Raw genomic sequence first — 72,089 nt, 5'->3', positions numbered from 1 at the left:
CCAACAAAACCCTGTGCACACCGGGACCCAGGGGAAACAAGCAGTGACCCCACAAGAGACTGAGCCAGAGTTGCCTGTGAGTATTTGGGAGTCTCTGGAAGAGGTGTGGGTTGACAGTGAACTGCTGTGGGGACAGACACCCTGGCAGCAGCAATCCTATGAGGGGTGGCATGGGCCTAACTTCTCTTGGAGAAGGCCATCATTAGCCACACCATAGACACCAGGTGGGCAATCCACAAACTGGTAACAATTATAGCAAAGAAGTTCTAGAACTATTGCAAAGGTTCTAGGCCCCACAACAGACTTCCCAACCTGGGGATCTGGCAAAGGGACTGGGAATCCCAGGGGATTTGACTTTGAAGGTCAGTGGATTTGATTACAGAACTTCCACAGGACTAGGGAAACAGATGCTGGGAAAGGCTGAAGGCAGGAGGAGAAGGGGATTACAGAAGATGAGATGTTTGGATGGCATCACTGACTCAATGGACATGAGTTTGAGCAAACTCCGGGAGATGGTAAAGGGCAGGGAAGTCTGGTGTCCTGCAGTCCATGGGGTTGCAAAGAGTCAGACATGATTAAGCGACTTAACAACAAGGGAAACAGAGGCTCATTGAGGGCACAAACAAAACGTTATGTGCACCAGGATACAGAAATTAGCAGTGACCTCACAAGAGACTGAGCCAGATTTGTTTGTGAGTGTTTGGGAGTTCCTGGCTGAGGTGTGGATAGACAGTGGCCTGCCTCAGGGTCAGGTGCACTGGCAGCAGAAGTCTTAGGAGGACAGGTGTGTTGGCATAAGTACTCTTGGAGGAGGTTGCCATAGCCCTACCATAGAGACATCTCAGTCCAAAGTACAGGGAGGGAGCACAGACCCACCCATGAGCAGAAAATTGGATTAAAGATTTACTGAGCATGGTCCTATACACCAGAGCAAGACCCAGTTTTCCCCACAGCCAGTGCCTTCCATCAAGAAGCTTCCACAAACCACTTATCCTCATCCATCAGAAGGCAGACAGAATGAAAACCACAATCACAAAAAACTAACCAAACTGATCACAAGGATCACAGCCTTGTCTAACTCAATGAAACTATTGGCCCTGCTGTTCAGGGCCACCCAGATGGATGGGTCATGGTGGTGAGTTCTGACAAAATGTGGTCCACTGGAAAAGGGAATGGCAAACCACTTCAGCATTCTTTCCTTGATAACTCCATGAAGAGTATGAAAAGCAAAAAGATATGACACTTGAAGATAAACCCTGAGGTCAGTAGGTGTCCAAAATGCTACTGGGGCAATAGCTCCATAAAGAATAAAGAGGCTAGCCAAAGCAGAAATGACTCCCATTTGTGGATGTGTCTGGTGGTGAAAGTAAAGTCTGATGCTTTAAAGTACAATATTGCATAGGAACCTGGAATGGTAGGTCCATGAATCAAGGTAAGTTGGATGTGGTCACACAGAAGATGGCAAGAGTGAACGTTGACATTCTAGGAATCAGTGAACTAAAATGGATGGGAATGGGTGAATTTAATTCAGGTGACCATTATATCTACTACTGTGGGCAAAAATTCCTTAAGAGAAACCAAAAAACCCTCATAGTCAACAAGAGTTTTAAATGCCGTACTTGGATGCAATCTCAAAAATGACAGAATGATCTCGGTTCATTTTCAAGGCAAACCATTCAACATCACACTAATCCAGGTCTATGCCCCAACCACTGATGCCAAAGAAGGTGAATATTTTTATGAAGCCCTACAAGACCTTTTAGAACTAACACCAAAAAATGATGTCCTTTCATCATAGGGGACAATAATGCAAAAATAGCAAGTCAAAAGATGCACAGAGTAACAGGCAAGTTTAGCCTTGTGGTACAAAATGAAGCAAGGCAAATGCTAGCACAGTTTTGCTAAGAGAATGAACTGGTTATAACAAAAACCTTCTTCAAACAACACAAGTTCAGTTCAGTTCAGTCACTCAGTCATGTCCGACTCTTTGTGACTCCATGAATTGCAGCACGCCAGGCCTCCCTGTCCATCACCACCTCTTAGAGTCCACCCAAACTCATGTCCATTGAGTCCGTGATACCATCCAACCATCTCAACCTCTGTCGTCCCCTTCTCCTCCTGCCCTCAATCTTTCCCAGCATCAGGGTTTTTTCAAATGAGTCAGCTCTTCGCATCAGGTGGCCAAAGTATTGGAGTTTCAGCTTTAGCATCAATCCTACCAGTGAACACCCAGGACTGATCTCCTTTAGGATGAGCTGGTTGGATCTCCTTGCAATCCAAGGGAATCTTAAGAGTATTCTCCAACACCACAGTTCAAAAGAATCAATTCTTTGGCACTCAGCTTTCTTTATAGTCCAACTCTCACCTCCATACATAATCACTGGAAAAACCATAGCCTTGACTAGACAGACCTTTGTTGGCAAAGTAATGTCTCTGCTTTTCAATATGCTATCTAGGTTGGTCATAACTTTCCTTCCAAGGAGTAAGTGTCTTTTAATTTCATGCCTTCAATCACCATCTGAAGTGATTTTGGAGCCCAGAAAAATAAAGTCTGACACTGTTTCTTCTGTTTCCCCATCTATTTCCCATGAAGTGATGGGACCAGATGCCATGATCTTAGTTTTTTGAATGTTGAGCTTTAAACCAACTTTTTCACTCTCTAAACATGGACATCACCAGATGGTCAATACTGAAATCAGATTGATTGTATTCTTTGTAGCTGAAGATGGAGAAGCAGCCTACAGTCAGCAAAAACAATACCAAGAGCTAACTGTGCCTCAGATTGTAAAATACTTATTGAAAAATTCAGAATTAATTGAAAAAAGTAAGGAAAGCCACTAGGCCCTTCAGGTATGACCTAAATCAAGTCCCTTATGATTATACAGTGGAAGTGACAAATAGATTCAAGGGATAATATCTGATAGACAGAGTGACTGAAGAATTATGGATGGAGTTTCATAACAGTATACAGGAGGTGGTGACCAAAATCATCCCCAAGAAAAAGAAATGTATGAAAGCAAAGTGATTTTCTGAGGAGGCCTAACAAATAGCTGAGAAAACAATAGAAGTGAAAGGCAAACTAGAAAGGGAAAGATATATCCATCTGAATGTCCTGTTCCAAATAATAGCAAGGAGAGATAAGAAATCCTCCAGAAGTGAACAATGCAAAGAAATAGAGGAAAACTATAGAATGGGAAAGACTAGAGATTTCTTCAAGAAAATTAGAGATACCAAGGGAAATTGTCATGACAAGATGGGCACAATAAAGGACAGAAATGGTATGGACCTAACAGAAGCAGAAGATATTAAGACAAGGTGGTAAAAATACACAGAAGAGCTGTCCAAAAACGGTCCTAATAATCCAGATAACCATGATAGTGTGATCACTCACCTATAGCCAGACATCCTGGAGTGTGAATAAGTGAACATTAGGAAGCATCACTATGAACAAAGCTAGTGGAGGTGATGGCATTCTAGCTGAACTATTTCAAATCCTAAAAGATGATGCTGTTAAAGTGCTGGACTCAATATGTTAGCAAATTTGAAAAAGTAAGCAGTGGCCACAGGACTAGAAAAGTTCAGTTTTCATTCTAATCCCAAAGAAGAGCAATGCCAAAGACTGTTCAAACTACTGCAGAATTGTGCTAATTTCACATGCTAGCAAGCTAATGCTCAAAATCCTTCAGTCTAGGTTTCAAGAGTATGTGAAACAAGATCTTCCAGTTGTATAAGCTGGATTTAGAAAAGGTGGAGGAAGAAGAAATCAAATTGTTAACATCCAATGGATCATAGAAAAAGCAAGGGAATTCCAGACATCTATTTCTTCATCGACTATGCTAGAGAGTTTGACTGTGTGGATCACAACAAACTGTGGAAAATTCTTAGAGATGGAAGCACCAGACCACCTTACCTGCCTCATGAGAAACCTGTATGCAGGTCAAGAACCAACGGTTAAAATGACATGGAACAGTGGACTGGTTCAAAATTGGGTAAGGGTTATGACAAGGCTGTATATTGCCATCCTGCTTATTTAACTTACATGCAGAGTACATCATGTGAAATGCCAGGCTGGATGACTCACAATATGGATTAGAGATTGGGGGAATAAATATCAATAACCTCATATATGCAGATTATACCACTTCAATGGCAGAAAGCAAAGATGAACTGAAGAGCCTCTTGATGAAAGTTAAAGAGGAGAGTAAAAAAGCTGGCTTAAAACTCAACATACAAAGAACTAATATCATGCCATCCAGTTCTATCACTTCATGGAAAATAGAAGGGGAAAAAATTGAAACAGTGACAGATTTTATTTTCTTCCAAAATCACTGCAGACTATGACTGCAGCCATGAAATTAAAAGATGCTTGCTCCTTGGAAGAAAAGCTATGATAAACCTAGACTGCATGTTAAAAGCATAAACTTCCCTTTGTTAAAAAAGGTCAGTATAGTTAAAACCATGTTTTTTCCAGTAGTCATGTACAGAAGTGAGAGTTGGACCATAAAGAAGTCTGAGTGCCAAAAAATTGATGCTTTTGAACTGTGGTGCTGGAGATGCTTGTGAATCCCTTGGACAGCAAGGAGATGAAACCAGTCAATTGTAAAAGAAATCAACCCTGAATATTTGTTGGACTGATTTTTGCTGAAGCTGAAGCTCCAATCCTTTGGCCACCTGATGTGAAGAGCCAACTCATTGGAAAAGACACTGATGCTGGGAAAGATTGAGGGCAGGAGGAGAAGGAAGTGACAAAGGATGAAATATTTTGATGGTATAATCCAACATGAACATGAGTTTCAGCAAACTCTGGGAGATAGTGAAGGACAGAGAGGCCTGGGGTGGTACAATGAAATATTTTAATGGTATCATCCAACATGAATATGAGTTTCAGCAAAATCTGGGAGACAGTGAAGGACAGAGAGGCCTCGAGTGGTACAGACCTTGGGGTTGCAAAAAGTTAGACACGAGTGAGTGACTGAACAACAATATATATATACATATATTTGTATAGACATGCATAAATGTCTTTATATATATATAAATATATAAATATGTAGAAAGAGAGATAAAGGAAGAGAGATTATAGGTGATTTTAGTAATTTTTTCTCCTATACCTTAACTATATAAGTGGTTGATATTTGCTGTGTATTTGCATTTATCAATATTTCTAGTTATAATCTCTTCTCCGTTTATAGAAGCCCTTTTAAGATTTCTTATAAAGCTGTTTAGTTGTGCTGAACTCTTAAATTTGCTAGTCTGTAAAACTCTTTAACTCAGCTTCAAATCTGAATGATAGCCTTGTCAGATAGAATATTCTTGTTTATAGGCCCTTTCCTTTTATCACTTTAATATTTCATGCTCCTCCCTTCTGGCCTACAAAGTTTCTGCTGAAAAATCAGCTGATAGTCTTGTGGGAGTTTCTTATATGTAACTAGTTGCTTTTTTCTTGCTCCTTTTATAATTCGGTTTACCTTTTCTCACCTGACTTACTGTGTGTCTTACCTGTGATAGATTACATGTAGGGTGAATAGCACCACTGGATTTGTGGTCTCTGAAGGAGAAGATTTAACTCCGGGACCAAAGACAGTTTTTGTAAATTTTTATTTGAAGTGAAAGTGACAGACAAAGCTTCTGACATAGACATCAGAAGCTGGTAGGAGAGTACCCACCCTCACTAGTTTAAGCAGGGCCATATAAACTTTTCTGCTAGCTGCTGAGAATAGATAAAAGGAATACCTCAAGGTTGTAAGAGTTCCACCAGACCCTTTCCCAAGGCATACATCCCGAGATAACTTTGGCACAAGATTAGCCAGGGAGAATGGTTCGGGCAATGTCTCTGGGCAAGACATACTGTTTCTGTGTAATCAGGGATACAAGTCTGGAGAAACAGGCTCCTGGGAAAGATTTGTTACAACTATAACTATTAACATAGAGTCCAAGAAAAGCATTTCCATGAGTAAGACATTGTGCTATGTAGTCATTAGTTCCTGACCTAAAGAAATGCCAGTTCTCAGGCAAGATACAATGTTACCTAAGGCTTAAGGAAAGCATAACTGAGAATGTTCAGTTCAGTTCAGTCACTCAGTCATGTCTGCCTCTTTGCAACCCCATGAATCGCAGCACTCCAGGCCTCCCTGTCCATCACCATCTCAGGGAGTTCACTCAGACTCACATCCATCGAGTCAGTGATGCCATCCAGCCATCTCATCCTCTGTTGTCCCCTTCTCCTCCTGCCCCCAATCCCTCCCAGCATCAGAGTCTTTTCCAATGAGTCAACTCTTCGCATGAGGTGGCCAAAGTACTGGAGTTTCAGTTTAGCATCATTCCTTCCAAATAAATCCCAGGGCTGATCTCCTTCAGAATGGACTGGTTGGATCTCCTTGCAGTCCAAGGGACTCACCCACTCCTCAAAGGGCCTTGGACTGCCTGCCTAAGCTTTAACTCTTTCACCTGGATGTCTCATTCCGAGGTTGAAGAGGTTTTTAAATTTATATTTTCAAATAAGTTCTCTACCTTTTCCTCTTATTTTGGGGGACCTGTATAATATTATAGTATGCTTGTTGTAGAACCAGAGGTCTCTGAAACTATTCACATTATTTTTTTCTGTTTATTTTTTGTGATTTCCACTACTCTTTAAGTTCACTGACACTTTCCTCTGCATCATCTCAACTACTATCATTTTCTTCTATTGCATTTTTAATTTCAGTTGCATTTTTAATTGTAATTCTTAAGGCATTAGCAATATTGAATATCATACAAAAACCAGTAGACTATTCATATGACTGTCAAATGGTATGGATTACAAATATCTAATCAGTATTTTCACTTCCCAGTTGCTCAGCAGTAAAGAATCTGCCCACGATGCAGAAGATGGAGGAGACACTGTAGCTTCCATCCTTGAGTCAGGAAGGTCCCCTAGAGGAGGGTATGCCAATCCACTCCAATAGTCTTGCCTTGGAGAATCCCGTGGACAGAGGAGCCTGGTAGGTTACCGTCCATAGGGTAGCACAGAGTCAGATACGACTAAAGTGACTAAGCACACATGCACACAATCAGTATTTTACCATGAATTAAACAGAAGTAGAAAACTTTTTTGTGGTAAATTGTCTACCTGTGTGTGTGTGTGTGTGTGTGTGTGTGTGTGTGTGTGTGTGTGTGTGTGTGTTTTAACTTTCTAAGTTGGAGCAAATGGCCAAGTATGTTTATGATCATACTTGTTACAATGTGACTTTAAAAAGAGAGAAAGAAAGTTACTATGCATAGAGAATGGTGTCTATTTGTTAAAATGATATAGCAATTTAAAAGCATAGGCATCACCATCAGATCATTTAAATATATAGAAAAAATACTAATAGAACAGAAGGGAGAAAGAGATAGCAAAACAATAATAGCAAGGTGTTATAATATCCCAACTGCAACAATATGTTTATCATCCTGACAAAAAATCAATAGGAGTTAGCAGACATGAACAATACTATAAATGAAATTGACCTGACAGATATATACAGGACATTTCACGTACAGGAGCAGAATACACAATCTTTTCAAGGGTACACACAGCATTCTCCAGGAGAGATCATATATTAGGCTAAAAAGAAGTCTTAACATTTTAAGAAGACTGAAATTATAGCAAGTATTTTTACCCTCAAGGGTATGGAACTCGAAATCAATAATAGTAGGAAAATTGGAAAATTCAAAAATACATAGAAATTAAACAATGCAGTCCTAAGCAATCAATTGTTCAAAGAAAAAATAAAAAGTTGAAATTAAGCACATCCTGAAACAAATGAGAGCAGAACATACAAAAACTTATGGGATGCAGCAAAAGTAGTTTTAAGAAAGAAGTTTATAGAAATAAATGTTTACAAATTATGTAAAGTTTAAAAATAAAATAAAATTAGAAAAAAAAAATTCCAACATATGAAGGCTGAACAACACGCTGCTGAATAACCAACAAATCACAGAAGGAATCAAAAAAAGAAAACAAAATTTGCATAGAAACGAATGAAAATAAACTTCCAAACTCATTCTATGAGGCCACCATCACCCTAATACCAAAACCTGACAAAGATCCCACAAAAAAAGAAAACTACAGGCCAATATCACTGATGAACATAGATCCAAAAATCGTTAACAAAATTCTAGCAATCAGAATCCAACAACACATTAAAAAGATCATACACCATGACCAAGTGGGCTTTATCCCAGGGATGCAAGGATTCTTCAATATCCACAAATCAATCAATGTAACACACCACATTAAAAATTGAAAGATAAAAGCCGTATGATTATCTCAATAGATGCAGAGAAAGCCTTTGACAAAATTTAACATCCATTTATGATAAAAACTCTCCAGAAAGCAGGAATAGAAGGAACATACTTCAACATAATAAGAGCTATATATGACAAACCCACAGCAAACATTATCCTCAATGGTGAAAAATTGAAAGCATCTCCCCTAAAGTCAGGAACAAGACAAGGGTGTCCACTCTCACCGTTACTGTTCAATATGGTTTTGGAAGTTTGGGCCACAGCAATCAGAGCAGAAAAAAAATAAGAGGAATCCAAACTGGAAAAGAAGAAGTAAAACTCGCACTGTTTGCAGATGACATGATCCTCTACAGAGAAAACCCTGAAGACTCCACCAGAAAATTACTAGAACTAATCAATGAATATAGTAAAGTTGCAGGATACAAAATCAACACACAGAAATCCCTTGCATTCCTATACACTAATAATGAGAAAATAGAAATAAAGGAAACAATTCCATTCACCATTGCAACAAAAAGAATACAATACTTAGGAATATATCTACCTAAAGAAACTGAAGACCTATATATAGAAAACTATAACACACTGGTGAAAGAAATCAAAGAGGACATTAACAGATGGAGAAATATACCATGTTCATGGATTGGAAGAATCAATATAGTGAAAATGAGTATACTACCCAAAGCAATTTATAGATTCAATGCAATCCCTATCAAGCTACCAACGGTATTCTTCACAGAGCTAGAACAAATAATTTCACAATTTGTATGGAAATACAAAAAACCTCGAATAGTCAAAGCAATCGTGAGAAAGAAGAATGGAACTGGAGGAATCAACTTACCTGACTTCAGGCTTTACTACAAAGCCACAGTCATCAATACAGTATGGTACTGGCATAAAGACAGAAATATAGATCCATGAAACAAAATAGAAAGCCCAGCGATAAACCCATGCAACTATGGACACCTTACCTTTAACAAAGGAGGCAAGAATACACAATGGAGAAAAGACAATCTCCTTAGCAAGTGGTGCTGGGAAAACTGGTTAACCACTTGTAAAAGAATGAAACTAGAACACTTTCTAACACCATACACAAAAATAAACTCAAAATGGATTAAATATCTAAACGTAAGACCAGAAACTATAAAACTCCTAGAGGAGAACATAGGAAAAACATTCTCTGACATACATCACAGCAGGATCCTCTATGACCCACCTCCCAGAATATTGGGAAAAAAGCAAAAATAAACAAATGGGACCTAATTAAACTTAAAAGCTTCTGCACAACAAAGGAAACAATAAGCAAGGTGACAAGACAGCCTTCAGAATGGGAGAAAATAATAGCAAATGAAGCAACCAACAAACAGCTAATCTCAAAAATATACAAGCAACTCCTGCAGCTCAATTCCAGAAAAATAAACGACTCAATCAAAAAATGGATCAAAGAACTAAATAGACATTTCTCCAAAGAAGATATACAGATGGCTAAAAACCCATGAAAAGATGCTCAACATCACTCATTATCAGAGAAATGCAAATCAAAACCACAATGAGGTACCATTTCACGCCAGTCAGAATGGCTGCCATCCAAAAGTCTACAAGCATAAATGCTGGAGAGGATGTGGAGAAAAAGGAACCCCTCTTACACTGTTGGTAGCAGATGGCTAACAAACACATAAAAAGATGCTCAACATCACTCATTATCAGAGAAATGCAAATAGAAATCACAATGAGGTACCATCTCACGCCAGTCAGAATGGCTGCTATCCAAAAATCTACAAACAATAAATGCTGGAGACGGTGTGGAGAAAAGGGAACCCTCTTACACTGTTGGTGGGAATGCAAACTAGTACAGCCACTATGGAGAACAGTGTGGAGATTCCTTAAAAAACTGGAAATCAGATCAGATCAGATCAGTGGCTCAGTTGTGTCTGACTCTTTGCGACCCCATGAATCACAGCACGCCAGGCCTCCCTGCCCAACACCAACTCCCGGAGTTCACTGAGACTCACGTCCATCGAGTCAGTGATGCCATCCAGCCATCTCATCCTCTGTCGTCCCCTTCTCCTCCTGCCCCCAAGGCCTCCCAGCATCAGAGTCTTTTCCAATGAGTCAACTCTTCGCACGAGGTGGCCAAAGTACTGGAGTTTCAGCTTTAGCATCATTCCTTCCAAAGAAATCCCAGGGCTGATCTCCTTCAGAATGGACTGCTTGGATCTCCTTACAGCCCAAGGGACTCTCAAGAGTCTTCTCCAACACCACAGTTCAAAAGCATCAATTCTTCGGCGCTCAGCCTTCTTCACAGTCCAACTCTCACATCCATACATGACCACAGGAAAGACCATAGCCTTGACTAGACGGACCTTTGTTGGCAAAGTAATGTCTCTGTTTTGAATATGCTGTCTAGGTTGGTCATAACTTTCCTTCCAAGGAGTAAGCGTCTTTTAATTTCATGGCTGCAGTCACCATCTGTAGTGATTTTGGAGCCCAGAAAAATAAAGTCTGACACTGTTTTCCCATCTATTTTCCATGAAGTGATGGGACCGGATGCCATGATCTTCGTTTTCTGAATTTTGAGTTTTAAGCCAACTTTTTCACTCTCCACTTTCACTTTCATCAAGAGGCTTTTGAGGTCCTTTTCACTTGCTTCCATATGGGTGGTGTCATCTGCATATCTGAGGTTGATATTTCTCCTGGAAATCTTTATTCCAGCTTGTGCTTCTTCCAGTCCAGCATTTCTCATGATGTACTCTGCATATAAGTTAAATAAACAGGGTGACAATATACAACCTTGATGAACTCCTTTTCCTATTTGGAACCAGTCTGTTGTTCCATTTCCAGTTCCAACTGTTGCTTCCTGACCTGCATCCAAATTTCTCAAGAGGCAGATCAGGTGGTCTGGTATGCCCATCTCTTTCAGAATTTTCCACAGTTTATTGTGATGCACACAGTTAAAGGCTTTGGAATAGTCAATAAAGCAGAAATAGATGCTTTTCTGGAACTCTCTTGCTTTTTCCATGATCCAGTGGATGTTGGCAATTTGATCTCTGGTTCCTCTGCCTTTTCTAAAACCAGCTTGAACATCAGGAAGTTCACGGTTCACATATTGCTAAAGCCTGGCTTGAAGAATTTTTAGAATTACTTTCCTAGCATGTGAGATGAGTGCAATTGTGTGGTAGTTTGAGCATTCTTTGGCATTGCCTTTCTTTGGGATTGGAATGAAAACTGACCTTTTCCAGTCCTGTGGCCACTGCTGAGTTTTCCAAATTTGCTGGCATATTGAGTGCAGCACTTTCACAGCATCAGCTTTCAGGATTTGGAATTGCTCAACTGGAATTCCATCACCTCCACTAGCTTTGTTCGTAGTGATGCTTTCTAAGGCCCACTTGACTTCACATTCCAGGATGTCTGGCTCTAGGTCAGTGATCACACCATCATGATTATCTGGGTCATGAAGATCTTTTTTGTACAGTTCTTCTGTGTATTCTTGCCATCTCTTCTTAATATCTTCTGCTTCTGTTAGGTCCATACCATTTCTGTCCTTTGTCGAGCCCATCTTTGCATGAAATGTTCCTTTGGATAGATAGAGTGTGTAATGAACTATGGAATGAGGTTCGTGACATTGTACAGGAGACAGGGATCAAGACCATCCCCATGGAAAAGAAATGCAAAAAAGCAAAATAGCTGTCTGGGGAGGCCTTACAAATAGCTGTGAAAAGAAGAGAAGCAAAAAGCAAAGGAGAAAAGGAAAGATATAAACATCTGAATGCAGAGTTCCAAAGAATAGCAAGAAGAGATAAGAAAGCCTTCAGCAATCAATGCAAAGAAATAGAGAAAAACAACAGAATGGGAAAGACTACGGATCTCTTCATGAAAATCAGAGATACCAAAGGAACATTTCATGCAAAAGTGGAAATAGAACTGTCTTATGACCCAGCAATCCCACTGCTGGGCATACACACTGAGGAAACCAGAATTGAAAGAGATACGTGTACCCCAATGTTCATCGCAGCACTGTTTATAATAGCCAGGACATGGAAGCAACCTAGATGTCCATCAGTAGATGAATGGATAAGAAAGCTGTGGTACATATACACGATGGAGTATTACTCACCCATTAAAAATAATACATTTGAATCAGTTCTAACGAGGTGGATGAAACTGGAGCCTATTATACAGAGTGAAGTAAGCCAGAAAGAAAAACACCAATACAGTATACTAACACATATATATGGAATTTAGAAAGATTAAGGTAACAATAACCCTGTATACGAGACAACAAAAGAGACACTGATGTATAGAACAGTCTTTTGGACTCTGTGGGGGAGGGAGAGGGTGGGATGATTTTGGAGAATGGCATTGAAACATGAATAATATCATATATGAAACGAGTCGCCAGTCCAAGTTCGATGCACGATACTGGATTCTTTTGGCTGGTGCACGGGACGACCCAGAAGGATGGTACAGAGAGGGAGGAGGGAGAAGGGTTCAGGGTGGGAAACACGTGTATACTTGTGGCAGATTCATGTTGATATGTGGCAAAACCAATACAATATTGTAAAGTTAAAAAATAAAATAAAATAGAAACACACAGAAAAAGAAATAAATGTTTACAATCAGACAAAATAAATATTTCAATTGAACAGTCTAATTTATGCCTCAAGGAAACAGAAAAAGAAGAACAATTTAAGACCGATTTAGCATAAAGTAGGACATATAAATATTAGTAATACATAGAGTTCCAAAAGACCATGGAAAATATTAGCAAAATTGAGCTAGTTTTTTTGACAAATTAAAGGAAATTGCCATTAGCTAGACTAATTCAAAGGGCTTCGTAGGTGTCTCAGGGATAAAGAATCTGCCTACCAATGCCAGAGACCCTTGAGATGTGGGTTCAATCCCTGTGTCAGGAAGGTCCCCTGGAGGAGGGCATGGCAATCCACTCCAGTACTCTTGTCTGGAGAATCCCATGGACACAGGAGCCTGGGCTACAGTCCACAGGGTCGCAAAGAGTTAGACATGACTGAATAGACTTGGAACACATAAGCTAATGAAAAATAGAGACAGAAAAGACTCAAATTTAGAAATAAAAGAGGTGACATATACAGAAAAAATTATAAAAAGACTAATAACAATTGTACACCAATAAGTTGAATAACCTAGAAAAATTGATAAATTTCTAAATATAATCTACCCAAACAATTTCATGAGTAGAACATCTGAACCAACAAATAATGTGGTAGGAGATTGAATGAATAACCAAAAACCTCCCAACAAAGAAAAATTTAGGCTCATGGCTTCACTGGTGAGTTTTATGAAACATTTAAAGAAGAATTAGCACCAATCTTAAAAACTCTCCCAAGAAATTGAAGAGTAGGGAAAACTTCTACACTTCTTTTATGAGGCCAGTATTATCCTGATATCAAAGTTGGAGAAAAACATTATAAGAAGAAAATTATAGGCCAATATCCCAGATGAACATAGATAAAAAATTTTCAATAAGTTACTAGCAATCTAAATTTAAAGCCACATTAAAAGGATCATACTTCATGATTAAGATTTATGGCAACATGAGAGAGACATAGGTCAGTGTTAGCCCAAGAGAGACTATATGACAATGTACATTTTCCCTTGGTATTCCAGGAAAAGACAATTGCCCGCCTACTTCCATCCTAGACTGCAAACCTGTGTCCTTTTCCCCCACATCTGCGTGGACCTTGAAACCCAGTTCCCAGGTCACCCCTACACCTTGCAACCTTCACTCTAAGAAATGTTGATACTTCCAAGCACAGTGACTCTGAGTTTATGTGGGATTTATATTTTTAAATAAGATTTATTTTTTAAAAAGCTTACAATCTAAAGAATTGAAAAATATCTCTCTCATGAGATATGCCACATTAACAGAATGAATAATCTCTACTGATGCAGAAAATGCACTTGAGAAACCTCAGTATCTTTCCATAATAAACATTTTGTTAAAATTAGGTATAAAAGAAATGTATTTCAACACTGTAAAGATCATTGATCACAAACACACAGCTAGCATCATTCTCAACTGTGGAAAGCTAAAAAGCCTTTCCACTAAGATAAGGAACAAGAAAAGGATGCTCACTTTCACCACTTCTATTCAACATAGTACTGAAAGTCCTATCCAGAGTGAATTTAGTCAAGAAAAAGAAAAAAAAAATGCCATGCTAATTTGAAAGGAATAAACTAATTTTTTTTTTCTGTTTGCAAATGGTATACACTTATAGGAAAGTCTAAAGACTACATGAAAAATCTGTTAGAACTAATAAGTATAGTAAACTTGCAGGATACAAAAAGACAAGTGAGATTGTCTAAAACTACAAAGGTACTGCACAGCAAAGGAAATAGTCAACAGAGCAAACAGATAACTTATAGAATGGGGGGGGGGGAATGTGCAAAACCTGTATCTGCTAAGGCATTAATATCTAATCTACATAAGTAACTCATACAACTCAATAGGAAGAAAACAGTCTGATTTAAAAATAGGCTAAGGATAGAAAGGAGAAGATGGCGGAGGAGTAGGACGGGGAGAACACTTTCTCCCCCACAAATTCATCAAAAGAGCATTTAAACGTCGAGTAAATTCCACAAAACAACTTCTGAATGCCGGCAGAGGACATCAGGCACCCAGAAAAGCAACCCAACTCTTCGAAAGGAGGTAGGAAAAAATATAAAAGACAAAAAAAGAGACAAAAGAGGGAGGGATGGAGCTCCGTCCCGGGAAGGGAGTCTTAAAAAGAGAGAAGTTTCCAAACACCAGGAAACCTTCTCACTGCCGAATCTGTGCCGAGCTTTGGAAGCACAGAGGGCAACATAACAGGAAGAAAAAATAAATAAACAATTAAAACTCGAAGATTGCGAGTCCTACGGTAACTCCCCCAGCGGAGAAGCAGCGCAGATGCCTGCACGCGCCATTAGCAAGCGGGGGCTGGGCAGGGAGGCGCAGCGCAGGCTGCATCGCTTAGAGTAAGAATCTGGCCTGAATACCCTGAGCACTATCTGAGCGAAATAATTTGGGCTAGCAAACCAGACTGTGGGATATCTACCACGCGAAAAGCCAGCCCTAACCTAAGACCGCCAGGCCCGCGCACAGAACAAAGAATTGAACAGAGATAGCCGGCTGCAGACCTTCCCCCTCCGGTGACAGGCAGCCAGAGCCGGAAGGGGGCAATCGCAGCCCCAGAGACACATTATCTATAAAACTGTAAGCAGGCTTCTTTGCTAACTAAAACTTTTTGGGGGTCTGGACGGTTAACATCTGCCTGAGAAGGTGCGCCAGTTTTAAACCCAGATAACCGAGTGGCGGGGAGGCGATAAGTCGCAGCATTGGCGCTCGCCAAACACCTCATCACTTGAGCTGCTCGGACCTGGGAAGAGCACAAAACTCAGGCCCAACTGAGTCTGCGCCTCTGAGGACTACCCGAGTGCCTGAACCTGAGCGGCTTGGACCTGGGAGGTACATGCAACCCAGGGCCAGCCTCGGATTGTTCCCGGCGGAACAACCTAGAGCCCGAGCAGTGTGGGCAGGGAGGCTACACGCGCCGTGAGCGGGGGCAGACCCAGTGTGGCTGAGGCACTGCGAGCGCACGCCAGTGTTATTTGTTTGCAGCATCCCTCCCTCCCTCCCCACAGCGCGACTGAACAAAGAGAAGAAATACAGCTCCACCCATCAGAACACCAACACAAGCTTCCCTAACCAGGAAACCTTGACAAGCCACCTGTACAAACCCACACACAGCGAGGAAAAGCCACAATAAAGAGAACTCCACAAACTGCCAGAATACAGAAAGGATACCCCAAACTCAGCAATTTAAACAAGATGAAGAGACAGAGGAATAGCCAGCAGATAAAGGAACAGGATAAATGCCCACCAAACCAAACAAAAGAGGAAGAGATAGGGAATCTACCTGATAAAGAATTCCAAATAATGATAGTGAAATTGATCCAAAATCTTGAAATTAAAATGGAATCACAGATAAATAGCTTGGAGACAAGGATTGAGAAGATGCAAGAAAGGTTTAACAAGGACCTAGAAGAAATAAAAAAGAGTCAATATATAATGAATAATGCAATAAATGAAATTAAAAACACTCTGGAGGCAACAAATAGTAGAATAACAGAGGCAGAAGATAGGATTAGTGAATTAGAAGATAGAATGGTAGAAATAAATGAATCAGAGAGAATAAAAGAAAAACGAATTAAAAGAAATGAGGACAATCTCAGAGACCTCCAGGACAATATTAAACGCTACAACATTCGAATCATAGGGGTTCCATAAGAAGAAGACAAAAAGAAAGACCATGAGAAAATACTTGAGGAGATAATAGTTGAAAACTTCGCTAAACTGGGGAAGGAAATAATCACCCAAGTCCAAGAAACCCAGAGAATCCCAAACAGGATAAACCCAAGGCGAAACACCCCAAGACACATATTAATCAAATTAACAAAGATCAAACACAAAGAACAGATATTAAAAGCAGCAAGGGAAAAACAACAAATAACACACAAGGGAATTCCCATAAGGATAACAGCTGATCTTTCAATAGAAACTCTTCAAGCCAGGAGGGAATGGCAAGACATACTTAAAATGATGAAAGAAAATAACCTACAGCCCAGATTATTGTACCCAGCAAGGATTTCATTCAAGTATGAAGGAGAAATCAAAAGCTTCTCAGACAAGCAAAAGCTGAGAGAATTCTGCACCACCAAACCAGCTCTCCAACAAATACTAAAGGATATTCTCTAGACAGGAAACACAAAAATGGTGTATAAATTTGAACCCCAAACAATAAAGTAAATGGCAACGGGATCATACTTATCAGTAATTACCTTAAACGTAAATGGGTTGAATGCCCCAACCAAAAGACAAAGACTGGCTGAATGGATACAAAAACAAGACCCTTACATATGTTGTCTACAGGAGACCCACCTCAAAACAGGGGACACACACAGACTGAAAGTGAAGGGCTGGAAAAAGATTTTCCATGCAAATAGGGACCAAAAGAAAGCAGGAGTAGCAATACTCATATCAGATAAAATAGACTTTAAAACAAAGGCTGTGAAAAGAGACAAAGAAGGTCACTACATAATGATCAAAGGATCAATCCAAGAAGAAGATATAACAATTATAAATATATATGCACCCAACACGGGAGCACCGCAGTATGTAAGACAAATGCTAACAAGTATGAAAGGAGAAATTAACAATAACACAATAATAGTGGGAGACTTTAATACTCCACTCACACCTATGGATAGATCAACTAAACAGAAAATTAACAAGGAAACACAAACTTTAAACGATACAATAGACCAGTTAGACCTAATTGATATCTATAGGACATTTCATCCCAAAACAATGAATTTCACCTTTTTCTCAAGCGCACATGGAACCTTCTCCAGGATAGATCACATCCTGGGCCATAAAGCTAGCCTTGGTAAATTCAAAAAAATAGAAATCATTCCAAGCATCTTTTCTGACCACAATGCAGTAAGATTAAATCTCAATTACAGGAGAAAAACTATTAAAAATTCCAACATATGGAGGATGAACAGCACCCTGCTGAATAACCAACAAATCACAGAACAAATCAAAAAAGAAATCAAAATTTGCATAGAAACGAATGAAAATGAAAACACAACAACCCAAAACCTGTGGGACACGGTAAAAGCAGTCCTAAGGGGAAAGTTCATAGCAATACAGGCACACCTCAAGAAACAAGAAAAAAGTCAAATAAATAACCTAACTCTACACCTAAAGCAACTAGAAAAGGAAGAAATGAAGAACCCCAGGGTTAGTAGAAGGAAAGAAATCTTAAAAATTAGAGCAGAAATAAATGCAAAAGAAACAAAAGAGACCATAGCAAAAACCAACAAAGCCAAAAGTTGGTTCTTTGAAAGGATAAATAAAATTGATAAACCATTAGCCAGACTCATCAAGAAACAAAGGGAGAAAAATCAAATCAATAAAATTAGAAATGAAAATGGAGAGATCACAACAGACAACACAGAAATACAAAGGATCATAAGAGACTATTATCAACAATTATATGCCAATAAAATGGACAACGAGGAAGAAATGGACAAATCCTTAGAAAAGTACAACTTTCCAAAACTCGACCAGGAAGAAATAGAAAACCTTAACAGAACCATCACAAGCACGGAAATTGAAACTGTAATCAAAAATCTTCCAGCAAACAAAAGCCCAGGTCCAGACGGCTTCACAGCTGAATTCTACCAAAAATTTAGAGAAGAGCTAACACCTATCCTGCTCAAATGCTTCCAGAAAATTGCAGAGGAAGGTAAACTTCCAAACTCATTCTATGAGGCCACCATCACCCTAATACCAAAACCTGACAAAGATCCCACAAAAAAAGAAAACTACAGGCCAATATCACTGATGAATATAGATGCAAAAATCCTAAACAAAATTCTAGCAATCAGAATCCAACAACACATTAAAAAGATCATACACCATGACCAAGTGGGCTTTATCCCAGGGATGCAAGGATTCTTCAATATCCGCAAATCAATCACTGTAATACACCACATTAACAAATTGAAAAACAAAAACCATATGATTATCTCAATAGATGCAGAGAAAGCCTTTGACAAAATTCAACACCCATTTATGATAAAAACTCTCCAGAAAGCAGGAATAGAAGGAACATACCTCAACATAATAAAAGCTGTATATGACAAACCCACAGCAAACATTGTTCTCAATGGTGAAAAATTGAAAGCATTTCCTCTAAAGTCAGGAACAAGACAAGGGTGCCCACTTTCACCATTACTATTCAACATAGTTTTGGAAGTTTTGGCCACAGCAATCAGAGCAGAAAAAGAAATAAAAGGAATCCAAATTGGAAAAGAAGAAGTAAAACTCTCACTATTTGCAGATGACATGATCCTCTACATAGAAAACCCTAAAGACTCCACCAGAAAATTACTAGAACTAATCAATGATTATAGTAAAGTTGCAGGATATAAAATCAACACACAGAAATCCCTTGCATTCCTATATACTAATAATGAGAAAACAGAAAGAGAAATTAAGGAAACAATTCCATTCACCATTGCAACGAAAAGAATAAAATACTTAGGAATATATCTACCTAAAGAAACTAAAGACCTATATATAGAAAACTATAAAACACTGGTGAAAGAAATCAAAGAGGACACTAATAGATGGAGAAATATACCATGTTCATGGATTGGAAGAATCAATATAGTGAAAATGAGTATACTACCCAAAGCAATTTATAGATTCAATGCAATCCCTATCAAGCTACCAACAGTATTCTTCACAGAGCTAGAACAAATAATTTCACAATTTGTATGGAAATACAAAAAACGTCGAATAGCCAAAGCGATCTTGAGAAAGAAAAATGGAACTGCAGGAATAAACCTGCCTGACTTCAGGCTCTACTACAAAGCCACAGTTATCAAGACAGTATGGTACTGGCACAAAGACAGAAATATAGATCAATGGAACAAAATAGAAAGCCCAGAGATAAATCCACGCACATATGGACACCTTATCTTTGATAAAGGAGGCAAGAATATACAATGGATTAAAGACAATCTCTTTAACAAGTGGTGCTGGGAAATCTGGTCAACCACTTGTAAAAGAATGAAACTAGAACACTTTCTAACACCATATACAAAAATAAACTCAAAATGGATTAAAGATCTCAACGTAAGACCAGAAACTAAAAAACTCCTAGAGGAGAACATAGGGAAAACACTCTCTGACATACATCACAGCAGGATCCTCTATGACCCACCTCCCAGAATATTGGAAATAAAAGCAAAAATAAACAAATGGGACCTAATTAAACTTAAAAGCTTTTGCACATCAAAGGAAACTATTAGCAAGGTGAAAAGACAGCCTTCAGAATGGGAGAAAATAATAGCAAATGAAGCAACCGACAAACAACTAATCTCAAAAATATACAAGCAACTCCTACAGCTCAACTCCAGAAAAATAAATGACCCAATCAATAAATGGGCCAAAGATCTAAATAGACATTTCTCCAAAGAAGACATACAGATGGCTAACAAACACATGAAAAGATGCTCAACATCACTCATTATCAGAGAAATGCAAATCAAAACCACTATGAGATACCATTTCACACCAGTCAGAATGGCTGCGATCCAAAAGTCTCCAAATAATAAATGCTGGAGAGGGTGTGGAGAAAAGGGAACCCTCTTACACTGTTGGTGGGAATGCAAACTAGTACAGCCACTATGGAGAACAGTGTGGAGATTCCTTAAAAAAATGGAAATAGAACTGCCTTATGATCCAGCAATCCCACTGCTGGGCATACACACTGAGGAAACCAGAAGGGAAAGAGACACGTGTACCCCAATGTTCATCGCAGCACTGTTTATAATAGCCAGGACATGGAAGCAACCTAGATGTCCATCAGCAGATGAATGGCTAAGAAAGCTGTGGTACATATACACGATGGAGTATTACTCACCCATTAAAAAGAATACATTTGAATCAGTTCTAATGAGGTGGATGAAACTGGAGCCTATTATACAGAGTGAAGTAAGCCAGAAAGAAAAACACCAATACAGTATAGTAACACATATATATGGAATTTAGAAAGATGGTAATGATAACCCTGTATACGAGACAGCAAAAGAGACACTGATGTATAGAACAGGCTTATGGACTCTGTGGGAGAGGGAGAGGGTGGGAAGATTTGGGAGAATGGCATTGAAACATGTGAAATGTCATGTATGAAACGAGATGCCAGTCCAGGTTCAATGCACGATGCTGGATGCTTGGGGCTGGTGCACTGGGACGACCCAGAGGGATGGTACGGGGAGGGAGGAGGGAGGAGGGTTCAGGATGGGGAACACATGAGAAATAAAGGAATAAAAAATTTAAAAAAAAAAGTAAAAAGAATTAAGTTATACAAAACATGGAAAATGATGAAATCCCCTAAAAGATGATGCACTGTCTTTAAAAAATATATTATCCTGCAGTTTTCCTATCATAGTGCCCAAAGTACTGCTTTCATTTTCAAGAAGGAATAAAATAAGACTTGAAGGGACTATCTTTATGGTTTGCTTCAAGATTTCATACAAGTTGAGAATTTAGAATTTTTCATTTTCCATTCATAGTGGCAAATAAAAGGAAATTGATAGAGGAAGATGTTTCCAAGTTATTAGATGAATCAGAGGATAAATGGAAAGAGGCAGGTAGCAGCACTCTTAGACTCTGTTAATGATGGCAAAATTGGTCAGGTTATGAGCTTTCAGAGGAATATATTGTAGATGAATCTTCTCAAAACTCAATAATCGATAAATGACCTACATATTCTTAAGGACACAAAAGAAATGTGGTATTTTCATCCAGTTAGTCATTTGACAGGAAAAATGTCACTATGCAATGTTTTGTGACAAGAACTGGGACCATCTTGTTTTGCCAAAATGATGTATGATGATACTCTTTAATATTTTTTATTGTTTGTGTGTCAATGTTTGAGTTGAGGTTTACTATGTTAAAATTCTTGTGAACACTTCAAATAAAGTTTTTTTTCTTATTAAAAAAATAAAAAAAATAAAAAATGGATTGACTAAAACTCAAAAAAAAATAAAAATAAATAAAAATAGGCTAAGGAACTGAATAGACATTTTTTCCAATGAAAATTTCCAACAGGTACATAAAGAAATCCTCAATATCACTAATATTCAGAGAAGTGGAAATCAAAACCACAATGAGATTTCACCTCACACCTGTTAGAATAGCTATTATCAAAAACAGAAAAAATAACAAGTCTTCGTGAAGATGTGGAGAAAGGGGGACCCTTGTACAGTTTGTGGTAATGTAAATTTATATAACCCTTATGGAAAACAGTATGGTAGTAGCAGTGTTAGTCACTCAGTTGTGTCTGACTCCTTGCGATCCCATGTACTGTAGCCTGCCAGGCTCCTCTGTCCATGAGATTCTCCAAGCAAGAATACTGGAGTGGACTGCAATTCCCTTCTCCAGAGGATCTTCCTGACCTAGGGATCAAACCCGGGTCTCCTGCATTGCAGGCAGATTCTTAACCTTTTGAGCTACAGGGAAGACTCTAGGAGTTTCTAAAAAAAAGTAAAAAATAAAAATATCAGATGATTCAAGACAGGTACAGATGATAAGCAGGAACATAGAGTCAAATACTTCATGAGATCTCAAACGTGGAAGCCACAATATCCAACTTATAGAATCTCAGAGTAGAATAGTGGTAACCAGGAGGCTGGTAGGTGGGGGAACTGCAGTGATATTGTTCAATGAGTACAAATTTTTAGTCACACAGGATGAATTATTTCTGAAGATATTCTATATTGCATGGTGACTATAGTTAATTGTATTATATAGCCAGTATTTGTTTAAAAAGTAAACCTTGAATGTTAAATGTTCTTACCACAAAAAAAGGTAACTATATGAGTTGGTGAATGTGTTTATTAGCTTGATTGTGGTATACTCATTTCCTAATATACATGTACACTGAAACAAGTTGCAAATCTTAAATTTATACAAATTTTACTTGTCAGTTTTATCTTGATAAAGTTGGGAAATTGAAAAATAAACATAAAACACCAGAACATATACTGATGAAACATGAATGCAAAAAAATGGTTGTTTTTATTAAAGCTAATTCGAGAGTTTGGAATTGTTTTAAAATAACTAATAAAAGGAGGAGGAGTCAAGATGACGGAATAGGACACAGAATCTTCTGTTCTCACAAGTGTATCAAGAATACATTTACAAATAGAACAATTCTCACCGAATATGTGCTAAACATTAGCAGAAAATTTCAGATACCTAAAAGGACAAGAAAATTCCCCTCGCAACTGGGTAGGATGAAAGAAAGAAGAGAAAAGAGGAATCAAAAAAGAGACCAGCAATCCTTGAAGGAATCTAAAGTTAAGAAGAGGTTCCCACACTCAGAAAAATCCCTCACAGGCTAGTCATCTGGGACAGAAAGCGGCCTTTGGGGGATCAAAGGCGATTATAGCAGATGGTCAATGTAAGGCACGGCAAAGTAAGAACTGTGCACATGCTCCATGCTGCTGCCCTACTCACCCAAGCCTGAATCGTGTGTCTCCTGTTGCAAAGAGGATGCTGGGTGCTGGAAAGTGGGGTTTGGAGTGAGACCCAAAGAGGGGACTGTGAAAAGACTGTGAAAAAACAGCCTGAAGGAAAAGGAGTAAGAAGCTCCAAAACTGGGAAGGTTTGCAGAAAAAGCCTGGGACACTATAGAAGCAAGGCATCATTGATGAATGGTGCACAAGCAGCAGACCCATAGTTGTAATCCTCTTCCCCACCCTCTGACTTTGACCTCTGTGTGCACGGGTAAGGGCAATTTGCCCACTCCTGAAGCCAAGGCCTCCTCTGCCCATGTCAGCTCCAGTGTCCTGAGCACTGCCCATCACACATCCTCCTTGGGAATCAGCCCTGGGTATCCCTGTCTGAGACAGGAATCTGCCAGTGTTGGTGGGGACTGAGTGCTAAAGTGTGGGACTAAGAGAGCAGACCCAGCGAGAGGAACGCTGTTGGCTGTGTTGATACAACTTAGGGGATGGGAGTGTGGGCCCCCATGGCCTGGAATGCCACTAGAAGAAGCATGGTCTGCCTAAATAATGAGGTGCTACTGTTGAGTGGTATGCGAGGGGCAGGGCTGCCACTGCCCCCACATGCCAACCCCTGCCTCCTCAGGCACTGGGAAGGACTGCCAACAGGGCAAGTATGCCCCAGTCTATTGCAACTGCCTAACAGTTTCCACCACTGCAAGCACTCATCTCATCCCTGCAGTTGTGGCCACCATACCCCTCCCCATCCTGAATAAGTAAGTGTACCCAACTAGCCAATGTTTTCACTTCCTCTCTCTTTGGCAAGGAATAGATGCCTAAGGGTGACACACATACAGAGGTGGGACGAAAACCAAGCTGAGCCTCACGGGTGGTGCAACTAAGGAAAAGGAATGGAAATCTCCCCAGGCAGCTGTACAAGTTATGGATTAAATTCTTGTGATCAGCTTGGTAATGCCTGCATCTGTTGAACATCTGAATAGACAACAAGTGTTCCCACAACCAAGGTCTAGCTTTAGCAACAGTCAGCTTTGGAGGTAAGTATACATGGGAATTGGGCCATGTCAGAGTTTGAGCTGGCCCCACAGTGCCCACACGAGGTCCAGAGTCCTGTCAAGAGGTATTAGAGTACCTCCTGGGGAGGTGGAGGTTGACCATGGCTCACTGTGGGAGCAAGGACACTGAAAAGAAGGCTCCAGGAAAATATCCTTATTACTACTACACTTTTTTGTTTGTTTCATTTTGTTCAAATGTTAATGTTTTTATTACTTTAAAATATATATACATATATATTTTCTAGTTTGCTTTTTTTTTTTGCTTTTGTTCTTTTTTGACCATTTTATGTGTTTATGTTTGCTTTCTTTTGCTCTTTCCCTTAGTTTAGTCCTTATTGTTTTCATTTTTAAGCTCTTTTGTTCTTTTTTTTTCTCTTTTCTGTCTGCTTCTTCTTTTGTTTCTGTTTGATTCTGTTCGTGTACATTTGTTTTGGGTTTTGTCAGTTTGTTGTTTTTTGGTTTTTGTTTTTCCTTTTTTCTTTAGCCATGCTTTTTTGGGTTGTGGGCTTTGGGTTTTCTAGCCAGGGATCAGGCCTGGGCCTCTGGACAGGGAGCACTGAGTCCAGGATTCTGGACCACAGAGATTTTCCAGTCCCAGGGAAAATTAATTGTTGTGTACTTTCCTGAAAGTATCTATCTTGATACAAAGACCTGGCTCCACCAAAATGCCTGCAGATTACGTAGTGCTGAACATTTCATGCCAAACAACCAGCAAGAGAGGAACCCACCCATCAATAGACAGGTTGCATGAAGTCATACTAAACTCACAGATAAAACACAATAATTGAAATGAAAATACACTAGAAGGGATCAATAGCATAATAACTGAGGCAGAGAAATGGATATATGAGCTAAAAGGTAGAATGGTGGAAATAACTGCCATGGATCAGAATAAAGGGAAAAAAATGAAAAGAAATGAAGATAGTGTCAGAGACTTCTTTGAGAACAATAAACACACTGATATTCAAATTACAGGGGTCCTAGAAGAAGAGAAATAATCTGACAAAATATCTGAAAAAAATTATAGTTGAAAACTTCTCTAACATGAGAAAGGAAATCTTCACCCAAGTACAGGAAGCATAGCTAGCCCAGACAGGAGAAACCCAAGGAGAAACATGTTGAGACAGATATTGATCAAACTAATAAAAATTTAATACAAAGAAAAAAATATTAAAAGCAGCAAGGGGAAAGCAACAAATAATATACAAGAAAATCCCATTAAGGTTATTAGCTGATTTTTTCAGCAGAAGTCTTCATGACTGAATGGGGTGGCAGGATATATTTAAAGTGATGAAAAGAAAAATCCTATAACCAAAATTACTCTACCTAACAAGGATCTCATTCAGATTCAACAAGGAAATCAAAAGCTTTACAGACAACCAAAATAATTCAGCACTATGAAATCAACTTTACAACAAAAGGTAAAGTGATTTCTCTAGGCAGGACACACAAGAGAAGAAAACGACCTACAAAAATGATTAAGAAAAGGGTAATGGTAACATACATATTTATAATTACATTAAATGTAAATGGATTAAATGCTGCAACCAAAAAATGCAGACTAACTGAATGGATACAACAACAACCCCCACATATATATGCTGCTGACAGGAGACATGCTTCAGATCCAGGGACACATACAGACTGTAAGTGAGAGGATGGAAATAGATACTCCATGGAAATGAAAGTCGAAAGAAAGCTGGAATAGCAGTACTCATATTAGAGAAAACATACATTAAAATAAAAAACTGTTACAAGACAAAAGGAAGGACACTACATAATGATCAAGGAATCAAGTCAAGAAGAAGACATACCAATTACGAATATTTATACATCCAACATAAGGAAAATGCTAACAGCCATAAAAGGGGAAATTGACAGTAACACAATAATAGTGGGAGACTTTAACACCCCACTTACACCAATGGATAGATCATCTAGAAAGAAAATAAAGAAACACAAACCTTAAATGACAAAATAGACCAAATAGACAATTGATATCTATAAGACATTCCATCCAAAAGCAACAGAATTCATCCTTTTCCTGTGCACACAGTACATTCTCCATGATAGATCACATGCTGTGACACAAATCAGGCCTTAGTACATTGAAAAAAAAAATTGAAATGGTACCAAGCATCTTTTCCGAGCACAACACTATGAGTTTAAAAATCAATTAAAGAAAAAAAAAAAACTGTAAAATATAGAACACATGAAAGCTAGTAAATATGCAACTAAATAATGAAGATATCACTGAAAAAATCAAAGAGGAAATTATAAAAATACTTTGAAACAAATGACAATGAAAACTCAATGATCCCAAATCTATGGGATCCAGTAAAAGCAGGTCTAAGAGGGAAGTTTCCAGCAATACAATCCTACCTCAAGAAACAAGGAAAACCTCAAATAAACAACCTAACTTTACACATAGAGCAATTAAAGAAAGATGGACAACAATGAAACCTCAAACTTAGTAGAAGGAAAGAAATCATAAAGATCAGAGAATAAATAAATGAAATAGAAATGAAAACATATAAATTATCAATGAAATTAAAAGCTGGTTCTTTTAGAGGATAAGCAAAATTGATAAACCTTTAGACAGTCCTAAGGAAAAAAAGGGAGAGAGTTCATATCGTAATACTAATAATGAAAAAAGAGAAGCTACAATAGACACCACAGAAATACAATGGGTAAAAGACTACTACAAGCAACTATATGACAATAAAGTGGGCGACCGAGAAGAAATTCTTAGAAAGGTACAACCTCCCAAGACTGAAACAAGAATAAATAGAAAATATGAGCAGACTAATCACAAGTAATGAAATTGAAGCTGTGATTAAGAATCTTCCAGGTAACAAAAGTCCATGACCAGATGGCTTCACATGAGAATTTTACTGAACATTTAAAGAAGAGCTAATGCTTATATTTCTCAAACTCTCAAAAATTTGCCAAGTAAGGAATACTCTCAAGATCATTCTATGAGGACAGCATCACTCTGAAACCAAAACCAAAGATATCACAAAGAAAGAAAATTACAGGTCAATACCACTGATGAACATAGACTCGAAAATCCTCTACAAAATACTGGCAAACTGAATCCAACAATACAGTAAAAGGATCATATATCACTATCAAGTGAGATTTATCCCAGTGATGTGAGGGTTGCTCCATACATTCAAATCAATCATTATGATACAACATGTTAACAAATTGAAGACTAAAAACCATATGATCATTTAACAGATGCAGAAAAAGCTTTTGTCAAAATTCAACACCCATGTATGATAAAAACTCTCCATAAAGTAGGAGTAGAATGAACCTATCTCAACATAAAAAAGCCCAAATATGACAAACCGAAAACAAACATCATTCTCAATGGTGAAAACCTGGAAGCATTTCCTACAAGATCAAGAATAATACAAGGGTATTGACTTTTGCCTCTATTACTCAACATAATTGTGTAAGTCCTAACCATTGTAATCGGAAAAGAAAAAGAAGTAAAACTAATCCAAATTGAAGAAGTAACACTGTTACTCTTTGCAAATGACATGTTGCTACACATAGAAAATCTATAGATGACACCAGAAAACTGTTAGATCCAATCAATGAATTTAGTAAAGTTTCAGGATACAAAATCAATACACAGAAATCTTTTGCAGTCCTATACACAATTCCTATTCCTATAGCAACAAATGATCAGAAGGAAAAGTTAAAGAAACAATCCCATTTACTACTGAAACAACAAACAAAATAACATACTAAGTAATAAATCTACATAAGTACATAAGGAGATGACTTCTGCAGAGAAAACTATAAGATACTGATGTTAACAAACCATTACCCAGATTCATCAAGAAAGAATGGGAGAAGCCTCAAATCAATAAAACTAGAAGTGAAAAATAAGTTACAACAGATAATTTAGAAATACAAAAGATCATAAAAGACTACTATGAGCAATTATATGCCAATAAAATTCCAGCCCTTCACTTTCAGTCTGTATGTGTCCCTAGGTTTGAGGTGGGACTCTTGTAGACAGCATATATAGGGGTCTTGTTTTTGTATCCATTCAGCTAGTCTTTGTCTTTTGGTTGGGGTATTCAACCCATTTACATTTAAGGTAATTACTGATAAGTATGATCCCATTGCCATTTACTTTGTTGTTTTGGGTTCAAGTTTATAAACATTTTCTGTGTTTCCTGTGTAGAGAAGATCCTTTAGCATTTGTTGAAGAGCTGGTTTGGTGGTGCTGAATTCTCTCAGCTTTTGCTTGTCTGTAAAGCTTTTGATTTCTCCTTCATATTTGAATGAAATCCTTGCTGGGTACAGTAATATGGGTTGTAGGTTTTTTTCTTTCATCACTTTAAGTATGTTTTGCCATTCCATCCTGGCTTGAAGAGTTTCTATTGAAAGATCAGCTGTTATCCTTATGGGAATCCCCTTGTGTGTTATGTGTTGTTTTTGCCTTGCTGCTTTTAATATTTGTTCTTTGTGTTTGATCTTTGTTAATTTGATTGATATGTGTCTTGGGGTGTTTCGCCTTGGGTTTATCCTGTGTGGGACTCTCTGGGTTTCTTGGACTTGGGTGGCTATTTCCTTCCCCTAAATTTTAGGGAAGTCTTCAACTATTATGTCCTCAAGTATTTTCTCATGGCCTTTCTTTTTGTCTTCTTCTGGGACTCATACGATTCGAATGTTGGGGCATTTAACATTGTCTCAGAGGTCTCTGAGGTTGTCCTCATTTCTTTTAATTCTTTTTCCTCTCTGCTTCATTATTTCCACCATTCTATCTTCTACCTCACTTATCCTATTTTCTGCCTCATTTATTCTACTGTTGGTTCCGTCTAGAGTGTTTTTTATCTCATTTATTGCATTATTCATTATTGATTGACTCTTTTTTATTTCTTCTAGGTCCTTGCTAAACTTTACCTAATTGCTCTGAATAAGACTTGAATATGAGTGGTGACAATACACACTCTTGTTTCTCACCTTAGAAGAAAAAAATTTTACCCTTCCAAAATTGAGTATGTTAGCTATGGGTTTGTCATATGTGTCTTTATTATGGGCCTCCTAGGGGGTGCTAGTGGTATAGAACTTGCATGCCGATGCAGGTGACACAGGAGATGTAGGTTCAGTCCCTGGGTTCAGGAAGGTCCCCTGGAGGAGGGCATGGCAACCCATTCCAGTATTCTTGCTTGGAGAATCCCATGGAGAGAGGAGCCTGGTGGGTTATAGTCCCTAGGGTCACGAAATTACTTCTATAAGCTTTATATTGTGCACTTTTATCATGATAGAATGTATTTTTATAGGTACTTTCTTTGCATCTATTGAGGTAAGTTTTCATTTTTGAATGTGATGTACAATACTTATTGTTATGCATGCACTGAATCATCCTTACATTCAAAGGTGAATCTCATATGATCATAATGTATGACCCTTTGTATATGCTTTTGAATTCATTTTTTCCAGTATTCTGCAGAGAGGTTTTAATCTGTATTCATTAAGATATTGTTCTGTAGCTTTCTTTTCTTGTAGTATTTTTATCTGGGTTTTGTATCAGGATGATGCTGGACTCATAAAATGAGTTTCATAGAATTCTCTGTTCAATTTTTTGGAAGAGTTTGAGAAAGACTAGCATTAATTCTTTTTAATTGTCTGGTAGAATCCAGTAGGTAAACTGTCTTGTTGGCTCTTCATTGTTGGTAGCCTTTTAATAACTGATTTAATCTGTTGCTATTGCTTCCCTAGTGGTTCAGTTGTAAAGAATCTGAATTTAAGGCTGCAGATGCGAGTTTGATCCCTGGGTGGGGAAGACCCCTGGTGAAGGAAATGGCAGCCCACTCTCATATTTTCCACTGGGAAATCTCATGGATAGAATAGCCTGGAGGTCTACAGTCCTTGTGATCAGAAAGAATCAGACACAATTTAGTGACTAAAGCAACAAGTCTATTTTTTGAAACTGAGGAAATAATTTGTTTTTATTCTGGGTCCTGGAAGTGCCAACCTGAATCTGAAAAACAGATGTAACAGGAATGGCAGCCCCAGAGGCTCCTCTGGCTCTTGGGGCCAAGAGGACAGTGAGGAGAAGGCTTAGCCAGAGGCCCAGGGCAGGAGAAGTCAGGGCTGCATGAGAGCCCTGGCCCCTGCTTGAACCCAGGAAGTGGTGGAAGAGGACGACTGCAGAGTTGCTCAGATCCTTAGCAGCTGGGCCACAGGAAGGTGCAGGCTGTGGTTACTCTTCACCCTTCTCTGGGGTAGTGGGCTCCCAGGACCACTTGGCAGCCCCTAGGTGCTTAGTCTCAGGGCTGAGCTTTGGATCCCCCAGGGGTCTCTCGCCCTCCAGGTCCAGTTCCTCAAAAGATGAGCTGCTGGCACCCAACTCACTGTAACTGTGCTTACTGCAAGTGTCACCATCGTCTCTGCTGTGGTTGCTCATCCTGGAGCACAGTGTGGCAGCTGAAGTCACCCAGCTGCCAAGACCCATCTCCAGGCTTACAGAACTCATGTCACTCATCGTGTCAGCACCTGGAGCATGTAGAGGGAGCACAGCTTAGCTAGGACCCCCAGCCCCTCTAGGGAGAGGACAGCAGCTTTCCAACCAGTCCAATGACAGCCTGCACAGTGTGCTCATGAATAATAAAGTTTCCCTAGGTTCAGGATGTTCATTCCCTCTGCCCTCTACCCTGACTGGGGGTGCACTGACAGGGAAGAGCTAGAGAACAGGGATGGGGAGTGGGGTGGGGGAGGAGGGCAGCCTTCTGTGTGCTCCTTTCCTTGCCCTCAGTTAGCCTCAGCTCCCTGAACTCCCACAGAGCCTGCTGCCCCCCAGGCCCCTAACAGTCCATTAATGACCTTTCAGCCCTGACCTGAGGAGCTGAGGGCAGAACAAAGACTCAAGTATGGGGAAGATCCCCTGGAGAAGGAAATGGAATCCCACGCCTGTATTTTTGTCTGGGAAATCTCATGGATAGAATAACCTGGTGGTCTACAGTCCATGGTGTTGCAAAGACTCGGACACAATTTAGTGACTAAAACAACAAACAGGTCTTTTGATTACTGATTTAACCTTCCTACTCATTTCTCTGTTCACATCTTCTATTTCTCGAATCTTGGTAATTTGTGCTTTTAGGAACTTAACCATTTCTTCTAGTCCATCCATTTTCTGTTGTATAATTCTTGCTAATTGTCTTTTATGATCTTTGTATTTCTGAGGTAACATGTAATATCACCTCTTCCGTTTTGAAATTTATTTATTTACATGTATTTATATATTTGTGTTTTTTTTCCATAGTGTAGCTAAAGTTTTATAATTTTATCTTTAAAAAACCAGCTCTTTGCTGTCTTTTGTATTGTTTTTTTTTTTTCATCTCAGTTTATTTCTGCTCTCATATTTGTTATTTCATTCTTTTATGTTAAGTTTGGTGTTCCTTCTTTTTTGCAGTTCCTTGAGTGGTTAGTTTATTTGAGCCATTTTTTTCTTAATGTAGGTTTTTTTATGCTGTAAACCTTCATCTTATACTTGCTTTTGCTGCATCCCATATATTTTGGTATGTTTTGTTTCCATCGTCATTTGTTTTTAAGGTTATTTTTATTTCCATTTTATTTTCTTTTACTCATTGGCTGTTTAGGGGGTTATTTAATTTACATATACGTGTGAATTTTCTAGCTTTTCTCTTGTTATTGATTTCTAGTTTGATATTATTATGGTTGAAATGATATTTGGTATGATTTCAATCTTTTTGTATATCCCAAGATTTATTTGTGACCTATTATATTATATATTCTTGGAGAAGGCAATGGCAACCCACTCCAGTACTCTTCCCTGGAAAATCCCATGGACAGAGGAGCTTGGTAGGTTGCAGTCCATGAGGTCACTAAGAGTCGGACACGACTGAGCGACTTCACTTTCACTTTTCACTTTCATGCATTGGAGAAGGAAATGGCAACCCATTCCAGTGTTCTTGCCTGGAGAATCCCAGGGATGGGGGAGCCTGGTGGGCTGCTGTCTGTGGGGTCACACAGAGTCGGACACAACTGAAGCAACTTAGCAGCAGCAGCAGCAGCAACAGAGAATGTTTGGCATGTACTTGAGAAGATTATACTGCTTCCCTGGTGGCTCAGAAGGTAAAGAATCCACCTGAAATTCAGGAGACACAGGAGATGTGCATTCAATCCTTGGGTCAGGAAGATGCCCTGGAGAACAGAATGGCTACCCACTCTGGTATTCATACCTGGAGAATTCCTTGGACAGAGGAGCCTGAAGGGCTACAGTCCATGGGGTCACAAAGAGTTAGATATGACTGAGCAATGAACGCTTTGAGAATAGTACGTATTTTGGTGCTATTGGATAGAATGATTGATCTATTTGGTCCAATGGTTCACCTCTGACATTCCTTGTTTTTTTTTTTTTTTTTCTTTTAATTTTATATATTGATTTACTTATGGTTGCACTGGGTCTTTGTTCCAGTGGGTGGGCTTTCTCTAGTTGGGGCAAGTGGGGGCTACTCTTCTTTGTGGCACATGGGTTTCAAATTGTGGTGACTTCTCTACTTATGGATCACAGGCTTTAGGCATGTGGGCTTCAGTGGTTGTGGCATGTGAGCTTAGTAACTGCAGCTCATGGGCTCTAGAGAGTGAGCTCAGTAGTTGTGGCATATGGACCTGTTGCTCCTCAGCATTTGAAATATTCCTGGACTAGGTATCAACCCTGCATCCCCTGTACTTACAAGTGGACATCTATCCTCTAGGCCATGATGGGAGTTCAGCATCAAAAATCCTTCCTTTGTTTTTCAAAGTTAGTATTCCTTATTTTGTCTTCATTTATTTTTAATTGGAGGAAAATTGCTTTGCAATGTTGTGTTTATTTCTGCTGTACAAAAATGCAAATCAGTCATAATTATATATATAATATATATATTATATTATTGTATGATCATTATATATATATATATCCCCACCATCTTGAGCCTCCCTCCCCTTCCCTCATCCCACCTCTCTAGGTTGTTGCAGTGCCAGGTTGGACTCCCTGTGTTATATAGCAGCTACCCACTAGCTATCTTTTCCACATGATAGTGTATATATGTAAATGCTACATTCTCAATTCATCTCAACCTCTCCTTCCTCCACTGTGTCTGCAAGGGCATTCCCTATATCTGTGTTTCTACTTCTTCCATGCAAATAGGTTCATCAGTTCTATTTTTCTGGATTCCATATATATGCATTAATATATATGATATTTGTTTCCCTTTCTGATTTACTTCAGTCTGTATTACAGAGTCTACATTTGTCCACCTCTCTACACCTGACTCAAATTCATTCCTCTCTATGCCCAAGTAATTTTCCATTCTGTATATGTGCCACATCTTGGTTATCCCATCATCTATTGATGAACATGTAGGTTAGTTCCATATTCTAGCTACTATAAATAGTGCAGCAATGAACATTAGGGTGTATACATGTGTTTTTCAATTATGGTTTTCTCAGAGTATATTCCCAGTGGTGGGATTGCTGGGTCAGATGGTAGTTTTATTGCTATTTTTAAAGGAGTATCCATACTTTTACCCATAGTAGCCATATCAGTTTATATTCCCACCAAAAGTGCAAGAGGGTTCCCTTTTCTCCACATCATCTCCAGCATTTATTGTTTGTAAATTTTTTGATGATGGCCATTCTGACTGGTGTGAGTTGATATATCATTGTCGTTTTGATTTGCATTTCTCTCATAATGAGTGATGTTGAGCATCTTTTCAAGTGTTTATTGGCCATTTGTATGTCCTCTTTGGAGAAATGTCTATTTAGGTCTTCAGGTCATTTTTGATTGTTTGTTTTCCTGATATTGAGCTGTATGAGGTGTTTATATATTTTCATGATAAATCCTTTATCAGTTGTTTCTTTTGCAGTTATTTTCTCCCATTCAGAAGGTTGCTTTTCATCCTACTTATTGGTTCCTTTGCTGTGAAAAAGCTTTTAAGTTTAATTAGGTCACACTTGTTTCTTTCAGTTTTATTTCCATTACTCTAAAGGTGGGGTCAAGAGGATCTTGCTGTGATTAGGGTTGAAGAGTGTATTGTCTCTGTTTTAATATAAGAGCTTTATAGTTTCTGGCCTTACATTTAGATTTTTAACCCATTTAGAGTTCAGGAAGTGTTCTGATTTCAATCCTTTAATACATAGCAGTCCAGTATTCCCAGCACCACTTATTGAAGAAACTGTCCTCTCTTCATTGAATATTTTTGCATATTTGTCAAAGATAAGGTGCCATATGTACATGAGATTATCTCTGGGCTTTCTATTTTGTTCCATTGGTCTATATTTCTGTTTTTGTGCTAGTACCATGCAGTTTTGATGAATGTAGCTTTGTAGTCTGATGGCAGGAAAGTTGATTCCTCCATCTTCATTTTTTTTTTTTTCAAGATGGCTTTTATTATTCAGGGTCTTTTTGTGTTTTGTTAAATTGTAAAATGTTTTCTTCTAGTTCTATAAAAAATGCCATTGGTAATTTGATAGTGATTGCATGGAACCTGTAGATTGTTTTGGGTACTGTACTCATTTTCAGAATATTGATTCTTCCTATCTAAGAACATGGTATGTTTCTCCACCTGTTTGTGTCACATTTGATTTCTTTCATCAGTGTCTTTTAATTTTATGCATTCATGTGTTTTTTCTCTTTGGGTAGGTTTATTCCCAGATATTTTATTCTTTTAGTTGCAATAATGAATGGGGTTGTTTCCTTAAATTCTCTTTCTGATTTTTCATTGTTAGTGTGTGGGAATACAAGGGACTTCATTGATTAGCTCTAGTAATTTTATGGTGGCATCTTTACGATTTTCTACATATAGTATTATGCCATTTGTAAACAGGGTCACTTTTACTTCTTCATTTCCTATTTGGATTCTTTATCTTCTCTGATTTCCCTGGCTAGCATTTCTAAAACGATGTTGAATAAATGTGGTGAGAATGAATGTCCTTGTCTTATTTCTGATTTCAGAGAATTCTTTCAGTTTTTCACCATTGAGAATAATGTTTTCTGTGGCATTATATATGGCCTTTATTATGTTGAGCTAGATTCCTTCTATGCCGATATGCTAGAGAGTTTTCATCATAAATGAGTGTTGAATTTTGTTGAAGGTTTTCCCTGTCCCTATTGTGATGATCATATTGTTTTTGCCATTAATTTGTTAATATTGTGTATCGTATTGATTGATTTACAGTAATGAAGAATTCTTGCACCCTTGGATCACTTAATCCTCACTTGTATGATCATTTTAATGTGTTTTGGAATTCTGTTTGCTACAATTTGCTGAGAATTTTTGCATCAATGTTCATCAGTGGCATTGGCATACAGTGTACTTTTTTGTGATATCTTTGCCTGGTTTTGATATCACAGTGACTGTGGTCTTGTAGAATGAGTTTGTGAGTTTTCATTCCTTTGAAACTCTTTGAAAGAGTATTAGTAAGATACATGCTAGATCTTCTTTAAATGTTTGATAGAATTTGCCTGTGAAGCCATCTTGCTCTGGGTTTGTTGTTATTGTTGGAAAACTTTTTATTACACTTATGATTTCTGTGCTTGTGATTGGTCTGTTCATGTTTTCTTTTTCTTTCTGGTTCAGTCTTATAAGGTTGTATTTTTCTAAAAATTTGTCCATTGCTTTCAGGTTGTCCATTTTCTTCACATATGATTGCTCATAGTAGTCTCTTGTCTACTTGCAGTTAAATAGAACCTGTATGACCTGCAAGCCTAAAATATTTATTACTTTGCCCTTAAAGAAAAAGTCAGCAAGTCACCACTCTAGACTCATATCAATTTTAAAATCAAGATTTGAAAACATCAGAGTGATTTGTCAGCAAATCAACTATCTGCCAAAACAAAACTATCATCACATTCATGAAAAGCATTATAAAACAAAATATTGTGGGAAATTAAAAGAAGCAAGAAAATATGAGAATTTATCTTATATGCAGAGTACATCATGTGAAAGGCTGGGTGAAGCATGACATTGTACAGGAGGCAGTGATCAAGATGATACCCAAAGAAAAAAATGCAAAAAGGAGAGATGGTTATCTGAGCAGGTCTTACAAATAGCTGAGAAAAGAAGAGAAGCTAAAGGAAAAGGAGAAAAGGAAAGATATACCCATTTGAATGCAGAGTTCCAAAGAATAGCCAGGAGAGATAATAAAGCCTTCCTCTGTAATCAATCCAAAGAAATAGAGGAAAACAACAGAATGGAAAAACTAGAGATCTCTTCAAGAAAATGAGAGATACTAAGGGAACATTTAATGCAAAGAGGGGCACAATAAATGACAGAAATGGTATGGACCTAACAGAATCAGAACATATTAAGAAGAGGTGGCAAGAATACACAGAAGAATTATACAAAAAAAGACCTTCATGACCCAGATAACCACGATGGTGTGACCACTCATCTAGAGCCAGACATCCTGGAATGTGAAATCAAGTGGGCCTTAAGAAGCATCACTACGAACAAAGCTAGTGGAGGTGATGGAATTCCAGTTGAGCTATTTCAAATCCTCAAAGATGATGTTGTGAAAATGATGCACTCAATATGCCAGCAAATTTGGAAAATTCAGCAGTGAGCAGTGGCCACAGGACTGGAAAAGGTCAGTTTTCATTCCAATTCCAAAGAATGGCAGTGCCTAAGAATGTTCAAACTACTGCACAACTGCACTTATCTCATATGCTAACACAGTAATGCTCAAAATTTTCCCAACGAGACTTCAACAGTACGTGAGCTGAGAACTTCCAGATGTTCAAGCTGGACTTAGAAAAGGCAGAGGAACCAGAGACCAAGTTGCCAACATCCATTGGATAATTTAAAAAGCAAGAGAGTTCCAGAGAAGTATCTACTTCTGCTTTATTGACTATGCCAAAGCCTTTGACTGTGTAGATCACAATAAAATGTGGAAAATTCTTCAAGAGTTGGGGATGCCAGACAACCTTATCTGCCTCCTGAGAACTCTGTATGCAGGTCCAGAAGCAACAGTTAGATCCAGACATGGAACAACAGACTGGTTAGAAATGGGAAATGAGTACACCAAGGATGTATATTATCACCCTGCTTATTTAACTTATATGTAGAGTACATTATTTGAAATGCTGGGCTGGATGAAGCACAAGCTGGAATCAAGATTTCTGGGAGAAATATCAATAACCTCAGATACACAGATGACACCACCCTTATGGCAGAAAGTGAAGAACTAAGGAACCTCTTGATGAAAGTGAAAGAGGAGAGTCAAAAAGTTGGCTTAAACCCCAACATTTAAAAAAAACTAAGACCATGGCATCTGGTCCCATCACTTCATGGCAAGTAGATAGGGAAACAATGGAAACAGTGACAGACTTTATTTTCTTGGGCTCCAAAACCACTGCAGATGGAGATTGCAGCCATGAAATTAAAAGACGCTTGCTCCTTGGAAGAAAAGCTGTGACCAGCCTAGACAGCATGCTGAAAAGCATGTACATTACTTTGCCAACAAAAGTCTGTCTAGTCAAAGCTATGGTTTTTCCTGTAGTCATGTAATGGATGTGAGAGTTGGAATATAAAAAAAGCTGAGCGCCAAAGAATTGATGCTTTTGAACTGTGCCGTTGGAGAAGACTCTTTAGAGTCCCTTTGACAGCAAGGAGATCCAACAAGTCCATCCTAAAGGAAATCAGTCCTGAATATTCATTGGAAGGACTGATGCTGAAGCTGACACTCCAATCTTTTGGCCACCTGATGCGAATAACTGACTCATTTGAAAAAACCCTGGTGCTAGTGAAGATTAAAGGCAGGAAGAGAAGGGGATGACAGAGGATGAGATTGCTGGATAGCATCACCAACTCGATGGACATGAATTTGAGGAAAAAGGGAGTTGGTGATTGGCAGGAAAGCCTGGTGTACTGCAGTCCATAGGGTTGCATAGAATCGAACATGACTGAGCAACTGAACTGAACTGATAGCCTATTAACAATGTTTTGATAGTTTGAGGTGAGTGGTGAAGGTCTTAGCTATACATATACATGTATCCATTGTCCCCCAAACTCCCCTCCCATCTAAGCTGCCACATAGCATTAGACAGAGTTCCATGTGCTATACAATAGATCCTTCTTGGTTATCCATTTTGAATACAGCAATGTGTATATGTCCAACCCAAACTCCTCAACTATCCTTTTTCTCCATCCTTCTTCTCCAGTAACCAAGCATTTGTTTTCTAAGTCTGTGAGTCTCTTTTTGTCTTTAAGTAAGTTCACGTGTATCATTTCTTTTTGGATTCCACATATAAGGGATGTCATATGATATTTCTCCTTCTCTGTCTGACTTACTTCACTCAGCACGACAATCTATAGGTCCATCTATGTTGCTGCAAATGGCATTATTTTATTTTATAACGGCTAAGTAATATTCTGTTGTATGTATGTACTACTTCTTTATCCTTTCCTTTGTCAATGGACGTTTCAGTTGCTTCTATGTCTTGGTTATTGTAAACTGTGCTGCAATGGACATTGGGATGCATCTATCCTTTCAGATCTTGTTTTTCTCTGAATATATGCCCAGGGGTGGAATTGCAGGGTCATATACTAGTTCTACTTTTAGTTTTTTTAAGGAACTTCCATACCACTCTCATTAGTGCCTCTAAATTTGCATTCCAACCAACAGTGTACAAGGTCATATACTAGTTCTACTTTTAGTTTTTTTAACGAACTTCCATACCACTCTCATTAGTGCCTCTCAATTCGCATTCCAACCAACAGTGTACAAGGGACTACTCTCTTTTTGTTTCTGCTTCCATAGAAAATATTTTCCTATGTATTAACTGTGTCTTTAAAGCTAAAGTGTTTTATAGGTAGAATATATAGGTAGGTCTTCTGTTTTTACATTTTTACTCATTCAGCTACTTTGTCATTTGATTAGATATTTCAATCCATTTACATCTAAAGTAGTTACTGACAGGTGAGTTCTTACTAATTTCATCATATTGTTTCTGGATGTTTTGTAGTTCACATATTTCTGTGTTTCTCTCTTCCTGCCTTCCTTTGCAAATCATGTTTCTCCATAGAGATAATTTTTGTTTTCTTCTCTCTATGTTTGTGAATCTATTGTGGGTTTTTGTTTTCTGGTTATCATGAGACTTGAATAAAAATCTTATTTATGTACATATGTGTCTATTTTGCACTGATAATTTATTCTTTGGCAGTTTCTTTCTTCTACTTTGTATACGTAATCCAATTCTCTCTGGCCTTTAAGGTCTCTAATGATAAATCGGTTGATAGCTTCATGGGACTTCCCTTCTAAGAGATCATTTCTTCTTGATTTTAAATAAGTTTTGCTATTATTTTATTTTAGACATTCTTATGCAAGAAGGAGAGTGGTTGTCTGAGGAGACTATAGAAATACCTGAGAAAAGAAGAGAAGTGAAAAGCAGGGGAGAAAGGGAAAAAATATACCAAACTGAATGCAGCATTCCAGAGAACAGCAAGGAGAAAAAAGAAGGCTTTCTTAAATGAACAATTCACAGAAGCAGAGGAAAACAACAGAATAGGAGAAACCAGTGATCTCTTCAAGAAAATTGGAGATATCAAAGGAAATATTCATGCAAAAATGGACATAATAAAGGAAAGAAACCGTAAGGACCTAATACAGGATGAATAGATTAAGAAGAGGTAGCAAGAATACACAGAACTATACATAAAAAAGGTCTTAATGATCAGGATGACCATGATGGTCATTCAATTTGTTAATGTGGTGTATTACATCGATTGATTTGCGGATATTGAAGAATCCTTGCATCCCTGGGATAAAGCCCACTTGGTCATGGTATATGATCTTTTTAATGTGTTGTTGGATTCTGACTGCTAGAATTTTGTTAAGGATTTTTGAATCTATGTTCATCAGTGATATTGGCCTATAGCTTTCTTTTTTTGTGGCATCTTTGTCTGGTTTTGGTATTAGGGTGATGGTGGCCTCATAGAATGAGTTTGAAAATTTACCTTCCTCTGTGATTTTCTGGAAGGGTTTGAGTAGGATAGGTGTTAGCTCTTCTCTAAATTTTTGGTAGAATTCAGCTGTGAAGCGTTCTGGACCTGGGCTTTTGTTTGCTGGAAGATTTTTGATTATAGTTTCATTTCTGTGCTTGTGATGAGTCTGTTAAAATTTTCTATTTCTTCCTGGTTCAGTTTTGGAAAGTTGTACTTTTCAGAGAATTTGCCCATTTCTTCCACGTTGTCCATTTTATTGGCATATAATTGCTGATAGTAGTCTTTTATGATCCTTCATATTTCTGTGTTGTCTTTTGTGATCTCTCTATTTTCATTTCTAATTTTATTGATTTGATTTTTCTCCCTTTGTTTTTTGATAAGTCTGACTAATGGTTTGTCAACTTTATTTATCCTGTAAAAGAATCAGCTTTTGGCTTTGTTGATTTTTGATATGGTCTCTTTTGTTGCCTTTTCATTTATTTCTGCCCTAATTTTTAATATTTCTTTCCTTCTAATAACGCTGAGGTTCTTCATTTCTTCCTTTTCTAGTTGCTTTAGGTGTAGGGTTAGGTTATTTGTTTGACTTTTTTCTTGTTTCGTGAGGTATGCCTGTATTGCTATGAACCTTCCCTTTAGCACTGTTTTTACAGTGTCCCACCAGTTTTGGGTTGTTGTGTTTTCATTTTCATTCATTTCTATGCATATTTTGATTTCGTTTTTGATTCCTTCTGTGATTTGTTGGTTATTCAGCAGCGTGTTGTTCAGCCTCCATATGTTGGCATTTTTAATAGTTTTTCTCCTGTAATTGAGATTTAATCTTACTGCATTGTGGTTAGAAAAGATGCTTGGAAAGATTTAAATTTTTTTTGAATTTACCAAGCCTAGATTTATGGCCCAGGATGTGATCTATCCTGGAGAAGTTTCTGTGTGCGCTTGAGAAAAAGGTGAAATTCATTGTTTTGGGGTGAAATGACCTATAGATGTCAATTAGGTCTAACTGGTTTATTGTATCATTTAAAGTTTGTGTTTCCTTGTTAATTTTCTGTTTAGTTGATCTATCCATAGATGTGAGTGGGGTATTAAAGTCTCCCACTATTATTGTGTTAATTTCCCCTTTCATACTTGTTAGCATTTGTCTTACATATCGTTGTGCTCCTATGTTGAGTGCATATATATTTATAATTGTTATATCTTCTTCTTGGATCGATCCTTTGATCATTATGTAATGTTCTTCTTTGTCTCTTTTCACAGCCTTTGTTTTAAAGTCTATTTTATTTGATATGAATATTGCTACCCCTGCTTTCTTTTGGTCTCTATTTGTGTGGAATAACTTTTGCCAGCCCTTCACTTTCAGTCTGTATGTGTCCCTTGTTTTGAGGTGGGTCTCTTGTAGACAATATATATAGGGGTCTTGTTTTTGTATCCATTCAGCCAGTCTTTGACTTTTGGTTGGGGCATTCAACCCAATTACATTTAAGGTAATTATTGATAAGTATGATTCTGTTGCCATTTACTTTATTGTTTTGGGTTTGAGTTTATACACCCTTGTTTTGTTTCCTGTCTAGAGAAGATCCTTTAGCATTTGTTGGAGAGCTGGTTTGGTGGTGCTGAATTCTCTTAGCTTTTGTTTGTCTGTAAAGCTTTTGATTTCTCCTTCATATTTGAATGAGATCCTTGCTGGGTACAGTAATCTGGGCTGTAGGATATTTTCTTTCATCACTTTAAGTATGTCTTGCCATTCCCTCCTGGCCTGAAGAATTTCTATTGAAAGATCAGCTGTTATCCTTATGGGAATCCCCTTGTGTGTTATTTGTTGTTTTTCTCTTGCTGCTTTTAATATTTGTTCTTTGTTTTTGATCTTTGTTAATTTGATTAATATGTGTCTTGGGGTGTTTTGCCTTGGGTTTATCCTCTGTGGGACTCTCTGTGTTTCTTGGACTTGGGTGACTATTTCCTTCCTCATTTTAGGGAAGTTTTCAACTATTATCTCCTCAAGGATTTTCTCATGGTCTTTCTTTTGGTCTTCTTCTTCTGAGACTCCTATGATTCGAATGTTGGGGTGTTTAACATTGTCCCAGAGGTATCTGAGGTTGTCCTCATTTCTTTTAGTTCTTTTTTTCTTTTTTCCTCTCTGATCCATTTATTTCTACCATTCTATCTTCTACCTCACTAATCTTATCTTCTGGCTTCGTTATTCTACTGTTGGTTCTCTGCAGAGTGTTTTTTAATCTCATTTATTGCATTATTCATTATATATTGACTATTTCTTCTAGGTCCTTGTTAAACCTTTCTTGCATCTTTTCAATCCTTGTCTCCAGGTTGTTTATCTGTGATTCCATTTTGTTTTCAAGATTTTGGATCATTTTCACTATCATTATTTGGAATTCTTTATCAGGTAGATTCCTTATCTCTTCCTCTTTTGTTTGGTTTAGTGGGCATTTATCCTGTTTCTTTACCTCCTGGGTATTTCTCTGCCTCTTCATCCAGTTTATATTGCTGTGTTTGGAGTAGCCTTTCTGTATTATGGCAGTTTGTGGAGTTCTCTTTATTTTGGAGTTTCCTCACTGTGGGTGGGGTTGGACGGGTGGCTTGTCAAGGTTTTCTGATTAGGGAAGCTTGTGTCAGTGTTCTGGTTGGTGGAGCTGGTTTTCTTCTCTCTGGAGTTCAATGAAGTGTCCAGTAATGAGTTATGAGATATCAGTGGGTTTGGAGTGACTTTGGGCAGCCTGTGTATTGAAGCTCAGGGCTGTGTTCCTGTGTTGCTGGAGAATTTGCATGGTAAGTCTTGCTCTGGAACTTGTTGGCCCTTGGGTGGTGCTTGGTTTCAGTGTAGGTATGGAGGCACTTGATGAGCTCCTGTCAATTAATGATCCCTGGAGTCCGGAGTTCTCTGATGTTCTCAGGATTTGGACTTAAGCCTCCTGCTTCTGGTTTTCAGTCTTATTTTTACAGTAGCCTCAGGGCTTCTCCATCTATACAATACCATTGATAAAACATCTAGGTTAAAGATGAAAAGTTTCTCCACGGTGAGGGACACCCAGAGAGTTCACAGAGCTACATGGAGAAGAGAAGAGGGGGGAGGGAGATAAGAGGTGACCAGGATGAGATGAGGTGGAATCAAAAGAGGAGAGAGCAAGTTAGCCAGTAATCACTTCCTTATGTGTGCTCCACAGTCTGGACCGCTCAGAGATGTTCATGGAGTTATAGAGAGAAGAGAAGAGGTAGGAAGGAGACAGAGGTGGCCAGGAGGATAAAGGGGGGAATCAAAAGGAGAGAGACAGATTCAACCAGTAATCAGTTCCCTAAGTGTTCTCTACCGTCTGGAACACACAAAGAGATTCACAGAGTTGGGTATAGAAGAGAAGGGGGATGGAGGAGATAGAGGCGACCTCGTGGTGAAAAAGGAGAGTCCAAAGCCGGAGAAAGCAGTCAAGCCAGTAATCTCGCTACCAAGTAAAAATGGGTACTGAAGATTGGGTTCTTAAAGGTACAAAATTGATAACAAATACCAAAAAGCAAAGATTAAAAATCTAGAGTAGAGGTTGGATTTTCAAAAAATACAATATTATAGAAAAAAACAAAGTCACAAAAATTATAAAATATATATATGTGAAGTTTGCTTTAAAAAATAGGGTCTCTTATTTGCAAAGTAATAGTAGGTTATAAAAATGAAAATTAAAGGAGTAATAGAGGACTTAAAATTTAAAAATTAAAAATAAATTAAAGAATGATAGTAAAAATATTAAATATATATCTAGAACTTTCTCTGGTGTTGTTGTGGGCATTGTGGGGTCAGTTCATTTTCAGATAGTTCCTTGATCCGGCTTATATTTCTCAATATCTATTGGCCCCTTCCTATGTAGTCGGTACTAACTACAGGATTTTAATCTATTGCACCTGTCACTTCCAAGGAGGGTCCCTCTGTTTGTTTTAGCGTCTTCTGTTTGCTTGTCTCTTCAGTGCCTAATTTCCGCCCTGACAGAAGGGGTCAGTGGTGGTCACTTTTTTAGGCCTACTTGTTCAGTCATGCTGTGGAGAGGGAGGAACACAGCAAACAAATAACACTGGAGTGTGCTTGCATTGTCTTAGCCACACTGGATTTGCCCCCAGTCATGGCGTGTGTTCTTCCCCAGTCTACACTGCTGAGGCTCTAGGTTGCTCTGCCAGGAACTGTCTGAGGCCAGCCCTGGGTTGTATGCACTTCCCAGGTCTAAGCCAATCAGGTTCAGGTACTCGGGTAGTCCTCAGAGGAGCAGACTCAGTTGGGCCTGCGTTTTGTGCTCTTCCCAGGTCCGAGCAGCTCAGGTGACCAGGTGTGTGGTGAGTGCGGTCGCTCCGACTTATCGCCTCCCCTGTCCCTGCCACTGGGTTTTCTGGATATACAACCGGTGCACCTTCTCAGGTGGATGTTGACCATCCAGAATCCCAAGAAGTCTTGGTTAGCAATGAAGCCTGCTTGCAGTTTTGTAGATAATGCCTCTCTGGGGCTGCAATTGCCAGCGTCCAGCTCTGACTGCCTCGCCTGCCTGTCACTGGAGGGGAATGTGCTGGTCTGCAGCTGGCTAGCTCTGCTCAGTCCTAAGACATGGGCCTCACGGTGTCTTAGGCTAGGGCTTTTCGCATGGTAGCTATCCCAGAGTCTGGTTTGCTAGCCCAAGTTAGTTCCCTCAGATTGCCCTTGGGGCATTCAGGCCCAGTCTTTACTGTAAGCAATGTAGCCCACGCCTCCCTGCCCAGCCCCAGCTTAATAGTGGTGGATGCAGGTGTCTGCACTGCTTCTCCACTGGGGGAGTTACCACTGGGCACGTAATCTGTGAGTTTTAATTATTTATTTATTTTTCCTCCCAGTTATGTTGCCCTTTGTGGTTCCAAGGCTCGCCTCAGACTCGGCAGTGAGAGTGCTTCTTGGTGTTTGGAAACTTCTTTCTTTTTTAAGACTCCCTTCCCAGGACAGAGCTCCGTCCCTACCTCTTTTGTCTCTTTTTATCTTATATTGTTTCCTACCTCATTTTTAAGACAATGCACTGTTTTTCTGGGTTTCTGATATCCTCTGCCAGCATTCAGAAGTTGTCTTGTGGAATTTACTCAGCGTTCAAATGTTCTTTTGATGAATTTATGGGGGACAAAGTGGTCTCCCCGTCCTATTCCTCCACCATCTTAGGACCCAATTTTCCAGATTTTACTTTCTTGGGCTCCAAAATCACTGTGGATAGTGACTGCCACCAAGAAAAAACAAACAAACAAAAAAAAGATGCTTGCTCCTTGGATGAAAAGCTGTGACAAACCTAGATAGCATATTAAAAAGCAGAGACATCACTTTGCCAACAGAGGTCCATATTGTCAAAGCTATGGTTATTCCAGTAGTTCTGCATAGATGTGAAAATTGGACTCTAAAGAAAGTTGAGTACCAAATAACTGATGCTTTTGAATTGCAATTTTGCAGAACACTCTTGAGAGTCCCTTGGACCACAAGATCAAACCAGTCAACCCTGAAGGAAATAAACCTTGAATATTCATTGGAAGGACTGATGCTGAAGCTGAAGTTCCAATACTTTGGCCACCAGATGTGAAGAACTGACTCATTGGAAAAGACCCTGATGCTGGGAAAGATTGAAGGCGGGAGGAGAAGGGGAGGACAGAGAATGGGATGGTTGCATGGCACCACTGACTCAATGGACATGAGTTTGAGCAAACTCCAGGAGATAGTAAAGGGCAGGTAAGCCTGGTGTGCTGTAGTCCATGAGGTAACAAAGAATTGGACATGACTTAGTGACTGAACTGCAACAACTCTTGCCACTGATCAATGCCAGCTTAGGAAATGGGATGTTGCAGGCAAAATGATCCCGTCTTCCTTCTTATGCAGTTATCTTCATGATTTTTGCTCCATAGTGTTTCTGAGATTTCTTAAGTGCAGTACAGGTTTCTCCTAGAGCTGTTTTTGTTCACTGATAACTGTCTAATTGTTGCCAATCATGGGAGAATGGAATCTAGGGTTTCCGACTTTGCTATTTCAGTGATGTCACTTCAAGAAATTTTATAAATTTTAACAGTAAGAGAAAAAGTAGGCTCTTACTAAAAGAGAACCCACATAAGACTACCAACATATTTTTCTGCAGAAACTTATTAGGCCTGAAGTGATGAGATATATTCAAAATGCTGGAAAAATCCAACCAAAAATAGTTTACCTGACAGTTATCATTCAGAATTGAAGGAGAGACAGGGTTTCAGACAAGTAAAAGTAAAGAAATTTATTACCATGAAACCACCCTTACAAAAATCTTAAAGAGACTTCATTAAGGTAAAGACAAACAGCATTGAGTGGTAGTAAGAAACATAAGAAACAATAAAGTTTACTGGTAAAGATAAATATATAGTAAAGTTAATGCATAAATAACATAAACTATTATAAAAGTTGAAACAGAAGTATTAAAAATAGCTACAGCTATAAATACTATTTAAGGAATAACACAAAATGAAAAACTTTAAAAAGTGACATGAAGAATATAAAATGTGGGTATAAGCAGAGTAAAAATGTAGAACTTTAGAATTCATTCAAATTTAGGTTCTTATTAATTTACTATTGCTGTTGTTCAGTTGCCCAGTCATGTCCGAATCTGCAACCCTATGGATCACAGCACACCAGGCTTCCCTGTCCCTCACCATCTCTCAGAGTTTGCCCAAGTTCATGTTCATTGCATCAGTGATGCCATCCAGCCACTTCATCCTCTGACACCTTCTTCTTCTGCCCTCAATATCTTCCAGCATCAGGACTTTTCCAATGGGTCATCTGTTTACATCAGATGATGAAAATATGGGAGCTTCAGCTTCAGCCTCAGTCCTTCCAGTGAATATTCTGGGTTGATCTCCCTTAAGATTGACTGGTTTGATCTCCTTGCTGTACAATGGATTTTCAGGAGTCTTCTCCAGCACCACAGTTCAAAGGCATCAATTCTTTGGTGTTCTGTCTTCTTTATGATACAACTCTCACAACCATAGGTGACCACTGGGAAGACCATAGCCTTGACTATACGGATCTTTATCAGCAGAATAATGTCTCTGCTTTTCAACACACTGTCTGTTATTGCTTTCCTGCCAAGAAGCAATTGTCTTCTGATTTTGTGGCTGAAGTCACCATCCGCAGTGATTTTGGAGCCCAAGAAGAGGAAATCTGCCACTACTTACACCTTTTCCCCTTCTATTTGCCATGCAGTCATGAGACCATGTAGTGGGAATTTCTAATATTGCACTTTCACAGCCTTGAGAAATTTCATAGAAATAGCACATGGAAAAATATCATATATCAAGAAACTGTGTTGATGATATACCAGCAATGATGAAAAACATTTTTCATGTTTTTCTTAGAATAATAGCCTTGTTATAGACCCCAAGGCCAGACCCAGAAGGGAGTATGACTGGGATCATGAAAGCATGGACCTTGGGACACCAGGTCAGTGTTATGTATGAACACTGCCTACCTGATTGCGGATTGTTCCCAAGACTATCCCAGAAGGGAACATCCTGGGATAAAAATAATGAGATCTGGACTATGTCAGTGTAGTGTCTTGGGAAAGATAGATCAAAGAAAGTTTTGTAGTCTGCAATCAGAAATAAAATCTGGACTCAGAGTGGACTCTGGTCCTCAGTCCAATAGAGGCTGCAGGTTCCCTGACCCATTGCATCAGATTTTGTGTTCTGTTTTCATTCTTCACTTGCTCCAGGATCTTTAGGGCAAGCGGGCTGGATGTCATGATCTTAGTTTTTTAAATATTTAGTCTTAAGCCAACTCTTTCACTCTCCTCCTTCACCTTCATCAAGGGGCTCTTTAGTTCTTCTTTGCTTTCTGCCATTAGAGTGGTATCATTCTCATATCTGAGGTTGTCGATGTTTCTCCTGCTTATTTTGATTCCAGCTTGTAACTCATCTAGCTCAGCATTTCTCATGATGTGCTCAGTGTATAGGTTAAACAAACAGGGTGACAGCAGACAGCCATGTCGTACTCCTTTCTCAATCTTGAACCAATCAGTTGTTCCATACAGGGTTCTAACAGTTGCTTCTTGACCCAAATACAGGTTTCTAAGGAGACAGGTAAGATGGTCTGGTATTCCAATCTCTCTAAGAGCTTTCCAAGTTTGTCATGAACAACACAGTCAAAGGCTTCAGTATAGTCAGTGAAACAGAGAGAGGTGTTTTTCTGAAATTCACTTGCTTTCTCTATAATCCAGCATATGTTGGCAACTTGATCTACAGTTTCTCTTCCTTTTCTAAATCCAGCTTGGATATCTGAAAGTTCTTAATTTACTATAGATTATTATAAATATATGATGTTAAATGTAAGCCTCATGATAACCACAAAACAAAAACTTAAAGCAGATACACAAAAATAAAAAGGAATCTAAGCATTTCACTAAAGAAAATAAATGAATGACAGCAGGAGAAAAGGAAATAAACAGAGGAGAACTGCAAATAACCAGAAAACAATGGACAGAATGGCGATATGTACATACCTATCAATAATTACTTTAAATGTAACTGAACTAAATATGCCAATCAAAAGATGTGGAGTGGCTGAATGAAATAAAGAAAAAAAATTGTCTGTTTGTAGGGAAAAGTGGACAAGTACATGCAAAATAATTAAACTGGACCACTGTCTTACGCCATCCATAGAAATCAGCTTAAAATAGACTCAAATGTAAAAGCTGAAGCCATACAATTCCTAGCAGAAAACATAAGTGGTAAACTCCTTGACATCAGTCTGGGTGATATTTTTTTGGCCCTGACTTCATAAACAAAATATGTGGGATTACATCCAATAAAAATATTTCTTTGCAGCAAAGGAAATCCTCAACAAAATTAAAAGGCAACGCACAGAATGGGAGAAAATATTTGCAAATCATATATCTGATATGGGGTTAGTATCCAAATATATGAAGAAACCATAGAACTCACTAGTAAAACAAACAATCAAACAAACAAACAGAAACCCAATCTGATTAATAGATGGTCAGAAGTCTTGAATAGACATTTTTCCAAAGAAGACATCAGATCAGATCAGTCGCTCAGTTGTGTCCGACTCTTTGCGACCCCATGAATCGCAGCACGCCAGGCCTCCCTGTCCATCACCAACTCCTGGAGTTCACTCAAACTCACGTCCATCGAGTCAGTGATGCCATCCAGCCATCTCATCCTCTGTCGTCCCCTTCTACTCCTGCCTCCCATCCCTCCCAGCATCAGAGTCTTTTCCAGTGAGTCAACTCTTCACATGAGGTGGCCAAAGTACTGGAGTTTCAGCTTTAACATCATTCCTTCCAAAGAAATCCCAGGGCTGATCTCATTCAGAATGGACTGGTTGGATCTCCTTGCAGTCCAAGGGACTCTCAAGAGTCTTCTCCAACACCACACTTCAAAAGCATCAATTCTTCAGCGCTCAGCCTTCTTCACAGTACAACTCTCACATCCATACATGACCACAGGAAAAACCATAGCCTTGACTAGATGGACCTTTGTTGGCAAAGTAATGTTTCTGCTTTTGAACATGCTATCTAGGTTGGTCATAACTTTCCTTCCAAGGAGTAAGCGTCTTTTAATTTCATGGCTGCAGTCAACATCTGCAGTGATTTTGGAGCCCAGAAAAATAAAGTCTGATACTGTTTCCACTGTTTCCCCATCTATTTCCCATGAAGTGATGGGACCGGATGCCATGATCTTCGTTTTCTGAATGTTGAGCTTTAAGCCAACTTTTTCGCTCTCCTCTTTCACTTTCATCAAGAGGCTTTTTAGTTCCTCTTCACTTTCTGCCATAAGGGTGGTGTCATCTGCATATCTGAGGTTATTGATATTTCTCCCGGCAATCTTGATTCCAGCTTGTGATTCTTCCAGTCCAGTGTTTCTCATGATGTACTCTGCATAGAAGTTCAATAAACAGGGTGACAATATACAGCCTTGACGAACTCCTTTTCCTATTTGGAACCCGTCTGTTGTTCCATGTCCAGTTCTAACTGTTGCTTCCTGACCTGCATACAAATTTCTCAAGAGAATAGCAAGAAGAGATAAGAATAGCAAGAAGAGCAAGAAAAGATAAGAAAGCCTTCTTCAGCGATCAATGCAAAGAAACAGAGGAAAACAACAGAATGGGAAAGACTAGGGATCTCTTCAAGAAAATCAGAGATACCAAAGGAACATTTCATGCAAAGATGAGCTTGATAAAGGACAGAAATGGTATGGACCTAACAGAAGCAGAAGATATTAAGAAGAGATGGCAAGAATACACAGAAGAACTGTACAAAAAATATCTTCATGACCCAGATAATCATGATGGTGTGGTCACTCACCTAGAGCCAGACACCCTGGAATGTGAAGTCAAGTGGGCCTTAGAAAGCATCACTACGAAAAAGCTAGTGGAGGTGATGGAATTCCAGTTGAGCTATTTCAAATCCTGAAAGATGATGCTGTGAAAGTGCTCTACTCAATATGCCAGCAAATTTGGAAAACTCAGCAGTGGCCACAGGACTGGAAAAGGTCAGTTTTCATTCCAATCCCAAAGAAAGACAATGCCAAAGAATGCTCAAACTACTGCACAATTGCACTCATCTCACACGCTAGTGAAGTAATGCTCAAAATTCTCCAAGCCAGGCTTCAGCAATATGTGAACCGTGAACTTCCTGATGTTCAAGCTGGGTTTAGAAAAGGCAGAAGAACCAGAGATCAAATTGCCAACATCTGCTGGATCATAGAAAAAGCAAGAGAGTTCCAGAAAAACATCTATTTCTGCTTTATTGACTATGCCAAAGCCTTTGACTGTGTGGATCACACTAAACTGTGGAAAAGAAGACATACAGCTGGCCAATAGGCACATGAAAAGATGCTCAACATCACCAATCATTGGTTCAATGCAAATACGAATCACCTGATACCTTCGCACTGGCTATTATTAAAAGACAAGAAAAACAACTCTGGGAAAAATATAGAGAAAAGGGAACCCTTGTGTACTCTTGTTGGGAATGTACCTTGGCACAGCCACTTTATGGAGGTTTTTCAAAATTTTAAAAATAAAATTACCATATGATCCAGCAATACCACTTCCAGATATTTGTCTGAAGAAAGTGAAGACACTAACTTGAAAAGAGATGTACAATGGATCTTTATGGTAGTTCAGTGTCCATAGTGTCCATCAGTAGATTAATTAATAATGAAAAAGCGATATGCATACAATGGAATATTATTCAGACATAAAAAGAATAAAATTTGCCATTTTCTGCAACATGAATGGACTTTGAGAGCATTATATTCAGAGAAATAAGGCTAAGAAAGACAAATACCATATGCTCTCACTTATATGTGGAATTTTAAAGGAGAAAAAACTCATAGATAAACAGATTGATGGTGCCAGAGGCAGCAAATGGGAATGGGAAAAATGTGTGAAGAGAGTTAAATGATACAAATTTTAGTTATAAAATAAATCATGGGGAAATAATGTAAAGTGTTGAGACTCTAGTTAATAATCGTTGTTGTTCAGTGGTGAGTTGTGTCTGACACAGCAACCCCATGGACTGCAGCACACCAGGCCTCCTAAAGTTGTTAAGAGAGTAAAGTCCTTATCACAAGAAAAACAACTTTTTAGCTGTGAATGGTGATGGATGTTAATTAGATTTGTGACTATTTTGCAATATCTGCAAATATGCAGTCATTATGTCATACACCTGAAAATTACATTATATGTCAGTCATACCTCAGCTTTTTTAAAAAAGAAAAAAATTAAAAAAGAAATAAGCCAAATCTCTCTCTCTCTCTGTCTCATACACACACACACACACACACACACACACAAATTACTGCCTAGGGGCAATTGCAGAAACATGCATTTCTAAGACAAAAATTATGGAATCACAAAATAATACAGGATATTGCAGCAGAAGCAAAATTAGGATTGTATTAAGGAAAAATTTGGAATTTGATGGCTTGTGTGAAATGCTTTTGCAATAAAATGCACAGCTAAATAAATCTCACAAGCCCTCACATTTAAAACCAAACAGCCAACTATTCAAAAACTGGTCGTTAGACATGTTACTATCTATAGACAGAATAAATTATGGTGTTGGAAGATTTTTAATATTATAAAAGTGAAATTTAGCAGTATAAGATTGAAACTGTTGAAAACTGAACAAATATAACTAATTTGACTAAAGGAAGTAAATTGTCTCCTATACCAATATGAATCAAATATGGTACATATGTGTCCATGATTCAAGGAGTTTTAACTGATTGTAATTCAGATGTTGCTATTGACATTGACAAATGTGAGAAATGGTTATTTTGATGAATTTACCTTCAAGATTTAGAACAAATTAAACACTATTTATTATAATTCATTAGTTCTATATTTACTGTCTAATGAGTTCCTTTTAATCAAGCTTTAATAATGAGTAGTGGAATGATGTATATACATATGTGTGTGTGTGTGTGTGTCTGTGTGTGTATCACTTATATATTTTTCTAAACTCATAGAACCTAAAACAGCAAAAGTGAATTATAATGTGAATTATAATTCACATATAGGGTTTGGGTGTGTTGACTGAAAAAAAAAAAAAAAAAAAAAGGACCACATGAGAGTTGTGATGTAAGTTTTACTTGGTGCAAAATGAAAACAATAGCCAGGAGATAGCATTTCAGATAGCTCTAAGAAACTGCTTCAAAGAGGTAAAGGGGAGGTGAGTATATATGTAACTTTAGTAAAGTGGGGAGTACATGTACCCAGTTGTGGATGAGACTGGTGATGGAAGTAAAGTCCAATGCTGCAAAGAGTAATATTGCATAGGAACCTGGAATGTTAGGTTCATGAATCAAAGCAAATTTGAAGTGGTCAAACAGGAGATGGCAAGAGTGAACATTGACATTTTAGCAATCATAGCATATTCAAAAGCAGAGACATTACTTTGCCAACAAAGGTTTGTCTAGTCAAGGCTATGGTTTTTCCTGTGGTCATGTATGGATGTGAGAGTTGCACTGTAAAGAAGGCTGAGCGCTGAAGAATTGATGCTTTTGAACTGTGGTGTTGGAGAAGACTCTTGAGAGTCCCTTGGACTGCAAGGAGATCCAACCAGTCCATTCTGAAGGAGATCAGCCCTGGGATTTCTTTGGAAGGAATGATGCTAAAGCTGAAACTCCAGTACTTTGGCCACCTCATGCGAAGAGTTGACTCATTGGAAAAGACTCTGATGCTGGGAGGGATTGGGGGCAGGAGTAGAAGGGGACGACAGAGGATGAGATGGCTGGATGGCATCACTGACTCGATGGACGTGAGTCTGGGTGAACTCTGGGAGTTGGTGATGGACAGGGAGGCCTGGCATGCTGCAATTCATGGGGCTGCAAAGAGTTGGACATGACTGAGCAACTGGACTGAACTGAACTGAACTGAGCTAAAATGGACAGGAATGGGTGAATTTAACTCAGATGATCATTATATCTACTACTGTGGCCAAGAATCCCTTTGAAGAAATGAAGTAGCCACCATAGTCAACAAAAGGCTCCAAAATGCAGTACTTAGGTGCAATCTCAAACACACACACACACACACACACACACACACACACACACACAGAATGATCTCTGTTTGTGTCCAAGGCAAACCATTCAGTCTTACAGTAATCCAAGTCTATGCCCTGACTAAGAATGCAGAAGAAGCTGAAGCTGAATGGTTCTATGAAGATCTACAAGGCCTTCTAGAACTAACACCCAAAAAAGATGTGCTTTTCATTATAGGGGACAGCAATGCAAAAGTAATGAGTCAAGAAATACCTGGAGTAACAGGCAAATTTGGCCTTGGAATACAGAATGAAGCAAAGCAAAGGCTAATAGATTTTTGCCAAGAGAACACACTGGTCATAGCAAACACCTTCTTCCAACAACACAAGAGAAGACTCTACATATGCACATCAACAGATGGTCAATACCTGTCAGGGAATGTTTAACTTTAGGATTCCTGTATGTTGTTTTCTATCTCTCATGAACCCTCTGTTCCTTATCAGTTCCTGGTAGACAGGAACGAGTGGAGCGGCATGCTGTTCCCAGGACTGAGGTCATGGGACAGAAAACATGCATGGATTTCCTTCAGTAACCTATTATCCTAAGGAAAAACTGTTTAGTAACGACCCTCTTACTCAAATATGGATTGTCTTCTGGCCTTATGACGATTGTTATTTATTGTTGTTACCTTGGTGACGGTTGATATACGTTTGGTTATTGTTCTTTATTTTTTGCCTAAAGTTTCCTTGTATGACCAATATATATACTCACAAACATGATTAAAGTACCCTTGTTCCATCAGAACCTGAGTCCCCATGTCTTTCTTTCTCTCTCTCTCTGGCTAGTTCTCTGGAGTGCAGAAGCCTGTTGAGCTCACTTTCTTGCCCGGGCTTTCAAAACCTCTTTGAGAGGGTGCCCTGTGCCTTCGTAAGCAGCACAAGCCCTGTTCTAGGGCTTTATTTGATTTCTACATAACCCAGGGAATACTGGTTTCTTTCTTTCCCTCCCTATCCTTCTTCCTCATCGTCGACTCCGATCTGCCAGGTCCCGGCCCATTAAAGGACCTCCACAAATACTGAACACAGATTGATTAAGATAGAGAAGCTCTATACAGTGAGCAAAAACAAGACCAGGAGCTGACTGTGGTTCAGATCATGAACTAATTATTGCCAAATTCAGACATAAATTGAAAAAAGCAGGGAAAACCACTAGACCATTCAGGTATGACCTAAATCAAATCCCTTAAGATTATACAGTGTAAATTACAAATAGATGCAAGGGATTAGATCTGATAGAGAGAGTGCATGAAGAACTATGGTTGGAGGTTCGTGACATCGTACAGGAGGCAGTGATCAAGACCATCCCCAAGAAAAGGAAAGGCAAACAGGCAAAATGATTTGCTGAGGAAGTCTTAAAAATAGCTGTGAAAAAAGAGAAGCAAAAGGCAAAGGAGAAAAGGAAAGATATACCCATTTGAATGCAGACTCCCAAAGAATTGCAAGGAGAGTTAAGAAAGCCTTTCTCAGTGATCAGTGCAAAGAAATAGAGGAAAGGAATATAATGGGAAAGACTAGAGATGTCTTAAAGAAAATTAGAGATACCAGGGGAACTTTTCACGCAAAGAGGGGCACAATAAAGGACAAAAACTGTATGGACCTAACAGAAACAGAAGATATTAAGAAGAGATGGCAAGAATACACAGAACTATACAAAAAAGATCTTAATGACCCAGATAACCACGATGGTGTGATCACTCACCTAGAGCCTGACATCCTGGAATGGGAAGTAAAGTGGACCTTAGGAAGCATCACTATGAACAAAGCTAGTGGAGGTAATGGAATTACAGTTGAGCTATTTCAAATCCTCAAAGATGATTCTGTGAAAGTGGTAGATTCAATATGCCAGCAAATTGCAAAAATTCAGTAGTGGCCAAAGGATTGGAAAAATTCAGTTTTCATTCCAATCCCAAAGAAAGCCAATGCCAAAGAATGCTCTAGTTACTGCACAATTTCATTCATCTCACACGCTGGCAAAGTAACACTCAAAGTTCTCCAAGCCAGGCTTCAACTGTATGTGAACCGTGATCTTTCAGATGTTCAAGCTGGATGTAGAAAAGAAAGAAGAACGAGAGATCAAATTGCCAACATCCATTGAATCATCAAAAAAGCAATATAGTTCCAGAATAATACCTACTTTTGCTTTACTGACTCTGTCAAGGCCTTTAACTGTGTGGATCACAATAAACTGTGGAAAATTCTTCAAGAGATGGGAATACCAGACCACCTGACTTACTTCCTGAGAAATCCTTATCCAGGACAAGAAGCAACAGTTAGAACTGGACATGAAACAATAGACTGGTTCCAAACTGGGAAAGGAGTACACCATGGCTGTAGATTGTCACCCAGCTTATTTAACTTATATGCAGAGTACATTATGAGAAATGCTGGACTGGATGAAACACAAGCTGGAATCAAGATTCCTGGGAGAAATATCAATAACTTCAGATACGCAGATGACACCACACATATGGCAGAAAGCAAAGAAGAACCAAAGAGACTCTTGATGAAATTGAAACAGGAGAATGAAAAAGTTGGCTGAAAACTCAACATTCAGGAAACTAATATCATGGCTTCTGGTCCCATTACTTCATGACAAATATATGAGAAAAAGTGGAAACAGTGACAGACTTTATTCTGGGGGGCTCCAAAATCACTGCAGATGGTGACTGTAACCATGAAATTAAAAGACGCTTGCTCCTTGGAAGAAAAATTATGACCAACCTAGACAGCATATTAAAAAGCAGTGACATTACTTTGTCAACAAAGGTCCATCTAGTCAAAGCTTTGGGTTTTCTGATAGTCATGTATGGATGTGAGAGTTGGAGTATAAAGAAAGCTGAGTGTTGAAGTATTGATGCTTTTGAACTGCGGTGTTGGAGAAGACTCTTGAGAGTCCCTTGGACCAGTCCATTCTGAAGATCAGCCCTGGGATTTCTTTGGAAGGAATGATGGTAAGCTGAAACTCCAGTACTTTGGACACCTCATGTGAAGAGTTGACTCATTGGAAAAGACTCTGATGCTGGGAGGGATTGGGGGCAGGAGGAGAAGGGGACACAGAGGATGAGATGGCTGGATGGCATCACTGACTCGATGGACGTTGAGTCTGAGTGAACTGTGAGAGTTGGTAATGGACAGGGAGGCCTGGCATGCTGTGATTCATGGGGTCGCAAAGAGTCAGACATGACTGAGCGACTGAACTGAAGTGAAATGAAAGGAAATCAGTCCTGAATATTCATTGGAAGGACTGATGCTGAAGCTGAAACAACAATACTTTGGGCACCTGATGTGAAGGAATGTCTCATTTGAAAAGACCCTAAAGCTGGGAAAGATTGAGGGCAGGAGGAGAAGGGGATGACAGAGGATGAGATGGTTGGATGGCATCATCAACTCAATGGACATGAGTTTGAGTGAGCTCTGGGAGTTTTTGATGGACAGTGATGCCTGGTGTGCTGCAGTCCATGGGGTCACAAAGAGCCGGACATGACTGAGCAACTGAACTGAACTGAAATGTAATCAAGCATACATATACTTTTTGCAGATGTTTTCTTCTAGGCAGATGTTTCCATGAAGGATTTTAATGCTTTTCTAGATTTGAAGAAATGCAAGAATTGGGCTCATAAATTTGCCTCCTGGAAATATCTAATTATCTGAAGACCTGTACTGTCAGTTTAATCCTAGAACACAGAGTGCTTCATTCCTGATCTCCACCATGAACTCCTTTAAGGGGATTGCTGAAGATCAGCAGCTGCAGCAGCTCATAGTTTTCTCTTTGTAGAGGCAGATGGCAAGTGCCAATTTATAGTTGATGGGCAATTATGATGTGTCATTGTAGGTTCATCAGTTGTAACAAATGCACCAGTCTGGTAAGGGATGTTAATAATGGGGGGAATTATGCATTTGGGGCAGGGAATATATGGGAGATATTTTACCTTCTTTTTAATTTTACTGTGAAATTAAAACTTCTCAAGAAAAATAAAGTCATTAATTAAAATATAATGGATAGTGTTACCCTGGTGGTTCAGTGGTAAATAATCTGCCTGCCAATGCAGGAGACAAGGGTTTGATATCTGGTCCCAGAAGATCTCATATACCATGGAGCAAATAAGCCCATGCCCCACAACTTCTGAGCCTGTGTTCTAGAGCCCATGAACCACAAGCACTGAGTCCACGTGCTGCAACTCCTGAAGCCTACATGTCCTAGGGCCTGTGCTCCACAAGACAGGCCACCACAATGAGAAGCCCACACACCACAGCAGAGTAGGCCCTAGTTCCCACAACTAGAGAAAACTGTCACACAACAATGAAGACCCAGCATGGCCATAAATAAAATAAATAAATATTAAAAAAATAATGGACTCAGTATGAGAAGGAGAGGGTAGGGTGATTTGAGAGAATAGCATTGAAACATATATATTACCATATGTAAAATAGATAGCTGTGGGAGTTTGATGCATGGTGCAGGGCATTCAAAAACTGGTGCTCTGTGTCAACTTGGAGGGGTGGAGTGGGGAGGGAGAGGGGAGGAAGTTTCAGGATAGAGGAGTTGTATGCCTATGGTCAATTCGTGTTGATGTATGGCAAAAACCATCAATATTGTAAAGTAATTATCCTCCAATTAAAATTTTTTAAAAAATAATGGATACTGGGCTTGGTGAACTCTTTAGTACATTGGTAACATGACTTGGAAATACGGAAATATTCTTATTGTCTGTGGTTTAAGGTAGGAATAAGTAATATATCTTACCTACCAAGCTTTACATGTTGATTATACATTAGGTTATCATTTGGGGAAAAAAAAAGAGAAATAAAGCACAAGCTCTGTAATTTTAAACACTTAGAAAAACTGCTAAACCAAATCAACTTATTATATAAAGTTGTTATATGATGATGGATAAAAAGCAGAGACATTACTTTGTCAACAAAGGTCTGTCTAGTCATGGTTTTTCCAGTGGTCATGTATGGATGTGAGAGTTGGACTATAAAGAAAGCTAAGCACCGAAGAATTGATGCTTTTGAACTGTGGTGTTGGAGAAGACTCTTGAGAGTCCCTTGGACTGAAAGGAGATCCAACCAGTCTCCTAAAGGAGATCAGTCCTGGGTGTTCATTGGAAGGACTGATGTTGAAGCTGAAACTCCAATACTTTGGCCACCTGATGCAAAGAGCTGACTCATTTGAAATGACCCTGATTCTGGTAAAGATTGAAGGCAGGAGGAGAAGGGGATGACAGAGGATGCGATGGTTGGATGGCATCACCAACTCAATGGACATGGGTTTGGGTGGACTCCAGGAGTTTGGTGATGGACTGGGAGGCCTGGCATGCTGTAGGTCATGGGGTCACAAAGAATTGGACATGACTGAGTGACTGAACTGAACTGAATGTGTGCTGCTAATCAAAAGCCAGCTGTATACATCACTGCTGTGTTATCTTCAACTTTTAAATTCATCCTGTAATGATATTAATCATTGTTAGGTGAAAGTGAAAATGTTAATTGCTCAGTCATGTCTGACTCTTTTTGACCCCATGGAGTGTAGCCTGCCAGGCTTCTCTGTCCATGGAATTCTCCAGGCAAGGATACTGGAGTGGGTTGCCATTCCCTTCCCCAGGGATCTTCCTGACCCAGGGATTGAACCCAGGTCTCCTGCACTGCAGGCAGTCTCATTACCATCTGAGACACCAGGGAAGCATTTTGTTAGGTATGTTGATTTAATAAGAACTAAAGCAGGCCTGTAATGCAAATTATATAAAAACTATGATGCCAGATTTTATCAAAAGGGGGAATATTTGTGTTGAGTAAATTTAATGTTCTTGCTTCACTGTGAAAGAATTCAGAGATGAAATGCTAATAAGAAGTGGATTTATTTGGAGAGAAACACTCCAAAGACAAAATGTGGACCATCTCTAAAGGTAAGAGAGAGCTTGGGAGAAACACTACACAGAGTGTGGCCCATCTCAGAAGGCGAGAGAGAGAGAGTGAGCAAGAGAGAGAGAGAGCAAGAGAAAGCAAGGCTGCACTTCAAAATATGACATGGTTAGATTTTATGGACTGAGTAACTTCATAGGCTAATGGGTGAGAATTTTTCCAATTATTTGGGGGAATGGGGAGGAATTTCCAGGAACTGGGCCACCTCTCACTTTTTGGCCTTTTATTCTTGGCCTCAGGACTGTCCTGGCACTTTTGGGTATATCTTTTAGCATGTTAGCTTACTACAGTTAGCATATAATATATAATGAGGCTTAAGGTCTACTGTAAGTCAAATCTTCCACCAACTTTGACCCAGTGGTTCTAACCAGTCTTTGTCATGTCCTATGGCTATATCATTCTTTTAAAGGATGTTCCCTACCCCCTTTACTCCAGTTTTATTTGTGGGAAAAATAAACTTAACTGAAAAAATAAGAAAGAGAAATTAAGGAATCAATCTCATTCACCACTGCAGCAAAAATAATTAAATATCTAGGAATAAACTTACCTAAGGAGACAAAGAACTGTACACAGAAAATTATAAGATACTGATGAAAGAAATAAAAGATTATATAAACAGATGAAGAGATATTTCATATTCCTGAGTAGGAAGAATTAATATTGTGAAAATGAGTATAATACCAAATGCAATCTAGAGGTTCAATGTGATCCCTATCAAATGAGCAATGGCATTTTTCACAGAACTAGGAAAAAATGTCACAATTCATATGGAAACACAAAAGAACCTGAATAGCCAAAGCAGTCTTGAGAAAGAAGAATGGTGCTAGAGGAATCAACCTTCCTGACTTCAGATTATACTACAAAGCTACAGTCATCAAGACAGTATGGTACTGGCACAAAACAGAAATATAGACCAATGGAACAAGATAGGAAGCCCATAAATAAACCCATGAACCTATGGGTACCTTATTTTTGACAAAGAAGGCAAGAATATACAATGGGGCAAAAACAGCCTCTTCAATAAATGGTCCTGGGAAAACTGGACAACTACGTGTAAAAGAATGAAATTAGAATACTTCCTAACACTGTACACAAAGATAAACTCAAAATAGATTAGAGACCTAAATGTAAGACCAGAAACTAGAAAACTCTTAGAGGAAAACATAGGCAGAACACTCGATGACATACATCAAAGCAAGATCCTCTATGATCCACCTCCTAGAGTAACAGAAATAAAACACAAAAGTAAACAAGTGGGACCTGATTAAACTTAAAAGCTTTTGCACAGCAAAGGAAACTATAAGTAAGGTGAAAAGACAACCCTCAGAATGGGAGAAAATAACAGCAAATGAAACAACTGACAAAGGATTAATTCCAAAATATAAAAGCAGCTCATACAACTCAATGCCAGAAAAACAAACAACTCAATCAAAAAGTGGGAAAAAGACCTAAACTGACATTTCTCCAAGGAAAACATACAGATGGCTAACAAACACATGAAAAGATGCTGAACTTTGCTCATTATTCAGTCAGTTCAGTTCAGTTGCTCAGTTGTGTCCGACTCTTTGCGACCCCATGAATTGCAGCATGCCAGACTTCCCTGTTGATTACCAACTCCTGGAGTTCACCCAAACTCATGCTCATTATTAAAGAAATACAAATCAAAACCCCAATGATACATCACCTCACACCAGTCAGAATGGTCATCATCAAATATCTTCAAACAATAAATGCTGGAGAGGGTATGGAGAAAAGGGAACCCTCTTGCACTTTTGGTGGGAATGTAAATTGATACAGCCACTATGGAAGACAGTATGGAGATTCTTTAAAAATCTAGGAGTAAAAGCACCATATGACCCAGCAATCCCACTCCTAGGCATATAACCTGAGGAAAACAAAATTGAAAAAGACACATGTATCCCATTGTTCATTGCAACACTATTTACAATAGATAGAACATGGAAGCAACCTGGATGTCTTTATCCATAAATGGATAAAGAAGTTGTGGTACATATACATAATGGAATATTACTCAGCTATAAAAAAGGAACATGTTTGAGTCCATTCTCATGAGGTGGATGAACTTAGAAAATATTATACAGAGTGAAATGAGTCAGAAAGACAAAGATAAATATCATATTCTAACACACATATACAGAATCTAGAAAAATGGTACTGAAGAATTTATTTACATAAATCGATGCTTTCAAACTGTAGTTTTAGAGAAGACTCTTGAAAGTCCCTTGGACTGCAAGGAGATTCAACAAGTCCATCCTAAAGGAAATCAGTCCTGCATATTCATTGGAAGGACTGATGCTGAAGCTGAAACTTCAATACTTTCACCACCTAATGTGAAGAATTAACTCATTGAAAAATACCCTGATTCTGGGAAAGACTGAAGGCAGGAGGAGAAGGGGATGACAAAGGATAAGATGTTTGGATGGCATCACTGACTCAATGGACATGAGTCTGAGTGAGCTCCGGGAGTTGGTGATGGACAGTGAAGCCTGATGTGCTGCAGTCCATGGGGTCACAAAGAATCGGACATGACTGAGTGACTGAACTGAACTAAACTGGTCTTTATGATTTCTTTCCTCCACCTAACTTTAGTTTTTTTTTGTTCCTCTTTTTCTAGGTGCTTTGGGTGTAAGTTTAGGTTGTTTGTTTTATCTCTCTGTCTCTCTCTCTCTCTCTTTTTTTTTTTTTTTTTGAGGTTGGCTTGTTTTGCTATGAAATTCACTCCTAGCATTACTTTTACTGCATTCCACAGGCTCTAACCTAAGGCACAGCCTGGCCTTCTCACAGAAAAAAAGGATTGAGCAAATACCAGGGGAGAGCTAGCCAGCCATGGGCTGGCCCATTCCCCTGACAGAGGCAGAGAGGCAGGCAGGCAACAGCAAGAGCCAGAAGGCAAGGGGCATTCTAAGCCCCAGAGAGGAGATTCTCTATCAAATTGTGAACAGGCTCCCAGTTGCTAACCAAGTCTTTCTGGGATCCTGGACAGTTGACATCTGCCAGGAGGGTTGTTGCCAGAGATCAGCTCCCCAGAGGAGACACAAGGCACACCTGAGACAGCGGTCTCACAGTGCACCCAGAAAACTAAGTAGCTGGGACCAGGGAGGTGATTAGAATGCACAGCCCACCTGAGATAGTGCACTCACCAAGCACCTGGCCAGCTGAGTTGCTCAGACCTGGGAAGGGCACAAAAGGCAGGCCCAGTTGAGTTTGTGCCTTTGTGGAGTACCGAAGAACCTGAACCTGACCAGCTTAGAACTGGGAAGTGTACGAAACCCAGGGTCTGTTTTGGAAAGTTCCCTGCAGAGCAACCTGGAGCCAGAGCAGTGTAGACCAGGAAAGCACATGCACCATGAGCTGGGGAAAACTAGTGTGGTCCATACACTGTGAGTACTCCCCACACATGCCAGTGATATTTGTTTGCAGTGTTCCTCCCTTCCCACAACACAACTGAACAAGTGAGCCTAAATGAGTGACCACCTTCACACCCTTGGGTCAGGGCGGAAATTAGACACTGAAGAGACTTGCAAACTGAGAAGGCCAAAGTAAACAAAGAAGAGCGAACTGCTCTGGGAGTGACAGGTGCAACAAATTAAAACCCTGTAGTTAGCATTGACTAAGCATAGGATGAGGCCTATAGAACTTGAGAAGAAAATAAGCTGTAATAAGGAACTATCTGAAACTGAACTGACACCACACTGCCTTCAACAGCTCCAGAGAAATTCCTACATGTATTTTACTATTATAATTTTTAATTTTTTTTTAAATTTTAAGCTCTTTATTACTTAATTTTAATTTTTATAAACTACTATTACTTTTCAAAAAAGGCCCTATTTTTATTTTTTTTATAAATTTATTAATTTTAATTGGAGGCTAATTACTTTACAATATTGTAGTGGTTTTGTCATACATTAACATGAATCAGCCACGGGTGTACATGTGTTCCCCATCCTGAACCCCCCCTCCCACTATCCTCCCCATCTCATCCCTCTGAGTCATCCCAGTGTACCAGCCCCAAGCACCCTGTCCCATGCATTGAACCTGGACTGGCAATCCATTTCACATATGATAATATAAATCATTCAATGCCATTCTCCCAAGTCATTCCACCCTTGCCTTCTCTCACAGAGTCCAACAGTCTGTTATAGTTCTATACATCTATGCCTCTTTTGCTGTCTCACATATAGGGTTATCGTTACTATCTTTCTAAATTCCATATATATGCATTCATATACTGTATTGAAGTTTTCCTTTCTGGCTTACTTCACTCTGTATAATAGGCTCCAGTTTCATCCACCTCATTAGAACTGATTCAAATGTATTCTTTTTAATGGATGAGTAATACTGCATTGTGTATAAGTACCACAGCTTTCTTATCCATTCGCCTGCTGATGGACATCTAGATTGCTTCCATGACCTGGCTATTATAAACAGTGCTGCGATGAACATTGCAGTACACATGTCTCTTTCAATCCTTGTTTCCTTGGTGTGTATGCCCAACAGTGGGATTGCTGAGTCATATGGCAGTTCTATTTCCAGTTTTTTAAGGAATCTCCACACTGTTCTCCATAGTGGCTGTACTAGTTTGCATTCCCACCAACAGGGTAAGAGGGTTCCATTTTCTCCACACCCTCTCCAGCATTTATTATTTGGAGACTTTTGGATTGCACCCATTCTGACTGGCGTGAAATGGTACCTCATTGTGGTTTTGATTTGCATTTCTCTGATAATGAGTGATGTTGAGCATCTTTTCATGTGTTTGTTAGCCATCTGTATGTCTTCTTTGGAGAAATGTCTGTTTAGTTCTTTGGCCCATTTTTTGATGGGGTTGTTTATTTTTCCGGAATTGAGCTTCAGGAGTTGCTTGTATATTTTTGAGATTAATTCTTTCTCAGTTGCTTCCTTTGCTATTATTTTCTCCCATTCTGAAGGCTGTCTTTTCACCTTTCTCATAGCTTCCTTCATCGTGCAAATGCTTTTAAGTTTAATTGGGTCCCATTTGCTTATTTTTGCTTTTATTTCCATTTCTCTGAGAGGTGGGTCATAGGGGATCCTGCTGTGATTTATGTCTAAGAGTGTTTTGTCTGTTTTCCTCTAAGAGTTTTATAATTTCTGGTCTTACATTTAGATCTTTAATCCATTTTGAATTTAGTTTTGTGTATGGTGTTAGAAAGTGTTCTAGTTTCATTCTTTTACAAATGGTTGACCGGTTTTCCCAGCACCACTTGTTAAACAGATTGTCTTTTCTCCATTGTATATTCTTGCCTCCTTTGTCAAAGATAAGGTGTCCATAGGTGCGTGGACTTATCTCTTGGCTTTCTATTTTGTTCCATTGATCTATATTTCTGTCTTTGTGCCAGAGCCATACTGTCTTGATGACTGTAGCTTTGTAGTATAGCCTGCAGTCAGGCAGGTTGATTCCTCCAGTTCCATTCTTCTTTCTCAAGATTGCTTTAGCTATTAGAGGATTTTTTGTATTTCCTCGAATACAAAATTGTGAAATTATTTGTTCTAGTTCTGTGAAAAATACCATTGGTAGCTTCATAAGGATTGCATTGAATCTATAGATTGCTTTGGGTAGTATACTCATTTTCACTACATTGATTCTTCCAATCCATGAACATGCTATATTTCTCCATCTATTTGAGTCTTCTTCAATTTCTTTCATCAGTGTTTTATAATTTTCTATATATAGATATTTTGTTTCTTTAGGTAGATATATTCCTGAATATTGTATTCTTTTTGTTGCAATGGTGAATGGAATTGTTTCCTTAATTTTTCTTTCTGTTTTCTCATTGTTAGTGTATAAGAATGCAAGGGATTTCTGTGTATTAATTTTATATCCTACAACTTTACTGTAATCATTGATTAGCTCTAGTAATTTTCTGGTGGAGTCTTTAGGCTTATCTATGTAGAAGATCATGTCACCTGGAAACTGAGTTTTACTTGTTCTTTTCCAATCTGGATTCCATTTATTTCTTTTTCTTCTCTGATTGCTGTGGCGCAAACTTCCAAAACTATGTTGAATAGTAGTGGTGAGAGTTGAGCACCCTTGACTAAAGGGGTAATGCTTTAGTTTTCACCATTGAGGATACTGTTTGCTGTGTGTTTATCATATATGGCTTTTATTATGTTGAGGTATGTTCCTTCTATGCCTGCTTATCAATAATTACCTTAAATGTAAATGGGTTGAATGTCCCAAACAAAAGACAAAGACTGGCTGAATGCATACAAAAACAAGACCCCTATATATTCTGTCTACAAGAGACGCACGACAAATTAAGGGACACATACAGACTGAAAGTGAAGGGCTGGAAAGGGATATTTTACACAAATGGAGACCAAAAGAAAGCAGGAGTATCAAAGCTCATATCAGATAAAATAGACTTTGAAATAAAGGCCATGAAAAGAGACAAAGAAGGACACTACATAATGATCAAAGGATCAATCCAAGAAGAAGATATAACAATTATAAATACATAGGCACCCAACAAAGGAGCACCACAATATGTAAGGCAAATGCTAGCAAGAATGAAAGGGGAAATTAACAGTAGCACAATAATATTGGGAGACTTTAATACGCCACTCACACCTACAGATACATCAACTAAAAAGAAAATTAACAAGGAAACACAAACTTTAAATGATACAATGGTCCTGTTAGACATAATTGATATATATAGGACATTTCACCCCAAAACAATGAATTTCATCTTTTTCTCAAGTGCACACTGAACCTTCTCCAGGATAGATCACATCCTGGGGCATAAATCTAGCCTTGGTAAATTAAAACATACTGAAATCACTTCAAACATCTTTTCTGATCACAATGCAGTAAGATTAGATGTCAACTACAGGAAAAAACCATTAAAAATACAAACATATGGAGGCAAACACGCTTCTAAATAACCAACAAATCACTGAACAAAGCAAAACATAAATCAAAACATGCATGGGAACAAATGAAAATGAAAACACAACAACCCCAAACCTATGGGATTCAGTAAAAGCAGTGCTAAGGGGAAGGATCATAGCAATAAAAGCTTACCTGAAGAAACAAGAGAAAATCAAATAAGCAACCTAACTCGACATCTAAAGCAACTAGAAGAAGAAGAAATGAAGAACCCCAGTGTTAGTAGAGAGAAAGAAATCATAAAAATTAAGGCAGAAATAAATGAAAAAGAAACAAAAGAGACTACAGCAAATATCAACAAAACTAAAACCTGGTTCTTTGAGAAGATAAGTGAAATAGACAAACCATTAGCCAGACTCATCAAGAAAATAAAGGGGGAAGAATCAAATCAATAAAATTAGAAATGAAAATGGAGAAATCACAACAGATAACACAGAAATACAAAGGATCATAAGAGACTACTGTCAGCAACTATATGCCAATGAAATGCACAGCATAAAAGAAATGCACGAATTCTTATAAAAGTATAACCTTCCAAAACTGAATCAAGAATAAACAGAAAATATTAACAGAGACATCACAAACATGGAAATCAAAACTGTAATAAGAAATCTTCTAAAAAAACAAAAGCCCAGGAGCAGATGGTTTGACAGGTGAATTCTGCCAAAAATTTAGAGAAGAGCTAACACCCATCCTACTCAAACTCTTCCAGAAAATTGCAGAGAAAGGTAAACTTCCAAACTCATTCTTAGAGGCCACCATCACCCTAATACCAAAACCAGGCAAAGATGCCACAAAAAAGAAAACTACAGGCCGATAACACTGATGAACATAGATGCAAAACTCCTCAACAAAATTCTAGCAAACAGAATCCACCAACATATTAAAAACATCATACATCATGACCAAGTGTGCTCTATCCCAGAGATGCAAGGATTCTTCAATATTCACAAATCAATTAATGTGAAACACCACATTAACAAATTGAAAGATAAAAGCCATATGATTATCACAGTAGATGCAGAGAAAGCCTTTGACCAAATTCAACATCCATTTATGATTAAAACTCTCTAGAAAGCAGGCATAGAAATATACCTCAACATAATAAAAGCTATATATGATAAACCCAAAGCAAACATTATCCTCAGTGGTGAAAACTTGAAAGCATTTACCCTAAAGTCAGGAACAAGACAAGGGTGTACACTCTGACCACTACTATTCAACATGGTTTTGGAAGTTTTGGCCACAGCAATCAGAGAAGAAAAAAAAAAAAAAAAAAGGAATCCAGATTGGAAAAGAAGTAAAACTCACTGTTTGCAGATGACATAATGCTCTACATAAAAACGTAAAAACACCACCAGAAAATTACTAAAGCTAATCAATGAATATAGTAAAGTTGCAGGATATAAAATTAACACAGAGAAATCCCTTTCATTCCTATACACTTAAAATGAGAAAACAGAAAGAGAAATTCAGGAAACATTTCCATTCACCATTACAATGAAAAGAATAAAATACTCAGGAATAAATCTACCTAAAGAAACAAAAGATCTATATATAGAAAGCTATAAAACACTGATGAAGGAAATGAAAGATGATACAAATAGATGGAGAAATATAGAATGTTCATTGATTGGAAGAATCAATATAGTGTAAATAAGTATCCTAGCCAAAGTCAACTATAGATTCAATGCAAACCCTATCAAGCTACCAATGGTATTTTTCAGAAACCTATAAAACATAATTTCACAATTTGTATGGAAAAAAAAAAACAAAAACTCGGATAGCCAAAGCAATCTTGAGAAAGAAGAATGGAACTGGAGGAATCAACCTGCCTGACTTCAGGCTCTACTACAAAGCCACAGTCATCAAGACAGTATGGCACTGGCACAAAGACAGAAATATAGATCAGTGGAACAAAATAGAAAGCCCAGAGATAAATCCATGCACCTATGGACACCTTATCTTTGACAAAGGAGGCAAGAATATAAATTGGAGGAAAGACAATCCTTTTAACAAATGGTACTGGGAAAACTGGTCAACCACTTGCAAAACAATGAAACTAGAACACTTTCTAACACTATACACAAAATTAAACTCAAAATGGATTAAAAATCTAAACATAAGACCAGAAACTATAAAACTCCTAGAGGAGAACATAGGCAAAACACTCTCTGACATAAACCACAGCAGGATCCTCTATGACCCACCTCCCAGAATAAGGAAAATAAAAGCAAAAATAAGCAAGTGGGACCTAATTAAACTTGAAAGCTTTTGCATAACGAAGGAAACTATAAGCAAGGTTTAAGGACAGCCTACATAATGGGAGAAAATAATATTAAAGGAAACAACTGATAAAGAATTAGTGTTCAAAATATACAGGCAACTCCCACAGCTCAATTCCAGAAAAATAAATGGCCCAATCAAAAAACGGGCCAGAGAACTAAACAGACATTTCTCCAAAGAAGACATACAGAAGGCTAACAAACACATGAAAAGATGCTCAACATCACTCATTATCAGAGAAATGCAAATCAAAACCACAATGAGGTACCATTTCATGCCAGTCAGAATGGTTGCATTCAAAAAGTCTATAAACAATAAATGCTGGAATGGGTGCAGAGAAAAGGGAACCCTCTTACACTGTTTGTGGGCATGCAAACTAGTAGAACCATTATGGAGAACAGTGTGGAGATTCCTTAAAATGCTGGAAATAGAACTGCCATATGACTCAGCAATCCCACTGTTGGGCATACACACCGCAGAAAGCAGAATTAAAAGAGACAAGTGTACCCCAGTGTTCATCGCAGCCCTGTTTACATGTCTACCTGCAGAAGAATGGATAAGAAACTGTGGTACTTATACACAATGGGATATTTCTCAGCTACTAAAAAGAGTGCATTTTTATCAGGTCTAATGAGGTGGATGGAACTGGAGCCTATTATACTGAGTGAAGTAAGTCAGAGTGAAAAACACCAATACAGTACATTAACACATATATATGGAATTTAGAAAGATGGTAACGATGACCCTATACGCGAGACAGCAAAAGAGACACAGACATAAATAATAGACTTTTGTACTATGTGGGTGAAGGCGAGGGTGTGATGATTTGACAGAGTAGCACTGAAAGATGTATATTACCATATGTGAAATAGAACACTAATCCAGTCTCGATGCATGAGACAGGGTGCTCAGGGCCAGTGCCCTGGGTTGACCCCAGGGATGGGATGGGGAAGGAAGATGGGGGGGAGGTGGTTCAGGAAGGGGAACACAAGTACACCTATGACTGATTCATGTCAATGTATGGCATAAAGCACTACAGTATTGTAAAGTAAATAGTCTCAAATCAAAATAAATAAATTATTTTTTTTAAAGAGTCTTCTCCAAAACCACAATTCAAAAGCATCAATTATTCAGTGCTCAGCCTTCGTTACGGTCCAACTCTCACATCCATGTATGACTACTGGAAAACCATAGCTTTGACTAGACACACCTTTGTTGGCAAAGTAATGTCTCTGCTTTTTAATACTTTCTAGTTTTTCATAGTTTTCCTTCCAAGGAACAGGCATCTTTTAATTTCATGGCTGCAGTCACCATCTGAAGTGATTTTGAAGCCAAAGAAAATAAAGTCTATCGGTGTTTCCATTCTTTCTCCCATCTATTTGCCATGAAGTAATGGGACCTGAAGCCATGCTATCTCATGCTATGAGACTACATATCTCATGGCTTTACTTAAAAGCTTAGTTGCAAGCCAGGTTTTGCAATATAAACTTAGTAGTTTAAAAAGAGTTGGAATACAAAGTTGGAATTAAAGTTGCTTGCTCAGATGATTTAGACTTACCATCTGTAAGCTTTGGCTGAGGGAGCATTCCCAGCAGTTTGAATTTTAAAACTACCACTTTTATCCCCTTGGTTTCAAGTCTTGCCTGATTGAGGTAACTAGGTTCAGTGTCAGGTCCTTGTGGCCTGAATTTACATTTTGGGTTTTAGAGATTTGCAAGAGAAAGTCAATTACTTTTAGTTTACCAAAAAACAGTTCTATTACCTAATACTAAATTAGTGACAAGATTTTAACTAAACTGAAATTTTACAAGTTCTATGTTCTGTAACTTTAATTTATCATACCATCAAATATTTGTTTAAAGCATTCAGCAAAGACCTGAGCTTACTGATTAAACCCAAAGCCAAATTACTTTTTAAATTTTTATTAGTCCTTTCATATTAGTTCTCAGTTTTTGCTCCCTTGTATGGCTCATGCACTGAATATGCCAGCAAACTTGGAAAACCCAGCAGTGGACACAGAACTGGAAAAGGTCAGTTTTCATTCCAATCCCAAAGAAAGGCAATGCCAAAGACTGCTCAAACTACCACAAAATTGCACTCATCTCACACACTAGCAAAGTAATGCTCAAAATTCTCCAAAACAGGCTTCAACAGTACATGACCTGAACTTCCAGATGTTCAAACTGGATTTAGAAAAGGCAGAGGAACCAGAGATCAAATTGCCAACATTCGTCGGATCATGAAAAAAGCAAGACAATTCCAGAAAAATATGTACTTCTGCTTTATTGACTATGCCAAAGTCTTTGACTGTGTGGATCACAACAAACTGTGAAAAATTCTTCAAGAGATAGGAATACCAGACCACCTTCCTGCCTCCTGAGAAATCTGTATGCAGGTCAAGAAGCAACTGTACATGGAACAACAGACTGGCTCCATATTGGGAAAAGAATACATCAAGCCTGTATATTGTCACCCTGCTTATTTAATTTATATGCAGAGTACATTATCCAAAATGCCAGGCTGAATGAAGCAGAAGCTGAAATTAAGATTTCCAGGAGAAATATCAATAACCTCAGATATGCAGATGATACCATCCTTACGGCAGAAAGTGAAGAAGAACTGAAGGATCTTCTTGATGAAAGTGAAAGAGGAGAGTGAAAAAACTGGGTTAAAACTCAACATTCAGAAAACTAACACCATGGCATCTAGTCCCATCACTTCATGCCAAATAGATGGGGAAACAGTGGAAAGAGTGAGAGACTTTATTTTGGGGGGCTTCAAAATCACTGCAGATGGTGACTGAAGCCATGAAATTAAAAGACACTCGCTCCTTGTCAGAAAAGCTATGACCAACCTAGGCAGCATTTTAAAAAGCAGAGACATTACTTTGCCAACAAAGGTCCATCTAGTCAAAGCTATGGTTTTTGCAGTAGTCATGTATGGATGTGAGAGTTGGCCT

Source organism: Bos indicus, chromosome X (genome assembly GCF_029378745.1).
Source record: "Bos indicus isolate NIAB-ARS_2022 breed Sahiwal x Tharparkar chromosome X, NIAB-ARS_B.indTharparkar_mat_pri_1.0, whole genome shotgun sequence".
NCBI classification, from domain to species: Eukaryota; Metazoa; Chordata; class Mammalia; order Artiodactyla; family Bovidae; genus Bos; species Bos indicus.
Note: the sequence above shows the minus strand (reverse complement) of the source record.